Raw genomic sequence first — 72,089 nt, 5'->3', positions numbered from 1 at the left:
TTACTTTAATATTAACCAATGCTTAGTATAATTGGTGGCTGGATCCTGGTCAGTCACGCCCTCGAAGCGGGTGTTATCCGCGGGTGGAATTTGGGGGTGTGACAGATTGGTATCAGAGCCATTGGTTATAGTGAACTTGGTTTTAAAAAGGGGAAAAATCTTTTTGAGAAAAACCAGACTATAACCCGTGACTCGTAACGACACTACACTCCAAGTACAAGGCTCGACTTATCTGACCTCATAGCTCGGACCCATAGTTACTTGCTTAATTGTCTTATGCTTTCTGCTTTACTATACTAGTTTGCCTGATTAGATAGATACATCTTCTCTCTTCTATCTTATTCTCGCTATCACGCACTCATACTATGTTTTCTGGTTATGAAGACAATGAGTGGACGCGGACGAGGAAACGTCAACATGACCCCGGCTCAGTTCACTAGCCTGCTCAACACTGTGGCTGCAGCTTTCGCAGCTCACCCTATAGGTAAACTCGTTGTCTTAGGATGTTTAGATCCTACCGCCACATCGTCTTTTCGCCTCTAAACCTATTTCGCTTCACTCCTCACGACAGGTCAGCCTGCACCTGTGCAACCACGTGTTTGTACCTTCAAGACCTTTATGGATTGCAAGCCTCTTCCTTTCAATGGCACGGAGGGTGCCATAGGACTCCTACACTGGATCGAGAAGGTCGAAGCTGTTTTTGCTGTCTGTGAATGCTCAACTGCTAATTGGGTGAAGTTTGCTACTGGTACTCTGGAGGGAAGCGCACTTTCATGGTGGAAGGCGCAAATTCAAATGCTTGGTTTGGAGACTGCTAACGCTACTGCGTGGGAAGATTTCAAGGATATGATCAAGGAAGAGTACTGTCACAGGGATGACATCCACAAGCTGGAAAATGAGTACTATGAACTCAAGATGGTTGGGTCAGAGATTGAGACCTACACCAAGCTGTCCAACGACTATGCTGCTCTTTGTCCAAACATGTCTCGACCTATGTATCGAAGGATCGAACTGTACATCAAAGGTCTGGCTCCAGAAATTCGAAGCCATGTAACTTCAGCCAACCACACTACCATTCAGCCGATCGTTCGACTTGCTCACAAACTTACTGATCAGGCTGTGGAAGAGGGCAGGTTGCCCAAAAGGATCAGTGCTGCGGAAGGAAGTTCTTGTGATGGAAAACGAAAGTGGGATGGAAATCAGGGCAAGGATGCTAACCCTACTCAAGCCCCAGCTCAGCAAAGGAAAACTGACAACAACAAAGGCACTCAACAACAGGGTGGCTACCGGGGAAACTACCCTAAGTGCAACAAGTGTAACAGGCACCACAATGGGGCATGTAACAAGGGTCAGTGTCAGCGATGCCACAAGATGGGGCACGAAGCAAAGGATTGTAGAAGTCAGTTCCCAACAAGGCAGAATCAGCAACAACCCCAACAGCAACAGCAGCAGGGAAACAACAGAGCTTGTTTTAAATGTGGGGCAACAGGGCACATGCGAAAGGATTGCCCTGAACTGAATCAGAATCGCAACAACAATCAGGGGGCTGGGAACAATGAGCAAAACAACAATGTTGGAAATGCAAGGGGCAGAGCTTTCGTGATTGGAGCTGGAGAGGCTAGGAACGACCCCAACGTCGTGGCGGGTAAGTTCCTACTTGATGATCATTATGTTTCTGTGTTATTTGATTCCGGTGCCGATGCCAGTTATGTATCCCTTCGCATTAGTAAGAAACTTAAGCATTCGCCCGCATTATTAAGTTCTAAGCATACCGTCGAGATAGCTAATGGTAAGAACATCGAGGCCACGCATGTGATCCGCGACTGCACCCTAGAATTGTCTGGCCATACGTTTAGTATCGATCTTTTCCCTGTCAAACTTGGAAGCTTCGACGTCGTCATTGGTATGGATTGGTTATCCAAACACCGCGCTGAAATTCTCTGTCAAGAGAAAGCAGTTCGTATACCTCGCCGTTCTGGTCAACCCCTCATCGTCAAAGGCAACAAAAGTGGAGAAGTCACAGGCATTATCTCGCTTCTAAAAGCCCAGAAATGTTTACAGAAAGGGCACACCGCTATCCTAGCACTTGTCACCAACACCCACGAGAAGGAAAAGAGGATTGAAGATTTTCCGGTAGTACGCGACTATCCCGAGGTATTCCCTGAGGAACTACCTGGACTCCCACCCCATCGTCAGGTCGAATTTCAAATCGAGCTAGCTCCTGGAGCAGCACCCATAGCTCGTGCACCGTACCGTTTAGCCCCTGCAGAACTGAAAGAACTCGCTACGCAGCTACAGGAACTATTGGATAAAGGATTTATCCGTCCTAGTTCATCACCCTGGGGAGCCCCAGTGCTCTTTGTCAAGAAGAAGGACGGCACATTCCGAATGTGCATCGACTATCGCGAGTTGAACAAGGTTACCATCAAGAATCGTTACCCTCTCCCGCGCATCGACGATTTGTTTGATCAATTGCAAGGATCGAGTTACTATTCTAAGATTGACCTGCGATCAGGCTACCATCAGTTGAGAGTACGTGACGAAGACATCTCCAAGACTGCATTCAGGACTCGTTATGGTCACTATGAATTCCTCGTTATGCCTTTTGGAATGACCAATGCGCCGGCTGTGTTCATGGACCTTATGAACCGCGTATGTAAGCCTTACCTCGACAAATTTGTGATTGTGTTCATCGACGACATCCTGATTTATTCGAAAAGTCAAGAGGAGCATGAACGGCACCTACGCCTTATCCTCGAACTCCTTCGCAACGAGCAACTGAACGCCAAATTCTCTAAATGTGACTTCTGGCTTCGAGAAGTTCATTTCCTCGGCCATGTAGTTAATACGAACGGAATTCATGTCGACCCAGCTAAGATCGAATCGATAAAGAACTGGCCTACGCCTAAGACTCCCACTGAAGTTCGCCAATTCTTGGGTTTGGCGGGCTACTACCGCAGATTCATTCAGGGATTCTCAAAGGTTGCACAACCTCTCACAACACTCACTCAGAAAGGCGTCGCCTACAAGTGGAATGCAGCGCAGGAATCTGCTTTTCAGAGGCTTAAGGATAACCTCTGTAGCGCTCCTATTCTCTCGTTGCCTGACGGCACTGACGACTTTGTGGTTTACTGCGATGCGTCTATTCATGGGCTCGGTTGCGTGTTAATGCAACGCGAGAAAGTTATCGCCTACGCCTCTCGACAACTCAAGACGCATGAAAAGAACTACACGACGCACGACTTGGAACTAGGAGCAGTGGTTTTTGCTCTTAAGATATGGAGACATTACCTGTACGGTACCAAGTGCACCATTTACACCGATCACAGAAGTCTCGAGCATATCTTTAGGCAAAAGGAGTTGAACATGCGACAACGTCGATGGGTCGAACTATTGAATGACTACGAATGCGCCATCAAATACCATCCGGGCGAGGCCAATGTCGTGGCAGACGCCCTCAGCCGAAAGGACACTATACCAAAGCGCGTGCGAGCACTGCAACTTACCATCCAGTCTAACCTCCCTACCCAGATTCGAAATGCTCAAGTTGAAGCATTGAAGCCGGAGAACATCAGGGCTGAATCCCTGCGAGGATCGAGACAGCAACTAGAACAGAAAGAAGATGGTGCTTACTATGTAACAGGGCGCATTTGGGTTCCTCTCTTTGGAGGTTTGCGTGAACTCGTGATGGACGAAGCCCACAAGTCCCGCTACTCAGTACATCCTGGTTCGGACAAGATGTACCATGACTTGAAGACTACGTATTGGTGGCCTGGCATGAAGGCCCACATAGCAACATACGTCAGCAAATGTTTGACTTGCGCCAGAGTCAAGACGGAATACCAGAAGCCGGCAGGCCTACTCCAACAACCGGAAATCCCGAAATGGAAATGGGAACAAATTTCCATGGATTTTGTCACAGGGCTACCTAGGTCTCAACGCGGAAATGATACTATTTGGGTAATAGTGGATCGACTGACCAAGTCCGCACACTTTCTGGCTATTAAGGAAACAGACAAGTTTTCTACCCTGGCGGAGATTTACTTAAAGGAAGTAGTTTCGAGGCACGGAGTGCCAACCTCGATTATTTCAGACCGAGACGCTCGATTTACTTCGGAACTGTGGCAAGCTATGCACAAATGCTTTGGCTCACGTTTGGATATGAGCACTGCTTATCACCCGCAAACGGATGGACAGTCCGAACGTACCATCCAAACTCTAGAAGACATGCTTAGAGCGTGTGTGATCGACTTTGGCAAGAATTGGGAGAAGCATCTACCGTTAGTAGAATTCTCATACAACAACAGTTACCACACCAGTATTCAGGCAGCACCTTTTGAGGCATTGTACGGTCGTAAATGCCGGTCACCTCTCTGCTGGGCGGAAATCGGTGATAGTCAAATCACGGGCCCAGAAATGGTGGTAGATACAACGGAAAAGATTGCCCAGATCCGACAACGCATGGCGGCAGCTCGTGACCGTCAGAAGAGTTACGCTGATAAGCGTAGGAAACCATTGGAATTCCAGGTCGGTGACCGGGTTCTACTTAAAGTCTCACCCTGGAAGGGTGTGGTTCGCTTTGGGAAACGGGGCAAGCTTAATCCGCGATATATCGGACCATTCGAAATTACCGAGAAGATCGGTAAGGTTGCTTATAGATTGAACCTGCCTGAAGAACTGAGTGCGGTACACAACGTTTTTCACATATCCAACCTGAAGAAGTGTTTGTCGGATGAAACACTTGTGATTCCTTTTAAGGAACTGACGATTGACGAACAGCTACACTTTACTGAGGAACCGATCGAGATCACGGATCGAGTGATCAAAACCCTCAAACGTAGCCAGATACCTCTTGTACGAGTTCGTTGGAACTCGCGACGTGGCCCAGAGTATACCTGGGAGCGGGAAGACCAGATGAAGCACAAGTATCCCCAGTTGTTCCCTAACGAAAACCCCAGCACTGAAGCTACGAACGAATTTCGGGACGAAATTCCAAACTAACGGGGGGATGATGTGACACCCCGTTGAAACGCTTTCACTTACACTAGCTTGACAGTGGCTGCTTTAACTTTCGGGACGAAAGTTCCTAAAACTTGGGGATAATGTGACACCTCGGATCTTTCCGGATAACCTTTCGATGTAACCAACGTGTACGTAATCGACTAACAGTAAAAATGTATGAAGAGCTATTTGTTATTATGTGTTATGTGCCGATTTACTTATGTGTATGTATATATATATAAGTGTTATATATATGTGAACCAAACCCGAGACCCGACTCGAGACCACGGTCTCGAGTGAACAGTGAAACACTTGGGCCGGTTAAGGCCTTGTAGCCGAGAAACCCAACCCGGAAACCCTTAGCCCAACTCGGTACATTATATAAACCCAACCCCACCTCCCTTAATCATTTTACACACTCTCTTCTCACACTCTCCTCTCATCTTCTTCACTAAACCCTAAAACTCTAAATTTCTAGCAACCAAAATCAACTCCCCATTCCTTCATATCTCTCGGATCAAGTGAGCTATCAACAAGGAGGATCGGCCGAGCCAAGAGACCACCCGAACACCCCTTTTCTCTCAACCCCGAGTAACCGGTTAGTGTGTTTATGTTCATGATTGTTGATGATTGCTATGGTTTTATGCTTGTTGATGTGATTAGAGATTTTAGTATGAATATTAGGCTTGTATGTTCATAAATATGCTAAGGAAGGTGGCTACTTGATGATGTTTGTTGTGAATGTTTATGATGTTTGTTGTTATGATAATCGGTTTGTGGTTTGTGATGGTTTTGGTTAAATGTTTCATATTGTTTAAGTTGATGGGTTTTACTATCCGATGATGTTTAAAGATTTAGGCTTGATTGTTAGTTAATGATTGTGGCTATTAAAATGCATGTTTTGGGTTTAATCTTGTTTATGATTTTGTCCGGAAAATAGGTAGGAGTTTTAAACAGGATTTTGGGTTGTTTGTGAATGAAGTTTGAATTTGATTGATGAATATATGATGAACAGCTTGAATGTTGCTAAAATGTTTTGAACCTGCTGATTTTGATCTAAAATGTGCACAAAACCGACCAAGAAACATGTTTTAGTGGCATAGTACAATATTTACATGAAATAGCAATTCCATTGGGTCGTACACTGCAGGTTCTAGAAGGGATTGCCATGCACGTTATCACGGTTGCGAGTCGCAACCATTGGTTGCTACTCGAAACCGCACATGACCAGCCGAAACCTCCCAGTTGCGAGTCGCAATCAGCACGCATCGAACCTGGTTGCGAGTCGCAACCACACCTGCTAAGTCGCAATCTCCGGTTACGAGTCGTAACCAAAGCGTGACGGACCGAGACCGCAGTTGCGAGTCGCAACCTCGGTTGCGAGTCGCAACCACCTTAGTTTCGACTGGGCTGTTTTATGTTATTGGGCCTTGACTGTTTGTCTTGTTGTTTTGGGCTTCAACTGTTGGGCCTCCTATTGACTGGACTTCATTTTGATCTGCTACTGTATGTATATATGTTACTGTTTGTAGTTCTGCCTGTTAACTGCTTGTATACGTGTATGCTATACGTGTTTACTTGTACCCGACTTGACCCATATTTGGTAACCATGTTAGGACGTGGTGACCAACACACTTAACCAAGTAACGTATCATACCGAGCAACCCAAGGTGAGTTCACAACTTAAAAGCATGCGTCCCGGTGGTTTGGGACACGAGACTGAAACAACCCTATCCCCTTGTAAAGGGGATACCGTCTACATTCCTTCCCTAGTTATTGGGAACAAACTTACTTTATCTTCCCTTGTATTGGGAAACCTTTTTGGTTAATTACTGTTTATACGGATTGCAACTAACGGCACTAAACGCAACTCTATCACTCAAGTCCCTACTACATAATACCGATTAGTCGCCGGTGCCAGGCGAACGGGTTATTAGTTGATAGCGCTATTTAGGTTTTACCAGCCTCACACCGTGCCATGGTATGGGATCGGTCGTGAACTAATGTACTCAGGCATCCGTCAATGATGATAGAACATTGACATCGGGGCATCCTGCGGAAACGCATTCGGTTACCTAGTGTTCGGTATTAGAAAACAGTTTAGTCGCTAACTTTTGGGGTAGCTCCCCATGGCATGTATAAACGGATAAATTAACTGGTGAAACGAGTTTTTGGTAATTAAAACTGGACAACTAGTGAACTCACTCAGCATTATTGTTGACCCCTTACTGCATGCTTTGCAGGTGGCCAGTGACTGGAGCAGCTGCTTGGGATGTGTAGTGGTCGTCTGCCCGTGTGTTGGGCATTTATTATGTTTACCTTGCGAACAATGTTTAAAACTGTTAATTATGCTTCCGCTACATTTACTCTGAACTTAAAACTCTGAACTTGATATTTGCTAATCTTATGGTTAGTAAGTATTACTTTAATATTAACCAATGCTTAGTATAATTGGTGGCTGGATCCTGGTCAGTCACGCCCTCGAAGCGGGTGTTATCCGCGGGTGGAATTTGGGGGTGTGACAAAGATTATGGATTTAAGTGCGATTTTGGTCAAACAGGTTATTAAAAGTCCTTCGTCGTAAAAGAATGGACTAAAGTCGACCAAAATGTCCTTTGAAAGACAAACTGGGCAAATGACCCTTAAGGGTTGTTTAAAAGTAAGTCTTAAGATCGAGAGGTCTTCTAATAGTATAGAAGTTTAAGGTACAAGTCTTTTGGTCAAAAGCCTCGAAACAAGTCTTTTGTAAAAATTTCTAAACCGAAGATTAGAATACCGAACAAGTAGTTTATCACATTAAATCCACCACAAATATTGTTGTGGTGGAAAACAAGAAGAAACCATAGTGTGGAAAAAAGGTGCAAGCAAAGAATGAGCAAAGTTAAGCGTAACGCGCATAAATCCGTTAACGTGTCAATTAAGTTGAAAATGTAGATTGCTTAAAGATAAGAATTTGTTATTCCGGATGTCGGATTTTAGTTCCATGTGATGGAGAATCAATTTACGAGCGCATAGGAAAAAGAATCGCGTAAAACGGATAAGTAGACAAAAAGTTATGACACTTTGAAGTTCGTTTTTCGATTAAAACTATAGCTAGGCATATGCAGCACCAGCATCAACACATTCTGTCGAAATGGAGGCGTGGCGTCGCGCGACGCCTAAAGGGCTTTACCGTCACGCGTGGCGACGGGGTAAAATCTTGACATTTTTGTTTATTTTGATTATTTGACCCAATTACCTTGTTGTACTTGTTATTTAACCATCGAAACTAACTTTTAAGTTGGTTTTGATCATAGGTGAATGTCGAGAGTCCCGGACGAAGATCAAGCGACGAACAAGAACCGAACACATGTTAAATGAAGCTACCGCGTTAAACCTTGTTTTGTTTTGTTATAAATGAATTATGTAAACACTTACAACTATGTCTTGAAAAGTAAAACATATGGGAATGTAGGCGTGACAAGTTTTGTAAAGTCGCCTTTTAGCATTAAAATGCGTATTCTATTATTAAAATCTTGATTAATTGAGACGAGTGTTACATTTTACGTGTATATGCCATTTATGTGTTACGTGTGCATGTTTATTATAAGTTTGTGGTGATTAATTGAAACGCAATCGCAACTTTATCGCAACGCAATCTCATCGCGAACAGGAAACACAAGTTTATTTACGATGTTGTAAGTTAGTTATGTCATTTGTGTGACTATTAATTAAATCTATCGCATTGCTTAATCGACACTCACCCGAACGCATTGCAACACTCAACGCACGAATCGAAACTTCAAAACTCAACTCACCGGAGACGTTCGATCGAATGACCATTCGATTGAATGGTCATCCGCACGGATGACCATCCGATCGGATGGCCATCCGATCAGACTGCCCTCTGATCCGTCACCTGCACCGCCTTCCACCCTCCTACACCTATAAATAGCACCTGTCACATCACTTAAATAGTGATGTGACAACCCTGGTGCGACCCTTCGACTTCCCAAGCTATTTTCTCTCAATTTCTCGTGATTCTTGTAAGTTTCCTCCTCAAATCTTGTACTTCTATCATCTACACACACTTCTTCATCATCTTCACCTTTGAATCTTCACTTTTCACCATGAAATCGGCTGGTTTGAGGTGTTCTAGGGTGATGTCACCATGGGGTTCTTATGAACTTCAAGATTTAACCTCATTCCACCAAGAAGAACTCAGATCCAAGAGATTTCAACGTGTTTAAACACTAATTTCGTATAAATCTAAACATTTTCAAGATTTAAAAGAATTGGAAAGATGTTTACATAACTTTCTTTCAACTCTTTTACACTCTTGCACTCAAAACCGATAGAATCGGAGTTCATTCAGGCCTTCCACTCTTCTCTAGTGATGTGTCGGTCGGTTGAACATGAACAACCGTCACGAACAGTTAACTGATCAGGCTGGGGTGATTCCCACTTCGATCAGATGACTCGGATTTGATGGGGTTTTCGCTGTTTAACACATCGTCATATCGTCTCGGTCAAACTGCAAACTTAGCAAAATATTTCAAATATCAAACGATCAGGTTGTTCAACGGATTACCGTCCGATCGGATTGTCGTCCGATCGGATTGCCTTCCGATCGAACGACAATCCGATCGGATGACATTTGGTCTTCAACACCTAAACTTTTACAACATTTTCAATACATAACCAAATCCAGCGAATGGTCATCCGATCGGACGACTATCTGATCGAATGACCATCCTGCTGTGAACTTGTTCTCCATGAAATGTCTCGCTAGACGGATCGCTATCCGACCGAACGACCGTTCAACCGGGCGACCTGAAAGGTAGAGATACTTCTCTGTTTTTAAAATGCTACAACGAGAACTTCAAAGCCATCATACACAAACACATCTATCCCAAACGAATAACAATCTGACCGAATGGTCATCCGACTGGATGACCATCCGTCCGGATTGTCATCCGATCGAATGACCATCCGTTCGGATTGTCATCCGATTGGATTACCATTCGTCATCTAGCCCACTCGTCACCGTTTAACGCACCGTTCATTGCTTATGCTATCGTTCTGTAATCAGGCTAACTTTCGAGCGCTCCCTTCAATCCAATCCAAGACTGTGTTATTCATTTAACACGATCTATGAGTATACTCGAACCTTTTTTTCTTTATGCACTTTTAAGTGTTACATACGTTACTTATTCAAATCACAATCGACACACAACGTAACACTTTTATACGCTGACCGTTATTGCATGTTATACGTGTTATTCGATGAATGCTTGTATGTTATGTTTACATAGTGATTGCTGCCTGACACCTTAGCAACGATAGTACTATAGTTTGGACTCAACACCTGTCGTGGACAGGGGTTGTTAAGGGCTTTACTTCACGTGTCATACTGGTGATATGTGTTGCGCACTCTATAACTCGCAGTCACGTCTATGCATATTTCATTGTTGATAACCTACTAGCTTCACTTTGCTACATGTTGCATGCTGGTTATGCGTAAAACGATTTCGCTATCTATTATACTATTAAACTTGTATACTCACCTTTACACTATGTGTATTGACCTCTATTTTAACGTATGTGACAGGTGTTTGAGATGCTAGGATGCCTGCTTTGTGGAATCAAGTAGGAGAGTCTGGAAACAAACAAACAATTTATGTCATGAGTTGTCGGAACAGTAATTTATTTGTCTTTGAGATACTTGGTCTGTAATAACTGTTTTACTTTGGTATGTTATGGTATGGGACATAATATTTAATATCTGGTAATTTAGTTGTTATGGATTTCTCCTGGACAATCTGTTTCACTCAGTGCCTCACCCCGATGTTTCCGTCATCGGTTGGGTGTGACACCACACCCCATAGTGAGCTGGTCACGGCCCCGTGGTGGGCGTAGAAGCTTCTGCAGCTTTGTCTTCTTGTGTTAGGGCTGACCACGCCCTATGCCTGGCTGGGCACGGCCCCGTGGTCAGTTTCTGCCTTATTATTTTTGTCTTGGGAGATGCTGCCGAGGGGTCGGGCATGTCACGTTATTCCTTCTTCTTGTATTTATGTTGGTTTTTGCTGCTTATTTGTTCCTTTTGTTCTTTTAAGCTCATTTGGTCCTATAAATTCAAAAGGAAGAAAGAAAGGCGCTTTCTCCAACATTAGTACTAAAAAAAGGGTTGGTTTTATGCCTCTATTGATGCAATTTATATGTTGCCTTTTGTACACATCAAATACCCCCATACTTGAATCTTTGCTTGTCCTCAAGAAAAACTCTTTAAATGTGGCTTACACACCCAAATGGAATATGTAGAGAGGATCTTTATTTAGTTTTGTTTTTATTTTATTTACAATCCTATTCATCATGATTTATTTAGAACATTTGTTAAGAAAAATTATTTATTTTGGCATAACATGCCTCTTTAAAATTCGATTTATATACAAGTTCACATACCTCACGGGAGATCACTCAACACTCGGCCGAAGGTGTATTTTTGTGAAACACTCGATACCGTCATGGAACTTACTCCTACCATATGCTTGTCGAGCGATCAAACCTCCTCCTTTTTAGATATAAACCATTGTAAATATCAAGAGGACTTTGGAAAGGGTTAGGCTTGGGCTAGGGGTAGGTGGTTTTTGGGTTAGTAGTTAGTAAAATGGCGAAAAGCGTAAAAAGCGTCGATTGTCGTAAACTTTTTGTTTTTGTGACATTTATTCAAACTAAGCATATTCAAACAAGTATTTTTGAGAAACTTGTTTGGTTATTGCAAAATTATCTATTTTTTCATGTCACAAGATAACCGAGCTTTTTAATAAAACAAATGGGTTTGAAAGGAAAAAGGTTTTGGTGGGTAATGGGTGTTTGTTTTACGAGTTTTGAAACGAAAAGGTTTAGGCTCAAAGGGGTTAACTAGGGGGATTTTGGTAGGGGGTAAAAAGAAGAAAAACAATGGTTTTGATAGAAAAAATGTTAGTCCTAATGCCTCCATCATTTACTTACTTGGGTGCAAGTTGGTAAGGACCGGGAATGTATCGTCTTGGCAAGTTCTAGAGTCGTAAGAACAAAGCAGCTATTCACACAAGAAACGAAAATGAGCATTTAGTTTAAAGATGTATGTATGCATGCTCAATAAAGGCTCAAAACTCACTTATTGTGGGAATGGGTTTATAGTGTGAACAAGTATATATAATCAAATTTGAAAAGATTTGTCATGCCTTTTTATAATTTTCTTATTTGGTTCTTTTTATCATGACGCAATCAGTTGTAAATTTATAAAAACATAACCTTTCAAAACTTGTTATTCCCAAATTAAACCAAGACAAGTAAAAAAATGAAAAAAATTTGAAAAGATTTGGGGTGATTAGCGGTTCCAATAGAGTTTTGTATAAGGCTTGTTATTAAGACTTGCAAGATTCAAGGTTTTAGCTTCCCCCCCCACGCTTAAATTACACAATATCCGTGTCCCAAAATAAGTTTTTAGGTTGATTCGAATGTGTAAAATCGTGTTTAAAAACAAGGTTTTGTGTTACTGGGCATCTGGCCACGACCACGTCTTGTCCGGGCACGACCCCGTGGTCAGAGTACCAGTAACGATTACTTACAGAAGGTTGGCCACGGGGCGTGCCTGGTGGCCACGACTCGTGGTGGGTAGGTTGCAGAAAAACAGCAGGTTTATAGGGTGGAGACGGGGGCGTGGTCAATGACTAAGGCCCCGTGGTGGCAGTCTGCAATAAGTGAAGTTCAGGTTTTCGGCTTTCGTTTCTAATTTCTGGGCTTAGGTGGCACTAATGCTTAGTGCATTCAAGCCTCCTGTGTACCTGTTTTGCTACACAACACACAAAGCATAATACAATACCAACATCCTAATTTACCAACGTTTCAAATCCATCATCACCACAAACATAAAACTAAAGAAAATGAAGAAAATAAAAGTGTCTAGAAAGTAAATTGTTCAACCATGGCACACGGGCCAGTAAATTGTTCATAGAGTAGAGATGGTTAACCGGAAACTGCATCCTTCGCCTACCACACCACCTCCATTGCCTCTACTCAATCCATGTCCTCATCATCTTCAACCTCCTCACCGCGATACGCCATGTGCTCCCGGATGTATGTGACATCATCTTGCATAGTAGCGACGGAACGTTCCACCGTTCCAATCCGGGTGTAGGCGTTGCTAGCCATGTTGTATGTGTTCCAAGTACAGAGAAGGTTTTACTGCAAAAGATCAGTTAAACTTTGAAAGTTAGGAAACCCGCCTCCTTGAGAGGAGGAACCCGCATGGTAGCTTTGGTGTTGACGGGGAGGACGGTTTGGGTCGTCTTGGAAAGCTAAGGCTTCTTCCGGGCCCCATGTGTTTCCTCGGGCATTTCTGAAGCGGACGGACCCGTCATCCATTTCTTGGACGAGTCCCATGGAACGGCATTGGGCTAGATCTACCTCCCCGGACCTCTCACCCCGATGGAATGATTTTGGCATGCAATGGACATAAGTTTTGAATAGACGGTAGATCCATCCCCTGAAAAAGATCGGTGTTAGAGAATAGACCAATTAGTTGAGGTGCATGTTCTTGAGGAATAGGTGTGTGACATCAAGAGGTATGCAATTGTGGATGCAATAGAGGCAAGTGAGATCACAGAGGTTTACCACACCCGAACTATCACGCCGTTGATATAGGGAGTTGCTTAGGATCCGGTGGATGTAGCGGTAAAGGGGATCCCACAACTGGGAGCTTTTGGTGACGCTTGGATCGTATGGCCCATCTCCAATTTGAGCCCATGTAGTTTGGCGCATGTTAATCGGAATTTCACGAAGACCACCCATGAATTCTTCTTCAAACGACTCTTCCTGAGTGAATAAGCCCACATTCACACCAAATTGGGCTATGGAGATGGAAAGTACCTCCCTAGTGCATCTGAACTCAACCCCATCTTCGTCAAACGGGTCTGCCTTGGCTTTGAATTTGAAGGTGCTATAGAACTCCATGTTATACTCGTAGACGAAATGGAGCTTGGTGCCAAGAGCTACTCGGAGTGGTCCTGTGACTAGCGTATCATATCGGCCTTGTTGTCCCACGGTTTCAAGAGCGTCATAGCATGCTTGTTTTGGTGCCTCTTCTGGCCTTGTTTATAGGATGTCGTATCGAGCTTGGTACTCCCATTCTGCTTGTTTGAACTTCAGAAACTTGTTGGCCATTGCTGCAAAAGAGAACCACAGAACAATCAGTGCATTATGATAAAATTTCGGAAAAACTGAAAACAGGGAGCTGGACACGGCCCCGTGGTCAATGACTACGCACTGTGTTCAGTATCCAACCTTGGCCACGCCCCCGTGGTCAGGTCACTGTTATTGCAAATCTTAAAATGTCGACCCGATTTCGAAAAGTTGAAAATTTTTGGTTGAGTAGGGGCGGTTTCCCCAGAAAATGAACCCCCAAGTGCCGTTTTTAAAAAGAAACAAACCGTTAACCTATCAATTTTAACTTTTTCGGTTCAAAAACAAGGGTTCATGGTTTATACTTGAAATCAGGTGATACTACGAACAATAATGGTTGATTTACTTTCTATAACATGAATCTAAACTACTACTACTAGATCTAGTAAAAAATTTAGGGTTTAGTTCGGTTCTAGTTCAAGAGCCCTAGATTTTCCCCAAATTTTTGGTGTTAATCTTCATGCAAATCGTTAAATTAACTACAAAAGATGTTAGAATCATACCTTGAAGATGTTGAGTGGAAGGAAAACGTGAAAATGGCAGAAAATCGCAGAGGAACCATAGGTTTTTCGGGGAAACAGGTTGTGGTGAAATGAACAAATGAAGAAGAAAATGGGTTTATACCCGTCTGCACAACGACCACGGCCCCGTGACCAGCGGCCACAGCCCCGTGGGCGGCTAAAGTTAATTTTTTTACAGTGCACGTGTGAGTGACCTCATGTACCTGCGGTTGTTGTTGCGGGTTGTGCCTGCCCCAACGACTTTAGGTGAAACGTCTACTATTGCATCTGTGTCCCTAAATAAAAGTTCAAAGGTAAAATCTATAACGTTGATAATATTTAAGATGCCATTTAATTATTTTATAAAAGTTTAGAAGCAACTCCATTAGTTTCTCAAAAAATCAAGTTCAATTTTATGTTTTTAACTTTTTATCAAAAGACTTTGTCTGGAAAAATACCTTACTGACTTTGAGTTTGTAAAATAGTAAATATGCAGATTAAGGTTTTTAAGTTAGAGTGGTAACTTCATATATTCAGATTTTTTTTTTAACCATGAGAATCCCACTAGTTTTGTTGTTCTCAAACTGGTTAGGTTAAAAAACGGTTCAATTTTTTCTAAGAAAGATTAGAATAGGTTTTGGCCAAATCAGTCTGGTCTAGAAACTGGATTGGATTGAAAATAAACTGAACCTCCTAGAACCGAATGAGGTTGGGGGAAGCTAAAATATTTTTTGTTTTGTTTTTTGTTTTTTGTTTTTTGTTTTTTGTTTGTTTGTTTTTTTTTTTTTTGTAATATCTTACTTTTAGGGTTTTTTATTTTTTATTTTCTTTTAAAAGATAGGTTTTTATATTAGTGTTATTTTTTACTATTTCGTCAACATTTATATTTAAATATTGTTCAAAATTGTCGTGTCCCCGCCGCGATATAGAGCCACTTCTAGTTCATTATAATAACTAGCAGGGTGCCCGCGCGATGCGGCGGGAGCGACACTTTGCATTGCGACACTCGTTTCTGGTAGTTTTCTTATTCGTATAAAATTTATGATAACATTATTGTGGTGGATATATGTCATAAGTTTACACATATGTAAAAGTTTTGTTCTTTTATGAAAATTAATAATCAAAAGACAAAAAATAAAAGATAAGTTGTTATAATTGTAAAGTTTGTTTATTTTATTGGTTAAATTATAAAGTATAATTTTATTCTTTAAAGTTCATAACTTTTTCTAAATATCCACATAGTACCCATACAATAAACTTTAAGTTTAAAATTTTCGTTTTTATAAAAACAAAAAATAGTATTTCACTCGTAAGTACGTTTTAGAGCTTTAACTTAAATTGTTAAATTTTGGTTTTTTTTTACAAATATAAAAAATTTATATTTTTATAACATTTCAATAACTGTTTTTATAAAAAATAGGATGATAAGAGTTTATACTTTTATCAACTTTATATCATACTAAGTTCAATTTTTTAGTTCCTAACTAATCTTATCTATATGAGTCTACTTTTAACTATAATCCCTAAAAATATGCAACACAATCTACTACTATGTATCTAGTCAAGTTGGTAAATAATTATTTTAGAACTGACTAATATTATCTATAACAATATAGTTGAACTTATAATTCCTAAAAATTTGCAACCCATATTAGAATTTATCTAGTAAAGATTGTAAATTTCTGGAGTATTTTATTTATATTACTTGTTATAAAAATGTTTATAAAGTAATTATTTTTTTATTAACTTTATATCATAGTAAGTTCAGTTTTTTAGTTTAGTTTTTAAGTTTATTACTTTATTACTTTTTAATAAAAAAATTGCAAATTATTAGATTAACTAGGATTTATTACTCGCCGTTGCGGCGGGGAGCTATTCATATGTGTCATACCAAATAAACCCATGCATTTGTTACACCAATGTTCCATAGTTACATCGCCTAACCTATACATCCAAGATGTACAAAACAAAGCTATACCCTTTTCTGCAACCTTCTTTATCAGCGTAAAAACACTTATGTATCATTTTCTTTCTCATGTGATATCTGATTAATCAAAGTCTTTGATATTCTCTCATCTCAATCTCTATAAACCCGAAGGCTAAAACTGATCACTCTTTGCACAACTGATACCCGTATAAAAGTTTGTTTGTCGTTTTACCCGTTACGCGACTGACCCGTTTGCCTCATATCGGTCTATTATCCATTCAACCATAAATGTAAAACTGCCTGCTACAATTAAAAAAAACGTAAAAAAAACACTTATGTATCGTAAATGTTTTGAATTTAACGGGTCAAACGGGTCTAGTTAAAAAAATTGAAACTATCTATATCAAAATTAAAGGGAATCCTGGACCAACCTATCCATTTAGCAAACTGTTTAAAAAATGTCTCAAGCGTTGACCTTGAGACCATGAACATGAACATGAACATGAACATGAACATGAACATGAACATGAACATGAACATGGGCATTTCCATTTTTTTTATGAGAATGATCAGCAATGACACTCCCATTTGGCAATAATTTAAAACATCCAATAAAGAAAAACACCTACGCAGATGTCTATACATAAATGTAACTCATAGAAGCCCATATTTCACATGTGCATTCTGATCTAATATAGATTAATACTCCCACTAAATATGCATTCTATTTATCAATCTACTCTTCGATAAGTACAGCATCTATTTTGTTGACAACTAAAAAATGGAAATATAAAACCAAACTGTTTAATGATCAAGTACAGATGATCTTGCAATAACATAAACATTTTTGTGGTAAATTTTCCAAATAAACCCTTTATAGAAGATGACAATGATATTCATATGCTAAAATTTCATAGACATATATACTTGCCTTTAAAATGTTATAACGAATGGAAATCACAAGACAAAAACCGAAAAATAAAGTCATCACATGCCTAATTATTAATAAGCGTTAAATTTACTTCACCACTAAAAAAAAGATGTACCTGATGCTTGCCACATTGTTCACATGTAGAGCACGGAACATAAGTAAACCAAGTCATAATTTGCGTCACCAGTTTCATCATAGACCATAGCCCCCAACGGGTCCACACCTCATCCTCTGACTGCAAATATCAGTTTCATCAGCAAAGACACATCTGGCTTACATTGAATTACAACCCAAGTAAGTTTCGCCAAGTCATTATGTGTTTACATCATACGTAATGTAATATTCAAATAACATAATTCAATATCATATTTAGAGGAGTTAAGCAAAAGGGTTTCTTATGGTTCAGGGGTTTCATTGATTTCAAATTAGAGCGCAATGAATGAAACTGGTTGACCATAGCCCATCATATTTACCTATACAAAAGGTAATTGATTAAGTAGCATCCATTCATCAATCACACGTATATATTCAGATTAATAGCAATAAACTAAAGATGAAACAAAACCAATAGATACTTAAACATCGCATTGGACACAATCGGAATCGCAATCAAGCGTAAAACAGAGGGAAACATAGGGCAAAGAAACATGTATAAGCGCTTATATAACTGTGGTCGCCGGAGACGCACATCACAGAACAGACGCCGGAGACGGCTTGATCACGTCGTTCGTCGTAACCGCCATAGGTCTCCGGCAACAGCTTCCTATATCCCTTAATCGCAATTCAAGTGTCAACATCAACATCAACATCAACATCAACATCACAGATCATACAAAAAGGGTAAGGTTTACATAAAGATCAACCACCATCATCAAGCCAACATAATCAAGGCAACAATACCCACAACCGGCGGCGAAACAAAAGCCACCGCCAAGAATGAAGCAAGCAAAACCACCGGAAAACCAAAAACTCTGATAAAAAAACATACCTGAGAAAGACACGAAGAAACAGGGGTATGGCCTTTTCTTAGGGTTTAGCATAAACCTTGACAACTTCTTTGCTCACCGTATTTCGAGAGGTTTGATTTTAGGGATTAAACGTTTAAGGACTGCCTTCGTCGGCGGTGGTTGGTACTGATCTTCAAACCGGATGAGATGAGTGGCAGTGGTTTTGGACTGAAAGGGAGAGAAGGTATGTAACAAATACGTGGATGTACACCATAAGTTTTTTTTGAAACACTCCCAAAGCACAGGTTACAACCAACATATGCACAAAGTACTTGCTTCTTTATATAGGTTTTAATATCCAATAATAACTGCAATATTTTATAGTTTCAGCTTTACTATATCTAACTACAATATCTATTTATTGCAACTTTAGGATATTAACTTATATAAGTTCAGTTGACTTATAAATTTAAGATATTAACTTTATTAATATGGTTAATAACTGCATTATATTAACACCAAAGATAAAGTTCAAATATAAAATAAACTTTATTCATACGTCTAGGTCAAACATAACAACCGAAAACGAAAAAAAATATATAAAAACACTTGATAGACTGTAGGAAATCTGTCCGTTTCTGAATTGACACTCGACGTATTTTTAATCGAGTTTTCTGGTTTGGGCTTGAATCGACAATATCTTCTAATTCTTCTTCTTTGTCATTGTCCTCAGAATCGTCTAAATTAATAACCTCACTCTATTTCTATTAAGAGAGTCTCTTGGATCTCTTACTTTGAGTCTCAAACTTCTGATCCCTATAAATGATAAAAATTGAATACAAAAGTTAAAAAAAGATTAAATAAACCTTAAAATTACATCTTCACTAAATTCACATTGAAAATTAGACTTGTATGGACTAAACATTGCACCATAAAAAATAATATCAATACTTTTATCACCATCATCCTTCAATAAAACACACATATAATAACATAACGAACATGTTAATATGAAAGATATACACAAAAATAATACTTAAAACCAGCAAAATCAATACCTTAGAAGCTTGTTCGACAAATGTGTTGTTTAAATTGGCATGTTCATCATGCAACTGAATCTGAAAAATCAAATAAGTTAACATTCACATAAAAGTAAATAAAAGAAAAAAATATTCACTGCTGCGATATAACAAAACTGACATTTCGCAACAATTGAATTCAAAACTGGTTTATTTGAGTTAGTGTTGATGCTCATTTGTACTGAATTTCACATGAATCCTAAATCAATGTTGAGAACCCGAAGTTCTCCCAAATGTATACAAAGTCCCGTTTGTTTTAATAATGATTTTCCAAGTTCAACCAAACTTTAGTTCATCGCACTTGGCGTTTTTGACTAACATATAGCCTAGTGATGGAAAACCTAATGAATAGTACATGTTTTCCCTCTAAACAAAGGCTAAAAGAGCTCTCATTCGACACTATGGTCGAGTCATATAGCGGTCGTTGATGAGTAATAAGGATGAAGCAAGATAAGGAGAAGATTACACGTAGTAGAAACGTGGCAATGGAGGAAACTGATGTGCAAGAAGTCCAACCCATAGATTTTAGAAAATCATCATACAACTAAAGATGCACATTGTTTTTAAAACCCATCCTAATCCATCTTGACTAAATCCTCAGCCCATTCTGACTTATTTCCTTTTTTAAAGAGTCCCAAAATAACCCAAAATATCATGGTTGGGTTTTTATTGCCATCCCTATCAAGAAGCGTATCCAACGCGTCTGGCTGGTAGGGCTTTCTTTCTTTGTATACTAGCTCTTATTCTTCTGTTATTTTGTTTTTAATGCACTTGAATTTCTTATTTCTATCTCTCAACATATGTTTCATCCTTGTGTTTTTGCCAGCCAGCCAGCGTGGTGGTGGTTGGATTTATCTTAGAAGAATGGAATTTTATAATCAAATAGAATAGGGGGAAGAAGGGCTAATGATTAGAATTCGATTTGATAGGGGTTGGTTGGTTGTTTATATACCGTTTGCCAATACACCAGCGGTTGATTTAATCATCCCCTACCTAGTAAATAATACCTTACCTTTTCTTCAGTCAGGATGCTTGTCACCTAATCGCCTAAGGGTATTTTTGTCATTTCACAGCATCTTAACTGAGAAAATTAACTGATGTTAGGCACAAGGACTATCCGGGAACAAAAATTGAAAAGTTAGAGACTATAGCTGTAACTTTAGAAAGTTAGGGACTAAAGATGAAAAAATGGCAAACCACAGGACTATCCGGCCATTTAACTCTAATTTATTGCTTACGTACGGCTAAAATGTTAAATACAACTTTTAGATTTTACAAAGGGACAAACTTTTAGAACATAAATCGTTTATTTAGACTATGGGGTATGGGGCGGGGGTTGGGGTGTGGGTTGGCTGAAAACGCCCAAGCCACCACCCCGGGTGGGCTTGGGTTTGGGCGTGGCCTCTTGAGCAGGAGTTTAAGATCGGGCGTTGGGCATGCCTAGCGGTCCTACGTGGCCGGCTCCTATTCGCTTGTTGGCTAGGTCATAGCAGGCCATGTTTAAATTTTAAAATATAATCGTTTGTCGAAGCCAAACGGTTGGCCAAACGGTTCACCCACCCACCTAACTATATAACCCCCAACCCCCACCCCCTCCCCCCCCCCCGGTTGTCAACATCGCTATATAACCTCCAACCCCACCGGTTGTCCACATCGCTACCCCAACCCAAGTCACCTACCCGAACCGCTACCCACAAACACTTGATCGATGGCCTCTTGGACGCATGAGGAAGAGCTAGCCCTTGTCACGAGTGTCGTGGACGTGATGAAGGGTCGCCAACCCGGTGAGACCTGTTACTGGTCGGAAGCTTTTGCTAGCTACCGGCATAACGTGGGAAACACTCGGCATAATTTAAACGCGTGCCAACATAAATGGCGCGATCTACGACCGAAGCTCAATCGTTTTAAAGCCTACTACGACAGCGTCCCGGCGGTGAGATAAGTCACGAAGACCGGGTGGCGGTGGCCAACATCGAGTTCCGGTGCAAGGAACGGAAGCCGTTTGACAAGCTCGCCCTTTTCGAAATATACCTAACACTTTAGGTTTTTTTTGTAATTTTTTTTTTCTATAGAATTTTCTAATTTTTAGGAAATTTTAATAAAATTTTAGGCTTCTTTTTTTAAATGTTGTGTGTATTTTTTAATTTTTTAAATAAAGCTAGCCAAGCCACGCGGGCTAGCCACGCCCCGCCGAGATGAGTGAGTTTTACCACACCCAGTCTTGAAGTTTCTCCTAAATTTTTCATTAACGGGATGAGTGAAGAACTATTAACTATAAATATACCTGAATGATGGGAGTTTTGTTAGACGTTAAAATGAATCCTTGTTAACGTTCACCGTAATAATTGTTTTAAACTAGTTGGTGCGGGCGACCGCGTTGCGGGGCGTTGACCGAATAATGAGCGAGTGTTAGTCAGCTTATTGACACGGAAAACAATTAAATCGAGTCAACCAATTAAAACAAAACACTTTTATAGTTTTGATAAAAAAATTAAAACAATGGCAATATTGTAATTTTTAACTGAGGGAAAGTTGTATTTTTTGACTGGAGTAAAATCATAATTTGACAAAAGCTAAAGTAATGGCAGCACTGTAAATTTGAACCTGGGGCAAAATTGTAAATTTTCACAGGGGCAAATTCGTAATTTTTAACTTAACGTAATATAAATTTGAACTAAGGGCACAATCATAATTTTAAGCTTGAGGCAAAAGCACAATTTTATTTTGAACCGACGGAAAAATCGTATTTTTGAGCTGGGGGCAAAAACATAATTTTATTTTGAACTGGGGAAAAAACGTAATTTTGAATTGAGGGCGGAATCACAATTTTTAAACGGGGAAAAATCACATTTTTGAACAGAGGGCAAAATCGTAATTTTAAGTGGGCGCAAAAACAAAATTTTATTTTGAACTGGGGGCGAAAAGGTAATTCAGAGCTGAGGGCAAAACCACAATTTTATTTTGAATGGAGGGAAAAATCGTAATTTTGAGCTGATTACAAAAGCGTAATTTTATTTTGAGCTGAGGGCAAAACCATAATTTTAGAGAGGGACAAAAACATGATATCTAGAATGGATATAAAATAATAAACTGGTTGGTCCAATGGGAGAGTGCCAGACAAAGTCGTAATTTTGAATTGAGGGTAAGATCGTAATTTTGAGATGAGGACAAAAGGCGTAATTTTATTTTGAGATGGGGGAAAAACGTAATTTTATTTTGAGCTGGGGCAAAAACGTAATTTTATTTTGAGCGGTGAAAAAAAAAACGTAATTTTAAAATGGATATAAAACATTAAACGTGCTGGTCCAATGGGGGAGTGCCAGGCACCTGACACTATTCCTCATTTGGGTTTTGTATATTTTAAGTAGGGACAAAAACAAAACTTTATTTTGAACTGGGGGCGAAAAGGTAATTCTGACCTGAGGGCAAAACCACAATTTTATTTTGAATGGAGGGAAAAATCGTAATTTTGAGCTAAGGACAAAAGCGTAATTTTATTTTGAGTTGGGGGCAAAACTGTAATTTTAGAGAGGGACAAAAACGTGACTTTAGAATGGATATAAAATAATAAACTGGTTGGTCCAATAGGAGAGTGCCAGAAACTAAAACAATGGCAATATTGTAATTTTTAACTGAGGGAAAGTTGTATTTTTTGACTGGGGTAAAATCGTAATTTGACAAAAGCTAAAGTAATGGCAGTACTGTAAATGTGAACCTGGGGAAAACTTGTAAATTTTCACAGGGGCAAATTCGTAATTTTTAACTTGGGGGTAACAACGTAATATAAATTTGAACTAAGGGCACAATCATAATTTTAAGCTTAAGGCAAAAGCACAATTTTATTTTGAACTGAGGGAAAATCGTAATTTTTTTTAAACAATATAGTTTATAAGATATGTCAAGATACGTAAAAAAAAAATTATAAGTTTGTTATGGAGGGGTGAATTGTAACTAATTATCTATAATTTTGTTAAAACTTTAGGGATTTAAGTGTAATAATTTTAGGGGCTAAAAAATAAATAATGTTTAAAAGACCAAACTACCCTCATTTTAAGGGTCTTTATATAAATAAAGAGAGGAAAAAGTTCTTATTTTTTGGGTATCTTAAAATGCCCCTCACTCATGCATTATAATATAGTATAGATTATTGAACATACAGATATATGTATATTAACTAGTAGATGCACGCCCGCGTTGCGGGGCGATGGCCGAATAATTCGCAACCAATTAAAAAAAGAATACTATAATTTTGGTAGGGAAAAAAAATAAAAACGATGATAAGACCGTATTTTTTGGCTCAAGACAAAACTGTAATTTTCCAGGACTAATGAGCCAATGTTAGGCAACTCTTTGACACGGGAAGAAATTAAATTGAGTAAAGCAATTAAAACAAAAAACCTTTATAGTTTTGGTAAAAAAAACTAAAACGATGGGGAAAACATAATTTTTAACCGAGGAACAAATCACAATTTTAATTCAGGGATAAATCGTAAATTAAATGGACCAACGGGCGAGTGCCATGAAGTTGCCGGCACGATTGTAATTTTGCACTGGGGGCAAACTTGTAATGTCACCAGGAAATCAAACGAAAACGATGGGCAAAATGTAAATTTAAGTTGAGGGTAAAACCGTAACCTGGTTGTGAGAAAAAAAAAACTAATGGCGAAAGTAATCGTAATTTTGAGCCGATGGCAAAATTAAAATTTTTAGCCGGGAGCAAAAACGTAAATTTATTTTTAAGCGTGGGCAAAAACATAACTTTGAACTGATGGAAAAATCGTAATTTTAAGGGAAAAAAACTAATGGCAAAACTGTAAAATAAAACGGGTCAAAATCGTAATTTTTAACCGATGGAAAAATTGAAATATTTACTTGGGAGCAAAAGCATAAATTTATTTTTAAACCGGGGCGAAAACATCAATTTGTTAAGCCAATAGGAGAGTGCCAGGCAGCTGCCTGGCACTATTACACATGCCGCCCAATTTGCCCAATAAAGAGGCGGAACTATTGAATTCTGACGTATGCACACTTGAGTTTGTATATGTACTAGTTAATGCCACCGCCCGCGTTGGGGGCGATGACCGAATAATTATCAATCAATTAAAAAAACACTATTATAGTTTTCTTAGGAAAAAAAACTAAAACGATGACAAGACCGTAGTTCAGAGCTCAGGGCAAAACTGTAGCTTGTAAGGATTAATGAGCGAGTTTTAGTAAGCTCCTTGACATGGAAAAAAATTAAATCCAGTCAACTAATATAAAAAAACACTTTTATAATTTTGCAAAAAAAAAACTAAAACGATAGCAATACTGTAATTTGAACTGAGGGCAAAGTTGTATTTGTTGACTTGGGTAAAATCGTAATTTGCCAAAAGTTAAAGTGATGGCAATACTATAAATTTGAACCGGAGAGAAAATCGTAATATAACTTTGCACTAAGGACAAAATCGTAATTTTAAGCTGGGGACAAAACTATATTTTTAATTTGAACTCGGGCAAATTCAAAATTTTGAACTGATAGCAAAATCGTAATTTTGAATAGGGGGCAAAAGCATAGTTTTATTTTGAACCGGGCAAAAACATAATTTTAAACTTAAGGCGAAATAATAGTTTTTGAAAGGGGCGAAAATGCGAAATCGTCATTTTTAGTTTGGGCGAAAGAAAAAATTTATTTTAAACTGGGGCCAAAATTGTAGTTGTAATCTGGGGAAAAAATCATAATTTTGAACCGAGGGCAAAATCGTAATTTTGAGTGAGGGACAAAAACGTAATTTTATTTTGAAGTGGGGGCGAAAACATAATTTTATTTTAAATTAAGGACGAAATCGTAATTTTAAACGAATATAAAACAGTAAAACTGGTGGTCCAAGCGAAAGCAAAAATTTATTTTGAACTGGGGCCAAAATTGTAGTTGTAATCTGGGAAGAAAATCATAATTTTGAACCGAGGGCAAAATCGTAATTTTGAGTGAGGGACAAAAACGGAATTTTATTTTGAAGTGGGGGCGAAAACATAATTTTATTTTAAATTAAGGACGAAATCGTAATTTTAAACGAATATAAAACAATAAAACTGGTGGTCCAATAGGGAAGTGCCACACAGCTGTGTGGCACTATTCCCCTACTTGGTTTTTATAATTTTAAGCTGGGACAAAACTATATTTTTAATTTGAACTCGGGCAAATTTAAAATTTTGAACTGATGGTAAAATCGTAATTTTGAATAGGGGGCAAAAGCATAGTTTTATTTTGAACCGGGCAAAAACATAATTTTAAACTTAAGGCGAAATAATAGTTTTTGAAAGGGGCGAAAATGCGAAATCGTCATTTTTAGTTTGGGCGAAAGAAAAAATTTATTTTAAACTGGGGCCAAAATTGTAGTTGTAATCTGGGGAAAAAATCATAATTTTGAACCGAGGGCAAAATCGTAATTTTGAGTGAGGGACAAAAACGTAATTTTATTTTGAAGTGGGGGCGAAAACATAATTTTATTTTAAATTAAGGACGAAATCGTAATTTTAAACGAATATAAAACACTAAAACTGGTGGTCCAAGCGAAAGCAAAAATTTATTTTGAACTGGGGCCAAAATTGTAGTTGTAATCTGGGAAGAAAATCATAATTTTGAACCGAGGGCAAAATCGTAATTTTGAGTGAGGGACAAAAACGGAATTTTATTTTGAAGTGGGGGTGAAAACATAATTTTATTTTAAATTAAGGACGAAATCGTAATTTTAAACGAATATAAAACAATAAAACTGGTGGTCCAATAGGGAAGTGCCACACAGCTGTGTGGCACTATTCCCCTACTTGGTTTTTGTATATGTGGAGAATATGTATATTAATAATATTAATATTAATTATAATATAATATAATATAATGAGAATATAGTTATTACCATATACCGTTAGGGTGTCCGGGGCGTACTCGGTAACCCCTTCGGTGAGCGCCTTCCCCGATCGGGAACACCGCCGCCAACGTTGCGGGGACCCGAATCGGTGAGGGAGAACGGTGGTGGTTCAACGAGAGCGGTGAGGGAGAAAGGTGGTGGGCCCCATATTTCCAGCCAATCAAACCATTTTATTTCTTTTATTTTTTTTTTTGAATAAAAAAAATAAGGGGAGTTAAGAGGGGAGTGGCGCCATCAAATGGGGGTGTTAGGTGAGTTTAAGAGGGGAGTTGACGTGGCACACGGGGATTGGTTTGGTGTAAGAGAGTGCACTCACCTATTAGGTGTGCACCCCCTTCACCCTTATATTCTTTTCATTTATTTTGATAATATTTGTGTTAATATTATGCAAGGCGGCTCAACCCTTTTATTAATTCTTCACCACTTCTACTTCATACCTATCCATCTGGTTTCTAGAGACATCTTGTTTAAAGATCTTCACAACATTCTAGTCCTTCATTGGTTATTATCTCACAATCTTTAGGTTAGGGAGAATATGTTCAGTGGGAGACACTGATTGAAGTGATAGATCTTATGGATCTTCTTTTGAGGATTCTTCAATGCCTACAAAATAATTGCTAGCAGCTAGACCACTAGGTGTTCTGAACCACATGTGTTATATTAGGCATGGCATCAACAACAATCATCTTCTCTTCTTCTAGATCAACAATCCAATTAGCAAAACTATTTTTCTCTTTGAGGTAGTTCATGCAATTTCCCTTTCACCTAGTTTCACTTAAATGTGGCATAAATCATCTAGTTCGACAAAAAATTCTCCAAAGGAGCCTGACTACCTTTATCTTCTCTAAAAATGTTACAATGATGATCATGAACTCTATTTCCACTATTTAAGGGAGGCAATAATGTATGTATCCATGTCATAAGTCATATATAAATGAGCCAATATAAGTCGCCACAAAGCTACTTTAAATTAAAGGAAGCATAATGAAACAAATACGATATCGACCATACACATGGTTCGTTTTTATTAGAGCATTCACATCCAACTCTCTAAAAATATACATATATTCTATTAAAAAACTTCTATATCAATATATTTTCACTAAAAACAAATATTTTTTCTCTTTCATTTTTAATTAAATAATATTTTTATACCTTTATCATCACATTTTTCTCTCTACTTCACTCACAACCACTTTCAATATATATTAAAAAATTATAGTGGGTGAACAGTGTCCCCACAAATATACAAATGAACAGTAACATTTTCTCTCTCCTCCACTCACAACCATTTTTTATACTCTTTATATTTTAAAAACCCCACACACAGATTTTGATTCCCAGGATCTGAATGCTCTTACAACTCGATCGATCGCTACACGTCGATCACAAGCTAAAAAGCTTATAACGGCAATCAATATTATTCTTAGGACATGAAACAACATCCATCATATTTAAAACTCAACCCTTGGGACTGCAAGTGAGCATTGCTGGACTTCGAGTCCACAGTCGTTGGTGAGCCTCTGAGCCTTACTCACAATTTGTGGAACGTGTTGGTGCACTTGTGTCTGTACTTTGTCTGTATTCAGTCACGATGTAAACGATGTCCTGTTCTTGTGTTGTAAGTTGACCAAGTCAACCATCCTCCGGTTTGACTTGGACAACAGTTGGTAAAAGTTGAAAGATGTACTGTCTCGAAGGATAAGAGATCGAAGGATGATGTGGATCCTTCGATCTCGTCGAAAGATATGCTTCGAATGATTAGACCTCGAAAGGTGATCTTTCGAGGTCCCTGCTGATCTTTTGAGTGACTTGTCTTCGATAGATGATCCTTCGGACCATCTATCGGATCCTTCGGACTGCACATCATGAGCTGGGTATAAATACCCATGCAGTGTGTTGTGTTAGACAGTTCTGAGAGTTCACATAGGTGCACACACCGAAAGAGAGAGAGACTTCTTGAGAGCTTTCTGTCCGGAACTCACACACACACCTTGAGAGTTTACAAGTTAGGTTTGTAAACATTGTGCTTGTAACCGAAACCTTCATCTGCATTAATACAAGTTGTGTTAATCGGTGAACCCTTGTGTGTTGTGTTTATACTTGCTTAATCCCGGTTTGCTCGCTAGCTTGGATTCCGCACTCGCTAGTGGGTTAGTATAACAAGGTTTGAGGTTCGTCATCCTCCGACAAAAGGGACCTACAAGTGGTATCAGAGCTTGGCTCTTTACCTTGTTTAAAACCGGGTTATTCAAGTTCTTGGTGTGTGTTTGAACACTTGGTTTAACACCCGTTTTTGTTGGTTTTTCTACACTTTTAAACTGGAAAACGTGTTTTAAACTTACCGGGAGTGTTCATAAGTGGGTTGGGTAACTTAAAACTTGTTTTTGAGTGTGTTGGTAATTTCCGGCCATATTCCGGTCAATATTCCGGTGACTGGTTTGAAGATAAGGTTTTCCTTTTTGGGTAAATTATCTTTGAAAATCTTGGTTGGTGAGAAAGTTGTCAGCCTGCCATACCCTTTTGCCGAAAGTTGACTTACCAACCCATCACCTTTTCACCAACCCGTCACATCTGTGTCAGTGTGTCAGTGCACATTCGAAAGATATCCTTCGACTTCGAAAGATATCCTTCGACATCGAAAGATCATCTTTCGATCAAGGAAGGCTCGATAGATCATCATCTTTCGACACATCCTTCGAAGTCCGAAACATATCTTTCGACCAAGGAATCTTTTCGAAAGACAGTGTCCGAAAGATAAGGATTTAACTCGAAAGATAAGGATCTTTCAAAAGGGAATCCTTCGAGTTCTTGAATCTTTCGATATTATTGTTCGAGATTCAACAGTAATCTTTCGAGTACTGTTGATCCTTCGAACAATAGTTGATCTTTCGATTGTGGTCAGTTTATTGTTAACTAGTTTCTGTGATTTCAGATCTTTCGACCAGGATTCTTCGGCTGTGCGATCTTTCGGGTGGCCATCATCCTTCGTGACTTTGACTTAGAATTCATTTTTCTTGTCAAAGATGAATCCGAGTTGGTGGAATCCTGCTCCAGACAGTGGAAAATATACCAGTTCTGGTGTTACTCCTTCATGGTGGGGTACACCGGCTCCTGATAGTGGAAAGTATACGTGTACAAGTCTATCACCATCATGGGCCGAATCTCCAGTATCTACATCTTCACAAGTAAATGCTTTACCATCAAATCAATGGGCATTAGTAACGGGTCAAACTCCGAGTGTACAAAGTATCTTATTAAGCGAAAGCGAAACAGGAAGTTTGAATCGACCCCCAAAACTGATGAGTTTGAATGAATATCCAGGATGGGCTGAGAGGTTTAAAACATATGTTCTTGGTCAAAATACGGAACTGTGGATACGTTTCACCACAGATTTCGATCAAGCCATAGAGGTTGCTGCTTCAGAGACTGCGTCATTTGCTGATCTTCCCGAAGATAAAAAGAAAACGTATGATCTGGAAAAGAAAGCATACGCCATTCTCACCCAGGCTTTGAGCAAGGATATTTATCACCAGTTTGTCAGCTTCAAGACAACTAAGAAGTTGTGGGACGGGTTGAAAACAAGAGGAGTAGGAAATGAAGCAACACGTCAGTTGCGTCATGATCTACTCAAGAAAGAATTTGACTGCTTCGCTTGCATGGATAAGGAGTCTCTGGGAGACATGACAAGTCGTTTCTATCACCTGCTTACTGAGTTGAACAATTTTGGAGTTACAACAACTCAAGCAGAGGTGGTAAAGAAGTTTGCTGATGCCTTACCTCCTCAATGGAATAGTTTCTTGGAAATCCTTAAGTATAACGGAGCGTTAACAACTACAAATATTAACGACTTCGTGCAGCTTTTGGAAAACAAGGATCAAGAGGAAACATTGAAGGCGAAGAGAGTTCCATTGCCGCAGAATCCAGAAATGTATTATGGAACTTCCAGCTCTTCGTCTGCAAGAACTGGTTCACATGCTCCAATTCAAACGGCATTTGTCACAAGCACAGATTGTTTTGGCAATCCAATACAAGTTCCTGTTAAGCCACCTCCCACCACAGACATGTATGGAAATCCAATCCAACCACCTCCACCTCCTCCTGCTCAACAACAACGTGCATGTTATGGAGGAACATCATCTGCTGGTCAACAATCAAAGCCAAATACAGTACAGCTCGACACTTCAAGCTTCTCCAAAGTCAGTGTAGAAGTAGCCAAGGAACACATGGAGCTACTTAACACTATAGTGAGCGCGTACTGTGGGTTGATAGAAGGTCAGATTGGTAACATTAATCTGACACAGGAAGACTATCGGCAGATAGATAAAGAAGAGATGGACTTGATGGATATCAAGTGGGCCTTTGCTAGTGCTGTGAGAAGAGCAAAGGATTGGTTGGAAAGTACTGGCAGAACCAGCTTGGAAAGTAAGAGAGACACCAAGTATGGGTTTGATAAACAAGCAGTAAAGTGCTTCAACTGTGGTGAACGGGGTCACTTCAAGAGGGAATGTGCAAAGCCAGCACAGCATGGAAACCAGAACCCCTTCAGAAACCAGGGCAACCAGCAGAACCAGAACAGAAATAATGAACGTACATTAGTGCCTGTCAACAATCAAGCCAACCGGGCACTTGTAGTTCAGATGGATGAAGGTTGCGACTGGTCAATCCAGTTTGGTGGTGATGCTCCTAATGGTATAGCTTGCTTTGCTCAAGTTGTGAAGGATGTAGTTAACACCAGTGGTGGAGAATCTTCCGCCAGTGGTGGTGAATCTTCTGAGGATGAAGACTCTTCTGGGTACAGCAGGAGTGTTGATGAAGATTCATCTGGGTCAGGCGATGAGAATGTGAGTGAGACATCTGGTGTCTCGGTTGATGCTGATATTGATGAACGTATGGATGAAGATGCAGCACTAAGTGTTGGAAGATCTGTTCTGATGGATCAAGCTGCTTGTACTTCGTCTTCTCTCCATTCAGCCTTTATGGCTAATGTCGACAGTTCTTCAAGTCAGGTATGTGTCGATGAACCCATTGCTGTAAACTGTGATAACTGTGATAGCTTGCAGGCTAAATGTGCTGAGTTAGAGGCAAACATGTCTGAGTTGCAAGCCAAACATGATGCTATACAAGCTAGTTTGTTTGACTTGCAAGACAAACATGGTTCCTTGAATGCTGAGTGGTGTGCATTGCAAAGCAAACACGAGGCTTTGCAAGAAAAATATGATGTGACATTCATCCACAATCAGAAGTTGACTGTGGATCTTTCAAAATGCACAGAAGCCAATATGTTTTATGAAAACCATGAAAAAGAATTTAAGTCAATGATTGAGACATTAAAGAAAGATAAAACTGAATTGACTAAAATGGTTTCCAGAAAACAAACGGACATTAATTTGTATATATCTCGCCTTGAGATGATGCAAAAGGAGATGGCTTGTGTCAAAACTGAAAGTGATGCGATCCAGCTTAAGCTAGACAGTTATTTGAGCTCTAGCTATGTGTTGGATCACATCATTGACGTTCAGAAAGAAAAACGGGATGTCACATGCATAGGTTACAAAAAATGTCCACCACCAGTCAGACACAATTATGATGCAATGCCTGATGAGGAGGATAGAGTGTTCTTCGAACCATCTGTTCCTCTTGATGTGAAGGAGTTTGCAGCAGGACTCGGATACCAGAAAGAAGTATCCTCAGATTCAAATGTGTCAGCAGATACGTCTGTAACTGCTGAACAGAAACAGGATCCTCCAGTTGAGGTTGAGGATGCTGATTCTTCAGATGATGAATCTGATGATGCTGCTCCAGCAAAGTCTGATGCGGTAGTCAAAAATGAGGACATACCTCTTGAGAATCACATTCTATGTGATCCCCCTGCCACACCCGCTAAGACTGTTGCAACTGAGTCCTCGTCTGAGAAGGAGTCGGAGAGTGTGACCTTGCTGTACACTTTGGTTGGTGATGATAAAATTTACTCAGACAAAGATTTTCCGATTAAGAACGTTAATCAATCCTTAATCGATAAAGTCTTTGAAAATTCGACAAGTAAGTTTTTGGGGAAGAAAGGACCACATGTTACAGTTACACAGTGTCCTCCAATCCCAAAGGCTGAAGTTCGAAAACAATTTGGCAACAAGAAATTACCAGCAATGCCAAAACAGCAAAATCACACCAAGCCCAAAGGAAAGGCACCGGCTCAAGTCCAGAAGAAGCCGAATCAAAAGAAGAAGAAAAATGTTAACTTTGTGAAATCGACGGGAACGGACAAAATTGAAACGTTTGAAAATAAATCTAACTTAGATTTTGTCAAGAAAGCTACTGTTTTGAAAAGAAATGAACAAAACAGTTCACAGCCTAGTACCTCGGGTTCACAAAGTTCAACATCATCGGCTAAGAGAACACATGATTCTTCGAGGTATGTTGAACGAAGATCATGTTTTGAGTGTGGAACCATTGGGCATATAATTCGAAATTGCCCTTATCTTCATAAGCAAAAAGGAAAGGTTGATGATCCCCGTGGCAAGACTGACCGTAAGCCATCTGTTTCCACAAAACAAGATCCCCGACTTGTAAAAGAAAGGGAGAAGAAGCAGAAACGCCAACAGGTCAAAAGGATTGAAAAAGCAATTAAAACCGATGTGGTTCAAAAACAATCTGTTTCTGTAAAATCAACAAATTCAAAAACTTCAAACTGTAATGAAGTTAAAATTTTAAAGAATGACACTAATAAAACAAAACATACATGGAAACCTAAATCAGTTACTGAATCAGGGGGACCATCACAATTTACAAACCATCAAAGACAAGAAGTTATTGTCATTGATGAAAATGGAAGACCCAAGACCACAATGGCTTGGGTCCCTCTCTCCTACTAATCTCTGAATGAGTGTGCAGGAAGTTCCAGGAGGAACTATTGATAGTCTTAGGATTGTTGATAGTGGAATGTCCTTGCACAAGATAGGCGACAGAAGAAATTGTTGCCTTTGATGGAGAGAGAGGAAAGAAAAGGAAAATGTGGCTGAATGAAGTTGCAAAATTCGACCAAATGAAGAACGTGCCGAAAACTTGGTCATTCTGGTTTTTGATCGGGTCCTCAGGAACGAATGAAGTGAAATGTGTGCCGATGCCTTTGCATGGATTGAACATCCGCACACCATTTCTGAAAGAGAAAGTCAAAGACCTTCGCTGGTACAATGTGGAAGACCAGCCGGACCCGGAGGTTTATGATTTTGTTGCTGTCAAGAGACTTTTCAGTAGTTGCAAATTCGACTTTGAAGTCTACACCGGGTGGATATCCAGTTGGGAGAGTGCTTAGATTCCTTGCAATGCACGGAACAGTTGCAGGATACGCCTTTAAATTCTTAATCTCTCCTATACTTGTCGATATTTAAGCTACTTTGTGAATTATTATTATCTCGAACAGCACTCTTTGACCTGACACGTTGATCTCGGATATCACCTCACACGTGATTGTTTCAATATGAAACTCATCAATGTTGTCATGGTCCGCACCGCTTACCGACATGCCAACTCATTTTTCCAAAATTTGTTAAATCTTTTCTGGTAAAACTTAATTTTGGTAACCGGCATTAAGGTCAAGCACTAGAGTAAACCAACATCGGAAAATCATTTTTGAAAATATCTTTGTGTGTTTTAAATTTATCTTAGTTTATTGATTTTAGGGGGAGTAAATCCAAAAATCAGAAAATCCAAAAACATCGAAAAATTTCAAAAACACAAAAACAATAGAAAATCAAAAATGAGTTTCCTGGAGAGCAAAAGAGAAAATGATAGTACATCAGTGGTCTATCCAAACCTCTTTAAACCTTAAATGAAGAACGATAAGCAGCTCTATATAAGATGTATCGGTAGGCTCACAATCATTTTAAAGTGTGCAGGGTGATATAAACTTAAATCGACTGAAGACCAGGTGGGAACCACTCATTGGCATATGGTCTTGGTACCGAAATTTCGTTTGATAGATTGCCGAGGTTCTGAGATATTCGGTCTTTATGCTGCTTATCATCTGGGTATCATGGTTGTATCTTTACCGAAAAATAACGGGGACGCAAGTCTAGATCTTCCATGATACTATACATACGTGTACATATTACATACTGCATTCGACCTCAATAAGTGATAAACAATCACATGTCCAAATCAAATAAGTGATAAAATATCACAGTTAACCGGGTGTCAAGTTCGTCTCTCTGCTGTACGAAAGTACTGACCTGTTCACGGACTTGCACCTGTGCCCTCATGCATACGAAAATCAAGTTCCTCATCAATAAGTGATTATATCACATAGGGCTTGTTTTCAAATCAAAATAAGTGAGTATCTCACAATTTATACGGTCAAACAGATGATAATCGGTATACTCACCGGTAAGATGAACTCTCGTGCATACCTTGATACGGGAATGTGTCGTGATGTGGATGAACACCGGTCGGTAAGTATAAATCATACCTTAATGTATCCCCTCGCCATGATTACATCTGATAAGTTGAGCTTAAGTGGACAACAATACCGATAATTGTTATAGGATGCTTATCTTAATGTTAACTAACTGAACAACAAGAGTGTTTTGGCATGACCGTACACTGATATGATTCTCTTACCCTCGAAACTCGCAAAAAGAATGTCTGTATATATTTATTTACTGCTTAACTTTTATTATTTCTTTTAAACAGTTTCGTCGTTTGGTGCATATCAGCACGACATTAGCGGTGATGTCGTTTGATAACACTCAAAGGATTTTAAATTGTTGTCTTTTAATTTCAAAAATACCAAAAAGATTTTAGGTGTGTTTTAATATAAAGTTTATAAAAGTCAAAAAGATTTTACTTCTATTTTATTTTCGATCGTACGATGTTGGAGCTCAAGTCTTCGTTACCTGAAACCTGAACGAAAACCAAACTGACTAAATCTTCATAAACGGTCGAAATTTGCATGTTTTGAAAGTTAAAGACTAAAATTGACAAATTTATTAAACTTTCAAACTGTCGGACGGTGTTTGATTGTGACATGGTCACTCGTGTGTCATTTGTTTATACTATTCCAAGCAGTTGTTCTCATTACGCGTTTAGATTTCTTGCATGTGCAGATTCTAAAGGCTAGGAGAACATGGTCGATGACAAGCTCTGGAATGAAGACACGACGAGAAGGCGCTCAAAAGATGAAGATGATCGAGTTGCCGCTGGCCATCATCAACACCACAAGGATCTCACTTCATAAAGATAAAGTCTTTTCACGAGCATAACTCAAGGGGGAGCTTATGTTAAGGGGGAGTTTGTCAACACACTTCCTACATGATACGGGTAGTTTGTTGATACACTCTCTGCTTTCAAGACGTGAAGACTTTGAAGATCCTCCGACTTTGAAGACTTGAAAGGACATCGAGACGTGTCTACAACTATAGAAGATAAAGACAAAGCTACAGCCAAGGGGGAGTTTGTTGGTGCACTTGTGTCTGTACTTTGTCTGTATTCAGTCACGATGTAAACGATGTCCTGTTCTTGTGTTGTAAGTTGACCAAGTCAACCATCCTCCGGTTTGACTTGGACAACAGTTGGTAAAAGTTGAAAGATGTACTGTCTCGAAGGATAAGAGATCGAAGGATGATGTGGATCCTTCGATCTCGTCGAAAGATATGCTTCGAATGATTAGACCTCGAAAGGTGATCTTTCGAGGTCCCTGCTGATCTTTCGAGTGACTTGTCTTCGATAGATGATCCTTCGGACCATCTATCGGATCCTTCGGACTGCACATCATGAGCTGGGTATAAATACCCATGCAGTGTGTTGTGTTAGACAGTTCTGAGAGTTCACATAGGTGCACACACCGAAAGAGAGAGAGACTTCTTGAGAGCTTTCTGTCCGGAACTCACACACACACCTTGAGAGTTTACAAGTTAGGTTTGTAAACATTGTGCTTGTAACCGAAACCTTCATCTGCATTAATACAAGTTGTGTTAATCGGTGAACCCTTGTGTGTTGTGTTTATACTTGCTTAATCCCGGTTTGCTCGCTAGCTTGGATTCCGCACTCGCTAGTGGGTTAGTATAACAAGGTTTGAGGTTCGTCATCCTCCGACAAAAGGGACCTACAGAACGGCCTGTTGTCCACCTTGTTGTCGGGCTTAGGTAAGCACTTGTTGGATTGCATCACACTGGCACTGCAGATTGACTTCCTTTAGCTGGCTACAACACTGTTGAAGGTATTGCTGCTCGTTCTGAAATGGTCTCCGGGCAGTCTTGTCGAATGTGATGTCTTGAGTGAGGTGCATCTAGCAATGGTTCAGCTGCAGGGTCGTGATATGGCTGTGGCATTGCTCTTCGGGGTTGTCTAGGCCGTCCCAGAGAGCAATCATATGATTGTCCTCTATGGTGGTGGTGATGGTGGTTCTATAGGCTGAAACGACCGAAAATGCTATGAGAGCGGTGAAGGTGAGGACAAAAAGTGCGAGTTTTGCCATTGTTCTTTAACACTTGATGGTGGTTGATGGTTGCAAGCGGCGGAGGAGGTTGCTTTATAGTGGATTTGCATTGGAGGTGAAGAATGCAACAAGTGGTGTGGGCCTTTTGTTTGTTTCCGCATACACCTACTCTTTTTTATCGTTTAATATTATCAGTTGATAATTTGAGATAACTAGTATTAAGACATCACTGCGTTGCTACGGGGACGTAAAACCGTGTCAAGTAGCACCAATGTTAAACCCCTGATGGTGACCACCAACACCGTAAAAGCTCGTAAAAATAAAATAAATTAAAAAGAAAAAATAACACTGAACTAAAAGAAAAGTAAAATCTTTGAACCACGTACGCCCGTTGCGACGTGTTAATTCAAAAAAATTAGACCGAAACGTAAAACATAGAAAAAAATAGCTAAGTTGTTCTAGGACCTGCGCGTTGTGACGAACCTGTCAAACAGAGAAAAATAAACGTGTTGCGACGGGTCTGTCAAATGGGAAAAAATAAACGAAAAAACGTTGAATCGCACATGTACGTTATAGCGTGTTAACTTGTAAAATATAGAACGAAACAAAAAACTTACAAAAAGATGAAAAGTAGGAGTCACCAAAGTTGAAAATAGAAAAAGTATTAGAGTTGTAAAATATGAAAAACATTAAAAATCAAATGAGTTAAAATGAAAAAGATTTTAGCCTTTGGATTGGATAAAAAGTGAAAAATAAAAAAAAAAACTGAAAAAGGGGTACAAGTCCATAAAATACAAAAGTGTTGCTTATTTATAATTTATAGTATGGAAATATACATGTGTGTTTCTTAGTTTAAAAAACACTTAGCATCAAATTTAAATGATAAGTAAAATAGACCTTCACTTACCTTCATTAATATAGTTACTAAACATACAGAAATATTTATTGTACTGGAAATTTATAAATTTACCATTAAGATTTTTTTATCATTTACTTATTTTACAATAACTGTGTGTTAATAGTATGCAAGGTGGCTTAACCTTTTTAGTTACTATCCTAAAACAAACTTTGAAACCAAAATATTTGTTAAAGTTCGCATAATAAACAATATAAAGAATAACTCTATAATCTACCGAGTTACCCATCACATGTCCAATACATTTATTTCTACATTATCTAAGCTAATATACAATTTACATACTCTCGTCTTATACATACAATATTACTAGTACGGTGCCCGCGCGATGCGGCGGGACGGCACTTTGCATTGCGGCACTTGTTTCTGGTAGTTTTCTTATTCATATAATATTTATGATAACACAATTGTGGTGTATATATGTCATAAGTGTTACTCATATGTAAAGTTTTGTTTTTTATAAAAATTAATAATCAAAAGACAAAAAATAAAAGATAAGTCGTTATAATTGTAAATTATGTTTATTTTATTGGTTAAATTATAAAGTATAATTTTAATTTTTAAAGTTCATAACCTTTTTTAAATATCCACATAGTACTTATCCAATAAACTTTAAGTTTAAAATTTTCGTTTTTATAAAAATAGAAAATAGTATTTGACTCGTAAGTATGTTTTAGACCTTTAACTTAAATTGTTAAATTTCGTTTTTTTACAGATATAAAAAATTTATAATTTTATAAAATTTCAAGAACCATTTTAATAGAAAAAAAATACGATGTTCAGAGTTTATATCTTTATTAACTTTATATCATACTAAGTTCAGAGTTTTAGTTCCTAACTAATCTTATCTATATGAGTCCACTTTTAACTTATAATCACTAAAAATATGCAACACAATCTACTATGTATCTAGTCAAGTTGGTAAAAAATTATTTTGAAACTGACTAATATTATCTATAACAATATAGTTGAACTTATTATTCCTAAAAATTTGCAACACAATTTTGTATTTATCTAGTAATGATTGTAAATTTCTAGAGTATTTTATTTATATTACTTGTTACAAAAATTGTTTATAAAATAATTATTTTTTTTATAAAAACAAAATGTTTTATTTATAAATAAAGTAAAAAAAACTGTTTTACACATGTAAAGTTTTGTTTTTAATAAAAAAAATAATAATCAAATGATAAAAAATAAAAGATAAGTTGTTCTAGTTATAATGTAAGTTTATTTTGTTGGTTAAATGATAAAGTTTATAATTTTATTATTTAAAGTTCATAATTTTTTTTAAATATCCACATGGTACTCATCCAATAAACTTAAAGTTTAAAATTTTTGTTTTTATAAAAATAAAAAATACTAGTTGACTCGTAACTACGTTTTACACCTCTAACTTTAATTGTTAAATTTCGTTTATATATATATATATATATATATATATATATATATATATAATTTATATTTTTATAAAATTTTAAAAATAGTTTTTATAAAAAAGTAGGATGTTAAGAGTTTATATCTTGATTAACTTTATATCATAGTAAGTTCAGTTTTTTAGTTTAGCTTTAAAGTTTACTACTATTATTTTTAGTTAAGAAATACAAATTATTAGATTAATATACAAGAATAACTGCAATATTTTATAATTTCAGCTTGATTATATCTAACTGAAATATCTATTTATTGCAACTTTAGGATATTAACTTATATAAGTTCTGTTGACTTATAAACTTAGAATACTAACTTTATTTTGAACTTTATTAATATGGTTCTGCATTATATTGACACTAAAAATAAAGTTTAAAAATAAAATAAATTTTATTCACACGTCTAGATCAAACATAACAACTGAAAATGAAAAAAAAAACTTAAAAACACTTGATGGATTTCATATAGACTGCATGAAATTAGTTCCGCTTCTGAATTGACACTCGAGTTATTTTTAATCAGGTTTTCTGGTTTGTGCTTGAATCAACAGTATCTTCTAATTCCCTTTCTTTGTCATTGTACTCAGAAATCGTCTAAATTAATAACCTCACTCCATTTCCATTCAGATAGTCTCTTGGATCTCTTCCTTTGAGTCTCAAAACTTCTGATCCTTAAAAAGGACAAAAATTGAAAACAAAAGTAAAAAAAAAGGTTAAATAAACATTAAGATTACCTCTTCACTAAATTCATGTTGAAGATTAAACTTGTATGGACTAAACATTGCACCATAACAAATAATATCAACATTTTTATCACCATCATCCTGCAATAAAACACACATATAATAACATAACGAACATGTTAATATGAAAGATATACGCAAAATTAATACTTAAAAACCAGCAAAATCAATACCTTAGAAGCTTGTTCGACAACTGGGTTGTTTAAATTGGCATGTTCATCATGCAATTGAATCTGAAAAATCAAATAAGTTAACATTCACATAAAAGTAAATAAAAGAAAACAATTATTCACTGCTACGATATAATAGAACTGACCTTAGAATTTTCAATCTCGCATACTTGGTTTTTCGTAACAATTAAATTCAGAACTGGATTCATTTTTTAACTTTGTTTAGCAATAGATACAACGATGTCCTGCTATGTATTTATAGTAGTAACTATATAAGTCCATTAAGGTTTAATTTTAGATTTTGCCATCCCTTTATTTAGGAAGTTTGTTGTGGTTAGTTGTAAGTTTTATAAGATATATCTAAGTATAGATATTAGGCAGTTTTAATAAAATAAAATGTGACACATAATATCTTCATTTTATGTTACGGTACTTTTAATTCTTTTTGTTTTTGTTTGCATTTGTAGATTAGGCGCATTAGATCACAAGTATTAAGTACTTGTACATTAAAGCATTATCGACTTGTACCTTTTAACCTGTGCATCGATATTGAACAAGACAACTATCGAAACGTCGACAAAAATGTGTAGGTCGTCATGCTATCTTTGGATTTTTTTTAAACAATATAGTTTATAAGATATGTCAAGAATTCGTAAAAAAAAATATAAGTTTGTTGTGGAGGGTGAATTGTAACTAGTTATCTATAATTTTGTTAAAACCTCAGGGATTTATGTGTAATAAGTTTAGGGGCTAAAAAATAAATAGTGTTTAAAAGACGAAACTACCCTCATTTTAGGGGTCTTTCTATAAATAAAGGGGGGAAGAAGTTCTTATTTTTTGTGTATCTAATACCCCTCCCTCATGCATTATAATACAGTATAGATATTGTAATTAACATATAATTATAAAGAGAAATTATCAGGATTAAAGTCTTATGTTTTTAATAAAAATGATATACAAGATAAAAGGAGTTACTATTCTGATGTATACTTTCGTAGCCATTACATGTCCAATACACTTATTGCTAAATTACAATTAGATACTCCCATCTTATACATACAATATTATATTGTAATTAATTAACATATGACTGACTATAAAGAGATAAATTATCTGGATAACAGTCTTATGTTTTTAATAAAAATGATCTAAGGGTCTTTAAATTAAAAATACATATGACGCATATTTTTAATTAAATCGTTAAATATATAATATAGTTTAAATGAGTAGGTTAAAGTCAAGTTGCATGCATGTAGATATTGATATATCATGCATGCAACATGATTGGTGGAATAACAGTTGCATGCAAGCTTTGATGATTTGTCTGAAAGAAAAGTTGCATTGATATCTTTCTCCTTTTGTTTTATGTGTTGTATTTTTTTCCATTGCGTGATGGATAAAGTCATCTGCCTATTGATATTTAGGTTTCGTTGTATGTAATGGTGAAATAATGATCATGAATTGAGTTGCTCATAATCTTAATAATATAATAATATATAATCCCCCTACCAACTCTTTATCATGCAAGAAACTGTTTTAATTCGAAGAAAGCATGAATACATTGAAAATAAATTAACGAATACCCACATGATACGGATACACATATATAGGCACCCGTAATAAAAGTACGTACAATTTTAGTGTTTTGGTAATGGTGATCGATCGAATTCATTCATGATAACTTAACTAAACTCTTTGGACCGCGAGTAGTCAGTCCTCGACTTCCAATGTACTTTCATTGGGGAGCCTCGGAGCCTTACTCGCAATTTGTTGAATGTTAACCAGTCCACCTTCATCTCGGGCTTTGTCAAACACCTATTGGATCGCATAGCACTCGCAATCGAACTCACATTCTTTAGCTGCCACAACATTGTTGAAGGTGTTGCTCGTGATGGTTCACCATCATCTTCATTTTCTTATTGAAAATGATCCCCTAATTGAGGTGTATCCGGCAATGGCTCAGCGGCTCGGTTGTGAACTGGCTGCGGCACTGCTCCTTGGGGTTGTCCAAGCCGTCCCATATGATAGCCATTCCGTTGTCCTGATCAGAGCGGATTTTTTTTTTTTGGGGGGGGGGGGGGGGGGTTACTCATCAGTGATGTGCATATTAATCTGATGTGTAGTTTTAATAGTTTTGGACCCAACACATTTATTTCTTTATTTTCTAAGCTGATTTACAATTTACATACTCTCATCTTATACATACAATATTATATAGTAATTAACATAATTGTAATTCGATAACAGTTATATGTTATTAATAAAAATGATCTAAGTGTCTTTAAATTAAAAATACATGTAATGCACATTTTTAATTGAATCGTTAAATATTTAATATAGTGAAAAATGAGTAGGTTAAAGTCATGTTGCATGCATGCAGATATAGAAATAATAAGCGTGCAACATGATTGGTGGAATTACAGTTGCATGCATGCAGATAGATATTTGATGTTTTGTCTTAAAGAAAACTTGAATTGATATCTTTCTTGAAGAGGTATGGTTCCAATTCCCTGCCTACATGGCAAATACCACATCACTTTTGTGCACACAAGGCATCCATGTCACCGAAACACTCCAGAAGCTTCCAGAAACTTCTGGATGATTCACAGCTGGCACCAAAGATGCTCTATCCGACATAAAGGACAACACGTGTCACCACTAGCAGAATGCCACATAGGCCTGCGACAATTTAGGGAGCAGAGCTGACAGTACCAGTACGAGATATCCAGCATGGGCGAATACAAGAACGCCACGTGTACCACTACACCTGCCACGACAGAGCAGACCAAGAGGATATTCCCCTTGGTCGGACAGCTGGCATGCGCCCACAGCTGGCACAGCTGCTCCTTCCTTCTTCACCCTCCGGCTATAAATAGGACCCTTCATCAAATAGGTTCAGGATCCTTTTACTCTACACTCACTCTATACACACACTGTTTATTTCCTTTCAGAACAGTACTTATTCTCACGCTGGAGCCTGGTTAAGAGGGAAAATCCCCTTCTCCCCTCTTAACGAGACTAACGGTGTTTACTGTTTTGCAGATCTCCAGCCATTGTTACGAGCAAGAAAAGAGGTTGAACCCCTCAGACGAAACAACCCCACTGATTGTCCTTGTGTTAACCAGTGTTTCAACATTGGCGCCATCCGCTTTTTGCAAAACCAATCTCATCTCTTTTCTCTATTGACAAACACTCGTCAAGATGGCTGAACAAACTCCCTCACACCCAGTCGACGGAGAAGTTTATTCCTTTGAACTCGTTTTGGACACAGCACACGTCCAAAGGAGTCAAAGGAACGAAACCATCCAAGAGGGGCAACTGAACAATGATTTTCCTCCTATCTTTGGGAGTGTGTCTAGGGTCGTTAACCAGACCACAGCTGGACCCACTTTCCAAACACCACCAGCAAGAATTACCACCCAAACCACAAATGGAGCTGTTTTCCAAACGCCAATGGGGGTATTGCACCAAACACCCCCGCCGATGCAGACTCTAAGCCATGGAGCAGGCCCCTCTGCTCCATCGGAACAAGCACAACTCAACTACTCTACACTTTTAGGGCTACCAGAAGGAAAAACTCTGGCCTCCTAGTACGCCGAACAGATGGGGTCCATAAACCTCGTTTACACGCAGCTCAGCGCACAACAAGCTCTGCTCCAAGCGCAAGCTAACCAAACAACATTCGTAACTCCACAACCAAGGTCTCTGAGCACACACACGGCTCAGCAGACTAGCGCGTGGAACTTACGTCCAGAGAAAGGACCGGTGCAAAATGTAAGAAGACCCAGCGCGCATGACACGCGCGATACCTATGCTGAAACAGAAAGCAACTTCGTACAAAACTCCAATCTACAACGAAGACCGATCCAAACCCGCTTAGGCGCGCGTAACATGAACACAGAATGGGAAGAAGAAGAAGAGGACCCAAAATACAAGGAAGAAAACTCGGTGTTTAGCAGGCTTCATCCGGAACACGAAGCATACAAACCAACCAAGCGCGCAGGGTACAACCCAAAAGCAGAGCATGATTACACCTTGAGCTATCGTCCTGAGGACATGGCTGAAAATTCAAAATTCATCAGAGAAATCGCCTGCGCCGCGATCGACAAAACGAAGTTAGCACACAACGTGGGAAAATACAACGGGTTGACAGACCCAGATGATCACCTCCAGGTGTTTAAGGGTGCAGGAGCAACAGGTGGATGGAACTTACCAACCTGGTGCCACCTGTTTGCTCAAACATTCGTCGGCACGGCGCGCATTTGGTTAGACAATTTACCGGCAGGTAAAATCAAGTCATGGGTCGATTTCCGAGAAAAGTTCCTAGCACACTTCTCTCAGCAGCGAAGACAAGCCAGAGACCCCGGCGACTGTTTAAACATATGGAGAAAAGACTACGAAAGCGTAGAAGACTTCATTACAAGGTACGACAAAGAATGTTTAGAAATCGGAGATATACCAGAAAAGATGATGCGTGCTCACTTCATGCGGGCAGTCAAGTGTGACAATTTGGTTAAAAGAATCAAAGGGCGAGACGGAGGACCCAAAGATTGGGAAACCTTCATAGAAGCAGCCAAAACCATTGCGCAGACAGACAGACAGTTGACCGGTGACGACCACCGTCAGCGTGCACACAACCACAATGATCGACACAACAGAAGGGGCAGAAATCAACCCTGGAAGGCTTCTGGGCACAGAGAAAGAAGTCCTCCAAGGGAAGACGCACGCCATACAATCAACCAAATAGCCCATCGAAAAGAAGTGAAGCGAGAAAACAGAGAAAAGCAGTGGACTCCACTGACCAAAACACCCTCTGAAGTCCTAGCTACAGAAAATCATCAGTTCAAACCACCCTTACAGATGCGCAACAAAAGGGGACAAGACCCAAATCTCTTCTGTGAATTCCATAATGACACGGGCCACTTAACCGACGACTGTTTCAGTCTAAAGCAAGAAATCGAGAGAGCCCTGAGAGATGGAAAGCTCACTCATTTGGTCAAAGGCGGAAAGCGCGATTACCACCAAATACAAAGAAGAGATGAGGGGCCAGATAACAAAAAGCTCAGAAAGCTAGAAACCCACATGGTGCAGGGAGGTCCACGAAGACCAAGGAAAAACTACAACAAGCGCGCGCAGGATGATTCATGGCGCGAAAAGCAAGTTATTTTTCCAGTTGTTAGAGGAGGTCCGAGAGAAAAGCGACCGATAGTCATCCCAGGGGTGATTGGCCACTACCAAGCAGATTACATCTTCATTGATCCGGGGAGCACCGCGGATATCATATATGAACAATGCTTAAACCAATTTGATCAAGAGGACAAGGCGCGCTTAGAGCCAGTCGATTATCCACTAACTGGTTTTTGCAACGAAGCCTTCTTTCCCCTAGGGCAAATATCATTCCCGGTGTTGCTTTCAGACGAGAGGAATTCAAGGACTGAAGAAGTCACATTCATGGTACTTCCGGCACACTCAAGACATGACATCCTCCTAGGAAGAGAATCACAGGGAGATTTCAGTATGATCTGTTCTGCACCACACTCCGCCGTAGGATTTCCAACCGAAACAGGCATCGCGTTGATATACGCAAGCAAAGAAGTGCTAGCAACAGACGAAATCAGGCCAGCAAAAGCAAGCAAACCAGCACCGCGCATAGAGGCAGAAAAATGGGTATTGAACAACACATACCCAGAACAAACAGTCACCCTGGGGCCCGCCATGTCTGACTTGACGCGCGCGGCGCTCAAGAAATTACTGCACGAAAACATGGACGTGTTCGCCTGGACACCGGCTGATATGGTCGGTGTTCCACGCACATAGCAGAACACCGTCTAAATGTCTCAGAAGACGCAAAGCCAGTGGTGCACGCCAAACGCCACCTAGGCGACATCAAACACGATGCCATGAAAGAACAAGTGCTAGAGTTGCTAAACGCAGGAATCATCAGAGAAGTCAGGTACCAAACATGGGTAGCAAGCCCAGTAATGGTAAAGAAACCAAATGGCAGCTGGAGAATGTGTGTCGACTATAAGGATCTGAACAAGGCATGTCCCCGTGACTGCTACGCTTTACCAGACATAGACGAGAAAATCGATTCTTTGGCAACATTCCGGTGGAAATGTTTTCTGGATTGCTACAAAGGGTACCATCAAGTTCAAATGGCCGTTCAAGACGAAGATAAAACCGCATTTCGCACGCCAACAGGCCTGTATTGCTACACCAAGATGCCTTTTGGCTTGAAAAATGCAGGCGCGACATACCAAAGGTTGATGAACGAAACATTCAGTGACCCCATTGGTAAGTACATAGAAGTGTACATGGATGATCTGGTAATCATGAGCAAAGAGGAAAGCACGATGCTGGCGAACATACAGAATACCTTTAATACGCTGCGTAGCGTAAGTATCAAGCTGAACCCAGCAAAGTGCTCATTCGGAATGGAAGAAGGGAAGTTCTTGGGCTTCATCGTCACAAAGGATGGTTTTAAGGTAAATCCAGAAAAGGTCCAAGCAATAGAAAGGATGCCCTCACCAGCAAACATCAAAGACACGCAAAAACTAGCAGGACGATTAGCCGCACTCAATCGTTTCTTAGCTAATCACGTTGCAAAATCCTTCCCATTCATCAAGACCTTGCGCAATTGCATGAAGAAAAGCCAGTTCCAATGGACTCCGGAAGCAGAGAGTGCGTTCCGCGAGATGAAAGATTGCCTCATAAGACTGCCAACACTAACCGCACCAAACAAGGGAGAACCTTTGGTACTCTACCTGTCAGCTTCCGACAGGGCAGTCGGGGCCGTATTACTCGTCGATCGTCAAGGTATTCAAACACCAGTTTACTATGTGTCGCGAACCTTGACCGATCCAGAAACTCGGTATGCAATCATGGAGAAGCTAGTCCTTGCGCTGATTCACGCTTCAAGACGGCTGCGCAGGTATTTTGCCAATCACGTCTGTAACAACCCGCACCTTCGTGCGTTGTTACTACTCGACACACTCGTTACGCCTAGCACCGGAGATTCGGATCATAATGAAATCATACCAGTTATATCGCTAAATCGAAGTATAATCGAATAACTACGCATATTCTATCGCTATTACAAACCTATTTTGCATAACACTCACGATGATGTCGAATAAGGGCCTAATCTACCCTTCTCGATGAGCGTGAGGTGTCAAAATGTAAGTAATCGACGCTAACGAGGGCTATCGGGTGAGTACTATGACTCTAACCGTCATGACGATGATGGCAATACGAGTAAGTAGTGCCCCGGTAGTCATCGTGGCACATCACATCGAAGAACGCACTCGAAGGCACGCGTAATTCGATCATCGCACTGAGAATTGGATACATAAATACGTATATACGGCCCTTTTGTGATTAATAATAATAAATAATTTAATAATTATATAAATATATGAAAATATGGTTCAAACCGTCGAAATCGCACCAAAAACGGGATCAAAAGGCTTCCGAACGGATCAATTCGATCAGGCTAGTCCAATTGGTCAGACCGGCCCAATCAGATAGGCCAGTCCGATCGGATGGACCAGCCGATCGGATGGGCCAGCCGATCGACTGGGCCAGCCGATCGACTGGGCCAACCGATCGACTGGGCCAGCCGATCGACTGGGCCAACCGATCGACTGGGCCAGCCGATCGACTGGGCCAGCCGATCCAGTCACTGTTTTGCCTTCCTTTCTCCTTCCTTGCCTATAAATACCCCTCCATTCCCTCCCAAACACTTGTGTTGCTGCTCCTAACCGACCAAGACGCTCCAGCCCTCAAATCTCTCGATTTCTTCCGATTCTTGTAAGTTTTCAACCCGAATCTTGTACTTTCTTGATCCAAATGCAATCCTTCATCTTTCTATCTTTCGAATCTCAATTTTTAACCGTGAAATCAACGGATTTGGGGTGTTCTAAGGTGATGTCACCACAAAGTTCTTCAAAGGTGATGTCATCCCATGAAGAACAACTTAGATTCGGATGATTTACATACGATTTTTCATGAATCTCAACCAAATCAGTGTTTTCCTATTAAGATGGTCATGGATCTGAGATGTTCCGACTGATTTCATCACAAGTTCTTATGAACTTCAAAGTGTTGACCTCATATCATCAAGAACAACTTAGATCTAGGGCATTTCCTAAGTAAAATCAAGGTTTTTACATCAGATCTATACATAAAAATGGTAAAACCAGAACTTAGACCGACCTCCTGCACATTTCTTAGTGTCGTGTTGGTCTAGGATCTGATTTCTAGCAATAAAATGATCGATTTCGGGTTAAACACGGAAAAACCGACAAAAACGACCAAATCTGACGAACGGGGTGATTCCCGGCCGATGAAACAGGTCGGAATTGACGGGATTTCAGTTGCTTAACACCTCATCGTAACGTCTCGACCCAAAACGCCGAAAAACGCTCAAAAAGTCATCGAAAACAGCCGAACAGGATGGCCAATCGAGTGGCCCAATCGATCGAACAGCTAGTCGATCGAGCAGCTAGTCGATCGAACAGCTAGACGATCGAACAGCTAGTCGATCGAACAGCTAGTCGATCGAGCAGCTAGTCGATCGAACAGCTAGACGATCGAACAGCTAGACGATCGAACAGCTCATCGATCGAACAGCCATTCGATCGGTCAGGCCGTCCGACCGATCAGGCCCATCCGACCGGCCAAGTCTGTCCGATCGACCAGGCCCACTCGATCGAGTGGCCTGTTCGACTGGGCCAGCCCAATTTCACCATTTTGTCCGATTTTAACCCAATTTTGCCCGATTTCACGCAAATCGATACCGTTTAACGCATAGTAACATGTCACTCACATAAATTGTCTGAAATCAGGACATTCTCCGGCACCGATTCCGCAAACCTAACCGAATACGCGCTGTGAGTATACTTGACCCCTTTTATCGAGTTTTGGGTGTAACATACGTTCCATAAAAACCAAACTTATCAAACGAATGATTTAATTGGACTATTTATCACTTGCGAATAACTGTTTGCATAGATATACGTGATGCTAGTACATGTATGCTAGGACTTATACTCGTGACGTCCCACCAAGACTAGTATAGTACTATTTCGCCCGACGGGGTCTAGTTATGCCATCAAGAGTCGAGCATCGAGGACTTAGCTGGTAGTATCAGTTTTGTGAGTATATATGTCGTGTATTACGTTTATGCATGTGGAAATTCGCAGCACTTTTAATCTATCACACTATCACATATCAAACCTGTATACTCGCCAATACTTTTGTATTGACAAAGTTTTAACGTATGTTGCAGGTTTAGCCGAAGTTTACATCAAATCAAGCTAGGAAGTCTAGAAACTCATCTAAATTATAGGTTGTCGGATTTGAATTGTTCGAGAGGACAAGAAATCTGTGATAACTTATGTGATTGTATTGTTTGTTAGTATGGGATGACAAATGTAATAAATATTATCGCAATATAGTTGTTATGGATTCTCTTGAGCAATCTGATTCGCCTAGTGCCGCGCCCCGATGATTCCGCCATCGGTTGGGGTGTGACAACGTCATCCACGTGCTAACAAACTACAACATTGGAAATATCCTTGCAAGGCCAGAAGTATCAGGAAGGCTAGCTAAATGGGCAATAGAACTGGGGGGTCACAATGTGGTTTTCAGACCAAGACCATCAATCAAAGGCCAGGTCTTGGTAGATTTTATGACGGAAGTCCCAGGCGACAAAGACAGAGAATGCAAAGCGATGGAGAAAGCTGAGAAAAAGCAAACAGAGGAGCCATGGCTGTTGTATACAGATGGTGCATCTAATGAAGACGGAGCAGGCGCGGGACTAAGGCTGGTAAGCCCAGACAAACATGAATTCACATACGCCATACGCCTGGACTTCAAAAGCACAAACAACGAAGCCGAGTACGAAGCCTTCCTGGCTGGCCTGAGATTGGCAATCAAAATGGGGGTCCGACACATCGAAGCGCATGTGGACTCCATGTTAGTAGCAGGCCAAATCAATGGTCAATATGAAGCCAAGGGCGATGTAATGGCACTTTATCTCAACCAAGCGAAAACGTTGCTACAAACCTTCTATTCCTACAAGGTGCACCATATAAATCGAAGCGAAAACAAGCCGGCGGACGCTTTAAGCAAGCTTGCATCAACAAGTTTCCAGCACCTAGCAAAGGATGTGCGCATAGAGATCTTGAGCAACCCATCCGTTCCACTCAGAGAAGTAAGCGTAATCCAGACAGGAACAACGTCCTGGATGACGCCGATAATCATGTACTTGCAGTCTGGGATACTTCCAGAAAACAAAGCCGAGGCGCGAAAGATCCAATACAAATCAGAACACTATCAGATGGCAGATGGGATACTGTACCGAAAGTCGTATCTTGGCCCACTACTACGATGTGTTGACGCCGACGACGCAAATTACCTGATCCGGGAAATGCATGAAGGAATTTGTGGTATCCATGCCGGGCCTCGAATGGTAGTGGCAAAAGTGATGAATGCCGGATACTACTGGCCCGGGATGCACCTTGATGCTGTGAAAGAACTGAGAAAGTGTAGTGGCTGTCAGAGGCATGCGCCAAAGACCATGCGCCCCAAGAATGAACTAGTGCCTGTAACAACCGCATGGCCTTTTCAACAATGGGGCATAGACATGGTAGGTCCCTTCCCAGAAGCACCGGGGGCAGTCAAGTTCATAATAGTCGCGGTTGACTACTTCACCAAGTGGGTAGAAGCAAAGGCGCTTGCATCAACCACATCGGCAGTCGTCAAACGATTCATATGGGAACAAATCATATGTCGGTTTGGCTTACCTCTCCGAATCATCACCGATAATGGAACTAACTTTGCAGCAGACGACCTCGAACGATGGTTCAAAGAACTACACATCGAGCATACCTTCTCTTCGGTTGCGCACCCGCAAGGGAATGGTCAAGTAGAGGCAGTCAACAAAAGTATCGTTGATGGTATCAAGGCAAGGCTCGGCGAGAAACGAAGAGGCTGGGTCGACGAACTACCAAGCATACTGTGGGCCCATAGAACAATGCCAAAAACAAGCAACGGTGAAACGCCGTTCAGTTTGGTCTATGGGTCTGAAGCTGTTATCCCAGCAGAAATCGGGTTGCCATCTCCAAGGATGCTCTCCATGAATGTAATCAACAATGAAGAAGAAAGGAGGATTGACCTAGACCTCCTAGAAGAACGGAGAGAGATGGCAGCAATCAACGAGGCCAAATACAAAACGAAGCTGGAGAAATATTACAACCCCAGAGTCCGAGTCTGCACTTTTAACCCGGGAGACTATGTCTTAAGGGACAATGAAGCCTCCAACGCAGAAAAGCCTGGAAAACTGGCTCCCAAATGGGAAGGCCCGTACATAATTGATGCAGTGCTCGGCAAGGGAACCTACAAACTACGCACCATCAACGACAAAGAGGTTCCACGAACCTGGAATGCCCAACAACTCCGAAAGTGCTACATGTAACACAACCATGTAATCGTAAAGGGCGTATTTAGCCAACACATTTACTTTAATACAAGAAGTGTTTGGCTACTTTTATTTCATGCAAATTTCTTGTCACAACTGCATTTATTACTTTGGGCGTACACAAAAACATCAATGGCTCGACCATAGGAAACGTTGTAGACCTCCAAGGCTCGTCACAACCAAGTGAACAGCCGGGTCAGAAACACAACCAAAGCCTACAAAACGCCAAAACATAACTTTGTGCCCACATAAACACGAAAATATCAATAGTAAGGTAACTAAACATTGTAATGCTCCCAAGGCTGAACACAACTGAGCTCACACAATAACCTGCAACTCGATCACTTCGTATGTCACATGCAAGCGCACATGTTCAAACGAAAGAATAAAAACGTTGTAGTAACACAACATCACCTGTCAGCGCCAACATTCATTCGTGACACCTGATCAAAGCAATTAAACATGCACATATTATGACGATAACAAAACTCGCATAACCATAAAAAAAAAGCGATAAAATATTCACAAGAATCCCAGGTACACACACCCACAGGTAAACAAAATTGAAATTGTCTTAAACAACCAACATTACAGGCCTATTCACGGCCATACACGACGCACAGGCCGGAATCCATCGTTCAAGTCTGACTGGGGCCAGCACCCCCTGCCGCATCAACATCTTCTCCCAAAGCCTTCTTCAACAAAGCAACCCCATCTGGTTTCCGAGACAACTTCTGCGCTGCTCGGACGACGGCAAACTCAAGAGTTGAAAACTCCTTGCGCTTAGCAGCATAGGCACCGTCACAATCCTCTTTATACAATTCGAAGTGGTAGTCTTTCTCCTTGTTGATAACCGCAGACTTGCCTTCAGCAAATCCAAACTTACGACCGCTATTATACCCCGCTCGACTCAATTCAAGCATGTACGTGGCAAGCTCAGTCGAATTCAGAATACGGTCAGCAAGCTGCATAAAACAAGGCAATCAGATAAAAATCGCAAAAACAAAAGAATAAGAAAGAGCAAAAGAAATTACCAAGGGCACTCCACGGGAAAGCAACCATCTGGTGTCACCAGACGTTTCCTCCGCAAGGAGTTCTGCTGCTTGGACTTCAGCAGCCTTTTCAGCAAGAAGGCGCTGTGCAGTTTCACATTCAGCCGCCTTTTGCTAAACAAGAACCTCCAGCTTATCAATCCGATTAATATACTCCTCCTCTTTCTTCTCAGATGCAACACGCGCCTGCTGCGCCTCTTCAGCAAGTGCCGTTTTTTCACCAGATAACCGCACGATAGCGTCGCACTGAGATTGCATCTCAACATTCGTACGCGCGCACGCGGCTTCCCAATCTTTCTGTTTCTGCTCATTCAGCTGCTTCTGTTCTTCAAGTTTTTGTTCAGCATCAGCAACCCTCCATTGCAAACCTTTCCTCTCCGCGTTAAATTTAGCCCTCTCTTCAGCAAACACCTTCTTCGACTCCTCAAACTCAAGGGTCTCTTCCCCCATAGATCGCCACTCGCGAAGAATTTCCTGTGATGTGGCAAAGAAATTAACCCCAGCACGAACATGATCGTCCAAAAGGGAAAAGCGATTGCGATTCTTCTGAAACATCCTCTCAGCAGGAGGAAGAGACATAACAAAGAACTCGTGGCAATTGTTAACATCATCCATCCGAGAGCCCTGAGTAAGGTTCCAGCGCGGGGCGTGGGGCAAATCGTCACAAGCCGGGTTACCCCAGGAATCAGCAGGGTAACGCTCAAAATGCGGGCTGCGCACAACGCCGGAAGTAGCTCCACCTCCACCAGGAGGACGCTTGGTATAAATAGTTTGTTGTGGAGTGGTCTCACTAGACTCCACCCCCACTTCAACACCCTTACCTTTATCAGCACCAGCATCACCCCCACCATCACCTCCAGCATCTACACCTCCTTCAGCCACACCCTCAGTAAACCCTTCTCCACCCCGCGTGTCCACATCAACACCATCACGAGGAGGGGTTAAACCAATTGTCCTCAACGGGGGTGAAGTAGGTGGAGTAATTTGAGAAATGTCCACCACACGAGGTTTCCTGCTAGTCTTGACCACTGTCATAAGACAACAATTAAAACAACTTGATGAAAGATATGACAAACGTACAAAGGAAAGCTGATTACTAGTAGGAGGGGCTGATGCAGCATAAAGCTCCTCCAACAGATTCCCGCGACCCCCACTAAAAACACCAAGGTCGATCTCAGACTCAGAAGGCGCCGGGGGGGTTTCTTTGTGAAGTTTTGCCTTTTTGGCAGCAAGAAGGGCAGCAGCCTGCTCATCAAGTTGACGTTTTTGGTCTTCAAGGGCTTTCTTCTTCATGTGCTCAGATAAAGTAGCACCATCGTCAGGGTCTGACCCTCGATTCCCCTCACCAACCCCTAGACCAGAGAACGTGTCAGAAACCACAACATAATCTAGACTAGGAAGAGATGAAGGTTGCTTACGAGAAGAACCAGCAGCTTTCCCCTCAGTTCTTCCCTCCTTCCCAGACTTACTCGTCCTAGCCCTCTTCCTTGTCTCCAGTTGGGCGGAAGGATCAACAGAGATTTCTTCATCATCATCATCACCACCACCAAGTACAGGTTCTACAACATCATCCCGCGCAATACCTGCACGCGCGCAACGAGAAGTTAGACCCTCAAGAACCTGGCCAGAACTTCCACTGGAAAGAACAATGACTTCCCCTCGACCCGAGTCGACAGAGTCATCCCAAACGTGTTCACCTAAAACTTCAGTAACATATTTCCCCAAGCTTTCATCGGTAGGATGCAAAAAACGTCCACGAATCTGGTCTAACCAAGTGGGGCTCCCATCCGCTTGAATAGCCTCAACCATGGTACCCGCTGTCTTCGGATCCAAGACGTTTATCAAGCTGTAACCAACTGCAAAGGAGCAAGAAGATAAGGGAACACAACAAAATATACTAAACCTAAAGGAAAATAAATCAAAAATAAACTCAAGGAAGAAACATACATTTACCCTGATGGCTATTCACAGGTTGACCCAGTGGGTGTTTGGGCACCCACAACAAACTCATCCCTGCCCTAACTAAAGCCATCTCATCCAGCTGGGAAATGGCAGTCGCCTTAGAGGTTATCTTCCTATACAAGTCCTGAGCAGCAAAGTCTTGCATAACATCCACCTTCGGGATCCCTTGGCTCACATGCCTATACGACATATCTATCGGAATTACACCACGGCGGATGTAAAAGAATTTCTGCTTCCAGTCATGAAGGCTCTTTAAAGGCACAGAGCACACCGGAGTAACACCCGTTCTCGCTTGAAAAGAATAAAAACCACTGGTGTATGTAACGCTGTAGAAAACGTTAAACATCTCGAAAGTAGGCTCAACACGGTAAGACCTATAGACGTATTCAAAATGGGTAATACGTGGAAGCCCAATCGCATTAACCTGGGGAATATGAAGCCCATAACCCCTTAGCACAGCAGCAGTAAACTTTGTTATCGGCAACCTGAAACTACCCTCCCGGAAAAACGCAGCATACAAAGTGATATAACCCGGGGGGGCGTCTAAAGCAGTAGATCCAACAGGAGGATACTGAGCCCCCCACTCAGGGCGGAAGTTCATACCCCTCACCAGATTCTGAAACTCCTCCTCCTTCCAACCAATAACAGCCTGGTCCGGACCAAGAGGGGCTTTCCCCCTATGTTTTCTTTTCTTTTGGGTAGGATTCTTCTCAGACATGGTATAAGCACCAAGAAGTAGAAGATCTGAACTCAAGAAAAATATGAAGAAACGGAGAATAAGGGAAGAAGATAGAAAGAAAATCACAATTGAAATTTGAAAAAGTAAGGAGAAAGGGTAACCGCCTCCTATTTATACCCATCGCATTTAATGCGATGGGTAGTGGAACGGCAGAGCACAGAAAAAGCACCCAATAGATGACTGACACGTCAGAAGAGAGAGAAGACGTCGGCTCTTTTTTCGGGAAGCATGGGCGACAAGGCCGGCTGACATGACAGAAAGTCACTGAAAAAACAACTGTTCACCTCCGATAAGACAGGGATGTCAGGCAGTCACACCAAACACTTCCCCATAACCACCAAACTTCCACCAGATGGAAACACCAAGAGCCAAAACACATGCGCCATGCGTCCATTTGGCTCACTTTTTTCAAAGGACCAAAACCCATGCGCCATGCGTCCATTTGGCTCACCTTTTTCAAAAGGCCAAAACCCATGCGCCATGCGTCCATTTGGCTCTCTTTTTCAAAAGACCAAAACCCATGCGCCATGCGTCCATTTGGCTCACTTTTTTCAAAGGGCCAAAACCCATGCGCCATGCGTCCATTTGGCTCACTTTTTTCAAAGGGCCAAAACCCATACGCCATGCGTCCATTTGGCTCACTTTTTTTCAAAGGGCCAAAACCCATGCGCCATGCGTCCATTTGGCTCACTTTTTTCAAAGGGCCAAAACCCATGCGCCATGCGTCCATTTGGCACACCTTTTTCAAAAGGGCCAAAACCCATGCGCCATGCGACCATTTGGCTCACCTTTTTCAAAAGGGCCAAAACCCATGCGCCATGCGTCCATTTGGCCCACCCAATGCAAAAGACAAAATCCACACGCAACGCGCCCATTTTGGTCCACTTTATATGTACCAAATTATACGCGATGCATAGAAATCACAACTCTCATAAGTCTAGAATCCCTCCTAGACGATCAACTCAACTAGTAGGCACACTGGACTGGGGGGACTTGAAGAGGTATGGTCCCAATTCCCTGCCTACATGGCAGGGACCACACCACTTTTGTGCACACAAGGCATCCATGTCACCGAAACACTCCAGAAGCTTCCAGAAACTTCTGGATGATTCACAGCTGGCACCAAAGATGCTCTATCCGACATAAAGGACAACACGTGTCACCACTAGCAGAATGCCACAAAGGCCTGCGACAATTTAGGGAGCAGAGCTGACAGTACCAGTACGAGATATCCAGCATGGGCGAATACAAGAACGCCACGTGTACCACTACACCTGCCACGACAGAGCAGACCAAGAGGATATTCCCCTTGGTCGGACAGCTGGTATGCGCCCACAGCTGGCACAGCTGCTCCTTCCTTCTTCACCCTCCGGCTATAAATAGGACCCTTCATCATACAGGTTTAGGATCCTTTTACTCTACACTCACTCTATACACACATTGTTTATTTCCTCTCAGAACAGTACTTATTCTCACGCCGGAGCCTGGTTAAGAGGGAAAATCCCCTTCTCCCCTCTTAACGAGACTAACGGTGTTTACTGTTTTGCAGATCTCCAGCCATTGTTACGAGCAAGAAAAGAGATTGAACCCCTCAGACGAAACAACCCCATTGATTGTCCTTGTGTTAACCAGTGTTTCAACATTTCTCCTTTAGTTTTGTGTGTTTCTTGACCTTCTTTGGGTGATGGTTAAAGTAATCAGCTTGTTGAATATTTAAGTTTTCATTTTATGTGGAAATGGTGAAGTAATGATCATGAATTGAGTTGCTTATAATTTTATTAGGCTAAAGGGTATGGGGATCATGGTTGGGACATGATTTATCATGTAGGAACATTAATAGAATACTACACCACCCCCTTGCTTGATCCACCATGGTTCCCATGGATTAAACCATGGCAACCATGGTCCTAGTTTCCATTTTTCACGATTTCCTTTCCTTTTTCTTTAGACAAAAATTAACTAAAATAAATAAGGGGATAGTGTTTGGGTCATGACCACACCCCTAGGGTAGTGGTTTTAAATGATGGATTAGAGATGGGTGACATGGTAATGATGTAGAGGGTCATGGTGGTCATATAGGTCATGACCACACCCACCCTATAGCCTTAGTCATACCAAATCTTTACCATGCAAGAAACTGCTATTAATTGTCAAAGAAAGCATGAATACATTGAAAATAAATGAACGACCACACACATGGTACGTATACACATACATAGGCACACGTATGATTTTAGTGTTTTATTAATGGTGATCGATCGAATTCATTAATGATAACTTCACTAAACCCTTGGGACCGCGAGTAGGCAGTCCTGGACTTCTAATGTACATTCAATGGGGAGTCTCAGAGCTTTACTCGCAATTTGTTGGATGTTGTCTAATCCACCTTCTTCTCGGGCTTCATCAAACACCTGCTGGATTGCATCGCACTGGCACGTCGAACTCACATTCTTTAGCTGGCTACAGCACTCTTGAAGGTGTTGCTCGTGATGGTTCACCACCATGTTAATTTTCTTGTTGAAAATGATCCCCTGATTGAGGTGCATCCGGCAATGGTTTAGCTGCTCGGTTGGGATGATCTGGCTGCGGCACTGCTCCTGGCGGTTGTCTAGGTGGTCAAAGACTACAACCATTCCGTTGTCATGATGGCTGATGGGGTTGTCAAGTCCATCGACCGGTCGTGTAACTCGGTTGTCTTCTATGGTAGTGGTGATGATGGTGGTTCTATAGGCAGAAACCTCCAAAAATGCTATAATGGCCGTGAAGGTGAGTGCAAAAAGTGCAAGTTTTGCCATGGTGATTGATGGTTGCTAGTGAAGGAGGAGTATGATTTATAGTGCATGCAGTAGATTTGCATGGGAAACATGTGGCGATTGATTTACAACACGTTTGATGAAGAATGAAACAAGTGGAACATACCTATTGTTTTTTGCGTACAACTTGCTGGATGGTTAACCTACTCAATTTAATTATATTATAGGTAGGGCAGGGAACTCGAGGGTAAAGGATTTCCGGGTTCGAACCCAAGCCAAAACACCCTTGCTACCCATGCGGGTTAGGCGGGTGGGTTTGGCTAGCTATAAGGGCAACCCGCGATACTTTGTTGTCGTTCGATGAAGGTTTGACCATTCAACAATCATATGACCGTTAACTTTAATAAAAAGATAATTATTTTATTTATTTTCATTCCTAATTTCAATAAAAAATCTTATATTATACTCACTCAAATCTTAAACCATTATCACTTAAATCTTAAACCATTTTCATTGCAATCAATCTCTTTCTCAATGACTAGTTTTCTCATACGAAGACTTAGGTATTAATTTACGGCCCGACGATTTCAAAGATGATTTTTCAACAGACGATTTCAAAGATGAATCACATTCGAATCCTTATCTTTATCTATATAATTACATTAAAATCACTACCTTTTATTTACCTTTCAATTAAATAATACTACGTCCGTCCCATTAAAAGTATCATATTTTGAATTTTCAAAGTCTTTATTTATAAACTTTGACTTTAATTATATATTTTTTTGTGTTATATAAAACTTGATGAAACTTAACCCGATAAAAACACTTGTAAAACACACTCAAATCATATAACTTTCATCAAGTATTATCTAACACAAACAAAATTATTTAAGGTCAAAGTTTATAAATAAAGACTTTGAAAATTCAAAATATGACACTTTTAATGGGACGGAGGGAGTATTATTTTATATCTTTCTCATTACATTTTTTCTCTCCTCCATTCACAATTAAATAATAATATTTTATACCTTTATAGGGGATGAACAGTATTTCTCGTATATTTACGGATAAACGGTAACATTTGTGAAGCATTCCATATAGGGCTGTAAACGAAGTGAACGTTCAACGAACAGTTCATGAACCGTTCGACGGAAAGTTCGTTTATGTTCGTTCGACTAGCTTAACGAACGAACATGAACAAAAGTTTTCTTTCGGTTAGCTAAGCGAACGAACACACAAGTCTCGTTCGTTCGGCTGTGTTCCTGAACGTTCGGTAATATGTTCGGATACGTTCGTTCATGTTTGTTCGTGTTCCTTTGATTATATTAAAAAATAATAAATAATAAACATTTTATCCAAACACATTGAAAACTTGAAACCCTATTTTTTTCTAAATTAGCTAAGATTTGGACATTGTAAGACATTTTTGGAGATAATTATTTCTAAGTTAGTTAAACTTGATACCTCGTTTAGTGGTGTAGTAGACCTCTTGTGTTTTAATTTATCATCTAATGGTTGTATTTAACTATTTATATCCAATGTTTAAAGATAACAATGTTTTATTTTTTATTTTCAAGTTAAATGTTCGTTGGCGTTCGTTTTTATTTAGTTGTGTTTGTTTGTGTTCAAGACCAGTGTTCACAAATTGTTCGTGAACAACTTAATTTCCTTAACGAACGAACACGGACATAAACTTATGTTCGGTATGCGTTCGTGAACAGTTCGCGAACATGTTAATTTCCTTAACGAACGAACACGAACATGGCCTTGTTCGTGTTCATTACAACCCTAATTTCATATAATATAAGTAACACTGACAAACATATAAGGTTCCATTATGAATGCTTTTATTTTTTACAAATTATTAAAATGACTGAATAAATTATATTTGATGTGAATATATTGTGACAACTGGCCCTAAAACCGGTAATTTTCGTACTATCTTAATTACTAATATTTATTACCTGCATTTATGTGATTACACGTCAACGTTATGTGCTTATTTGCTATATAATTGAATTCATGTGTGCCTCATATATTAATTGTCACATCATACAATACTTTGAGCGTTGCGTCTAATTGATTAGTAAGCTCACCGGTAAGACAAGTTGCGTCAGCATGTCTGCAGAAAACAAACAGACAATAGAATTAGGACTTAGAAGTAGGTCCAACATCAAAAATACACTGGAAACTAAGTAGGTGAACAAAAGTTAACATAAACACTTTCTGGAAGCTAAAACAGACACGAAAAAGCACCCAAAACGCACTCTAAATGCAGATTTCTGCAGAAATTCAGCAAAAACACCAATTTAACATCAAAATATTATGTAGAAATAAGGGTTAAATGTCCAGAATAACTTGTAAAGTGTCGGGAATGAAAACTATCATAAAAGATACCTTATAACTTAGAAAACTGCGCAATTTAGCACCTTAACGACCTAATAACCGAACGAATAACCGGACACTACTCAAAACACCAAAACTAGACTAGAAGCATTGTTTTGGTGATATAAAACTAGTTACGATGCTAGAACATCTTAAAAATCATAAAAACACATAAACACACTTAACCTTCCATTTAACACCTAAACTTACATAAATAACCTTCATCTTCTAAAAACTTACACTTTACCCCCCCCCTCACCTTAGCCGGCCCCGTAGGGACCCACAACACCTTCCCACTAAAATATTTAACATGATAGTTAGATATGGGACATGACAACTAATGGATATTAGGATGTTGGAGTTATAAGAACATGATCCTTTAAAAGTAAACCTCACTTTATCATTTAAAAACTTTCATCTTCAACCTCCCTCCCTTCTCCCTTGGTCTTGGCCACAAACACCAACATTATCACCTCCATTTTCACCCATCTCACTACGTCAAAAAGGGGCTACGGCCACACTTTTGGCAAAACCGCCCTGCCACACATTTGTAAAAATGTGTGGCTAAAGGTTATTTATAACATTTTAAAACATCTTTAGTCACACATTTTTATTATTAATGTGACCATTTATACCAGTTTAGAACCTTTAGCCACACTTTTAGAAAATAATGTGACATTTATTAGCCACAAATCGAAATGTGTGGCCAAATGTGATCAATGGCCACATATTTTTGTTTCATGTGACGAAAAAATATGTATTTGACACCTTTAGCCACACTTTAAGAAAAAAACTGTGACATATATTTGCTACACTAGCAAAGTGTGGCTAAATGTTATCCACGATCACATTATATATTTTCCTGTGACCAATAACATGTGTATTCAAAACCTTTAGCCATACTTTAAGAAAAAACTATGACATTTATTAGTCACACTAAAAAAGTGTGGCCAAATTTTATCTACGGTTACTGTATTTGTTTCGAGTGACTAAACACAAAACTATTCCAAACCTTTAGCCACACATTAAGATAACACAACTACATTAAAAAAGTGTGGCCAAATGTGTTATGACCACATTATATATTTAATAATGTGGGTAAAATCTAATACATATGGTCACATATATTATTTTATGTAACCAAAGGTTAGATAATAGTCACACTTAACTCCCCCCCCCCCCCCAAAAAAAAAAATATTTCATCTTAAAACTTTAACTCCCACCCAACCCCCCCCCCTGAAATATTTCATCCTAACTTAAACTTCCCCCCCCCCCCCCAAAAAAAAATAATATTTGATTCAAATATTTCCTCTCAAATAATATTCTTTTTTAAAAAAATTACATTATTTAATATTAAAAAAATAAAAATCTTTCTAGATATTTAATAATTAACTATTATTAAAAATTATATATTTTAAATTATATTTTTTCTTCTAGATAATGTATTAATGTATGCATATTAATAATGGTACTGAATTTCTTATAGTTAATTGTTTTCGGTACCGGTACTTCCAGTTTGATACGGTACCGGTAGTTTACCGAATTTTACTTTCAGATAGCGTTGCGATACGAGTGCTTCATTTTTGGTACCGGTACCCGTACCCATATTTGATGTTTTCCGGTATCGACATTTTTGGTACTTGTATGTTCGGTACCAGTACCCGGTAGCGAACTCATCCCTAATCATACATGTGTTAATAGACCATATTGGGGTTTACTGGGTCACAATGTCCAATAGTGGTCATAGATAAGTTAATGAACCATATTGGGCCTTAATGAATCACAATGGACAATAGTAGATCACACATGTCTTCATGGACCATATTTGGCCTAAATGATAGTGGATCATACATGTCTTACCGGTACCGGTACCACATTAGTGAATTCGGTACCGGTACGTTCGATACCGAGCTCATCCGTAATCATATATGTGTTAATCGACCATATTAGGTCTTAATAGATCACAATGGCCAATGGTAGATAATGTATGTGTTAATGAACCATATTGGGACATATGGATCACAATGACCAATAGTGAATCACACATGTCTTAATGGACTATATTGTGTCTTAATGGATCATAATTGCCAATAGTAGATCATAGTTGACTTAATCGACAATAGTAGGCCTAAGTGGATCACAATGGTCAGTAGTGGATCATACATATCATAATGGACCATATTAGACCTCAATGGATCACAATGGTCAGTAGTAGCTCAATTATATCTGAAACGACCGTATTGGACCTAAATGAATTACAATGGACGATAGTAGATAATACATGTCTTACTGATCATATTGGCCAAAATGGATCACAATGGACAATAGTAGATCTTAAATGTCTTAATGGATCGTATTAGGCCTAAAAGGATCACAATAGCTGATAGTGGATCATACGTGTCTTAACTGACCATATTGGGCCTTAACGGATTACGATGGATAATAACAATAGATCATACACGTTTTAATAGAACATATGGGGCCTTAATGGATCACGATGGTAATATAGATCATACATGTCTTAATGGACCATATTGGGCCTTAATGGATCACAATGGACAACAGTAGATCATACATGACTTATTGTACCATATTGAGTCGTAATGGATCATGATGGCCAATAGTAGATCATACATGTCTTAATGGATTATGTTGGGCCTTAATGGATCACGATGACCAATAGTAGATTATATATGTCTTAATCGACCATATTGGGTCTAAATGGATCACAATAGTCAATACTGGATCACACATGTCATAATCGCCCATATTGGGCCTTAATGGATCGCAATGACTAATAGTAGCTCATATACGTCTTAATGGACCATACTGGGTCTAAATGGATTACAATGGACGATAGTAGATCGTATGAGCCTTAATAGACTAAAATGAGCCTTAATGGATTAAATTGGCCAACAATAGACAATACACATCTTAATATACAATATTGTGTCTTAATGAATCACAATTGCCAAAAGTAGATCATACATGTTTTAATAGATCATATTGGGCCTTATTTCAAAGTTTTTAGTACCATATTATCAAGTTTTTTAATACTGTATTGCTTTTTTATTGTCCTATTTTATTGTCTTTTTGTTTATTGCCCTATTTTAATGGGGTATGATTGATTTTGATTTCAGGTATTGAGATCAAAATGCATACCCTATTTATTCCCTACAGGTAGGGCCAGTTTCAGTTTTGGGTATTAAAAAGCCGGTTCTAGGTACGGATTTTTTATGCAACTCTGAGTTTGATTTAAAAAAATTTAGTTTTCACACTCCCTCTCAATTCAGCCCGCCCAATTTTCCTCTTCCTCAAAACCCTAAAATTCCACACATTCCTGAAACAAATTCAACCCCACCAACTCACCAATTCTGAGCCCTGGTTCCGATCTACACAGTATCTCCACCACAACCACTACCAATTCCAACTTCCACAAAACCCTAACCAATTTTGGTTACCATCAACCCTAACCCTAACGATTGTTTCGTTTCGAAGATGCGAAGCAAGGAGAAGCGCATGATTTTGAGTTCGTACCTGCAACGTGCTTGTAAAATCTCTGATGGAATCGAAAAGAAGAGGAATAAAATCTCAACCGAGTTCGTTGGCTTCTGATTCGTGGAGATTTGGTGTCGGATTCGTTGGCTTCTGATTCATTGGGTGTAAGGAGAAGCGCATGATTTTGAGTATAAATTGGGTCAGAACGGGTGAAGATAAAAAACAAAATGGGTGTAATTGGGTTTAACATAAAACAGAACGGGTGAATGGGTGATGAACTGTGAAGATTTGAAGACTAAAAATCTGAAATCCTAGATGAATCTCGCATGAGAAATCTCGTCTGAGACTATATCGATCGTCGATTTGTTCTAAAACCATCCATAATTGTCTTCTACATTTTTCTCGTACCTAACCCTAACCCTAGAGGTAAACTTTTTGGTCTAGTTTTTAGAATTTAAAGATTCGTTCTGAAACATTGATGTTATGAAGTTGTTGAAACTTTTGGATTTGTAATTAAGTGTAATGTCACGGCAGGTCTGCAATTGCAACAACTAGGTATAGAATTTAGGAAAAATATAAAAATTTGAAAATGGATTATTGAATTAATTAAGGTTTTACATTGAAGGATGATTAAGAGATTATCTTCCATTCTTCCTCAAAAAGATTCAAGGTCTGGCCCATTAAAAATACTAGTTTTTTTTTTTTTTATTTAACTTTTTAGGGTTCATTTTTTTTTCTACTGACCAAAACCAAAGATAGAGAGCTTTCAAAAGTTTCATATTACTTTAATAATAGAAAATAAAAAAAAGCTGATTAAAGTGGCATTTAAATTCATATTATCATAGTCATGGTCCATGTTATGTTTTTCTCAGAAAAAAAATCCAAACATGATTGTATTAGAGGTCAAGTAAATTATAAGTATGATATTTGGATGCATCTGAAGACTGAAGTTGATTTATAAGCAACTGTATTCAAGTATTGCATCAGATAACTTTGATGGTCAAATGTGATCAAAACAAGTGTAATAATTTTGTTGAAAATTTGCTGATTTGTAAAACTTGGTGGATTGTTATTGATGCAATTTGGAAATTTCACTACAATTTTGGAAGATAGGGTCAAAAGTCCAATAGTTTATGGGAAGTACTGTTCAGTTTAGGATTGATTTTATTTTGGCAGACCTGAGAATATGTTTGTTATAGTTTTGAGTTAGCAAAAGTTTATGGGAATTTGTAAAGTTTGTAGGCCTTTTAATAGAGTTGGCGTACTTCTATGAGGCCGTTTCTTCTTTGATTTTTCATCTTCATGGCCCCGTACACCTACATGGATTTCTTTATTTTGCACCGATACTTTTTATTCAAGTTTTGTGTGTATAGCAGATACAAACACACTCCCGGGGTCAGATAGTAACTCACCAGACGATGTTCAATGGATGGAAACCATACTTAATAATGGATTTGTGTTTGTATTATTTTATTGTTTTGGACTATTATTTTTATAAATGGATTAATAACTGGTCTCGGTTATGTGTAGTTATTCCATTTTGCTATCTCGTTAATGAAGTCTGGGAGATCTGCATTCCTATTGGATGTTCTTGTGGGATTTCTTTACCCTGTGATCTCGTTACAGGTGTGTATGTTTATATCTATCTAGTAATGAAGACTGTCTCTTGAGGAACGAAATATATATTTGTGATGATTTATTTGTTATTGTGAAGGAAACATCGAATAAAGATTTATCAATATTAGCAAAGGCAGCTTTTGAGCTGTTGAAGTGGAGAATATTCACAAATGATTATCTTAGAAAGGCAGTATCGATTCTTCTATCGTTAGCGGAAGATCCAAACTAGCGGACCAAATCTGCAACTTCGACTTTTCTAAGGAGCTTTATGTACCGGTATGTGGTTTTTACCATTATCCTTAATGTTAAAAAGGTTTTGCATCTCTTGAAGCAAAGAGGAAGTTCAAGGCCCCTCGTGTGTCACCAAAACACACAAGTCCGACAAGTGAAATTCTTCAATTTGACTCAAGTGAAGAAACTGTGAGTAAAAAAATATTTCTTTTACAATATATTTTCTTTGAATTATATTTAGCATTATGTGATGGGCTACTTTATTTTTCATTAGGTGGATTCCATTGTCCCAAGAAAGACCGCAAAGCTAATGGAATCAGTTTCTTACGGTTAGAAAAAAAAATGAATACTCTCACATGCTCATTAACAGACTTGTTGCTTTTAACACTTAACTATATAATCATGTGATTAAATTTCTTGTAGACGACATGAGAGGGGTCCAACACTCAAAGCATACTATACACCCTTGTATTGCATCACAAAAGGAGTCAGAACCTAATTCTTTCTTGGGTGAAAGTGAGGGCAAAACAAGAGTGCAAAAGAAACCTGTGGTGGTCAGAAGTCGTTATTTTCAGCACAAAAGTTCAGAAGAAATTAATGAAGTCAACATTGCAAGCAAGAATACAACTTCTAGTTGCAATCTCACGTCAGTTTCGGGTCCAATTGAGGTCAAAGCTAGAGTAGAGAACATCAAACCAAATAAAAGTCGCTATTTTACGCAGAAAAATCAAGAAAACACAAATGAAAGTCATTTAGAGACGAACATCAACGAAGGATTAACCATGAAACGGAAGTTTTTCATTGTCGATGACAGTATTCAAAATGTATGATATAACATATTGCTTCAAGTATTGGGTTGACTTTAAAAGTCAAAATGTACCTCTTGAGTTATAGCATTGCTAATTACTTGCATGGTTATCTACACAGGACGATCTGAGACAAAAATGCATGCGGGCAGATCAGTCTCATGCTAATCAAGGTACATTTTTTTTTCTAATTTCTAGTATAATTTTTTGCAAATACCGTATATTCTATGAGATGAAAATGACAATAAGCGTACAATTACACATCTTTTTTCATTAAGCTTGCATTTTTTTTGTATTAATGTATATGCAGTTCGTAAATTATTAGCAATTGGTAACAGTTGAAACTTATAGAATTATTATTTCTTGCAACTATTACTAACTTTATGAATGCCAGTGATAAATTGTTTTTTTAATCTCAGGTGTATGCAATTATGATCTTGATGATCAAATGCAAGCCACAAGAGATGTAGAAGAGAAATTTGGATGTAAGATATCCCATTTGGGAAAATATTCAGAAATAGCAGAGAAATCAATGGAGAAATTCGTGTCTGTTATATCATCTTTCAAATGCACTTCAACTGGTTCTTGTGCAAGCGGCGAAATACATTTACGAAAAGATCATCTCCCGTTGATGACATAAGTAAATTTGCTTATACCCCGGCCAAACCATTACCATCACGAAGACCTTAAATCATCTGTACTTGAAACATGTGTTGTCGAATTATTTGCAGGCAAACCATTACCATCGCGAAGACCTTATATCATTTGATTGGCTGAGACAAAAGGACCAGCTAATGGCCGAAATGAAAGTGGGGAGACTTTTTTAGAGAATTTTTGCTAGTGCTGCTAGGAGGTTATGTTGTTGCAAGTCCTGCTAGGAGTGATCTAGGCTTTTAGATTAGGAGTTTATGTATTTAGTATGAAAACTGAAAACTTATGTATGGATTTTGGTTTATTATTGTTATATCATTAATTTGGTTTTTAGGTTTGTTCATGTTTACTATTTTAATTTTACAAAAAATTAAAAATAAAAGTGCTATTTACATGAAAATGGCCACATAAAACTATAACAAATATGTGTGACAAAAGGTTAGATAATAGTCACACTTAAATTTACATTTTTTTTATGTGTCTATATATAGTTTTTAGCCACGCTTACAATAAATACTTGTGACTATATAATAGTTACGGCCACACTTAAACTGAATTTATGTAACTATTGATACCATTTAGCCACACTCACAGTGAATTCATGTAGCCGTTGATACCATTTAGCCACACGTAATGGACCATTTGTGATTTTAACAATTTTTTGCCACTTTTTTTTTAAATTGATGTGACTAAAAAAATCTTTTTAGTGACTATATAATAGAAATGACCACATTTATAGTAAATTATGTGGCCCCTAATACCATTTAGCCACACTTAATGGGCCATTTGCTTCATTACAACAACCATTTTGCCACATTTTTTTAAATTGATGTGGCTAAATTAACTTTTTAGTGACTGTATAATAGGAACGGCTACACTTACAGTAAAATCATGTGACTATATAATAGAAACAAGGACATTTACACTAAACTCATGTAGCTATTGATACTGTTTAGCCACATTTAATTGACAATTTGCTTGATTACAAAACCTTTTTGCCACATTTTTAAAAATTGATGTGGCTAAAACAAATTTATTAGTGACTATATAATAGAATTGGCCACACTCATAGTAAATTCATGTGGTTGTTGCTACCCTTTAACCACACTTTTGGACAAAATGATTGATTTTCAGCAACACCTTTTAGCCACGGTTTAAGTTGCTATGGCCGCACATAAGTGAATGTGGCCATATGTTACCTACGATGACTTGGCCTTTGGTCACACTTGAGCTGGAAAGAAAAAGTGTGACAAAAGGCGTATGGTCACACTTTTTTTATGTGGCCGTAAGCTTTTTTTGACGTAGTGTCTTCCAAGTAATCCAAGGTGATCACAAGGTGTAAGGAGGCTATCTAAGAAGGCTTGAAGTGCTAGAAGTTCAAGAACCACTTGGAGGAGCTTTTATCCACTTGATTTCTTCATTCTTCATCTTCATCTTGTTCTTGCCACTTCCCGAGCCACTTGTAGGATCGGTTTTGACACTGTACGATTGCGTAACGAACGTTCTACGTGCGGAATCCGTGAACGTGCGTGACCGAACACACAAGAACGTACTAATGACGTGATTCTATTGAATAATATGTCGTGTACAAAGCCGTGAATCACGTGGAGAGACTTTGTCTCTCTTGACTTTCTCTCTCTACAATTAGATCTCTAAATCTCCAAAATGAGAAAAAAGTCTTAAACTTTACAACTAAAGCTCCTATTTATAGGCACACGGTTATAATGAGAAATCTCATTATTTACAAAATTGCCACCTTGCCTTTACTAACTAGTAACATCATCAAGTCTTGCATTCTTTGGTTTCTACTACGATTTTGATTGACGGAGGCGATAGACACTTAATGCACTAACAGACTCCCCCTTGGATATTGCCGTAGTCAATCTCGTAGCGTCTTGTCTTTCTCTTTTTCGAACAGAATCCCCGTGGATTTGTCTTCGAGCTTCCGTTGCTCCCCCTCTCGGTAGTCTCTTTCTTCAGGCTCCCCCTTTCGTCAAGCTTCCATGCTTTTGGGATCGACACCTGGATTTCCGAATACAAGCTCCTCCAAGATAGTTATCTGGCTTTTAGAATCCACGCTTCCTCTTGCGTAAGCTCGTCTTTGGACTCCCCCTTAGACTCAGCTGTCGGGATCGTAGTCTGGCTTTCACCGGTACACAAGTTCAGGATCAATTCCTGGCTCTATTCTGCATCTGCTCAGGATTTGAAACCTGGTTAACCTACACATCCTCTACCTCAACATAAGTTTCAAAAATTTATAACATTTAGATTTAAGAAACTTACTGGTAGAAATCATTCATCAATCTGTATAGTTACATCAAGTTCAAATGAATGAGCTTGATTAACTAATCACACAATCTTTCAAAACATTTGTATATAACATTCAAAGTTTTTAACATATTCTCCCAAACCTGTTCATCATGTTTAGCACTCGAATTTTGAATATCAGCTCTTCAACATCAGTTGTCGAAAATCTTTTTGAATTTTCAAAATTTTATGCTAAAACACTCCAAAAATCTTTTTGGATTTTTGTTTTTGAATGAAATGCAGTAAACAAATATATACAATCTAGGTTTATATTTTTGTGAGTTTGTGTAAGAGGATCATATCAGTTAATGAGACAAATCACTAGCACCGTTAAGCTTTAATCATTTTAAGTTCTAAACGATTCACATAGATTGACGATATAGTTGTCCTCTTAAACTCAATCTAAAAACTTTCGAAATGCCTACCGATACGTTTAGGTATATTAATTTTGCACTAAATTCTTATGGACCCCACGATCTCAGCATATCCCCTCATCATGCAATACACCAACTCAAGTAATGCCTTTAAACTTTCATCAACTGTGATATGTGCGAAAACAAAGCAGAATGTTTAAACATTAACAATCAGGTCGATACTTCCGTATACGCAGAGAAAGTCCAATGTTTAAACAAAATAAGAAAATAAAACAAGTTGAAGTTGTTTAGGCTTTAACCACCAGGTCGATACTCCCGTATACGCAGAGGTGATCCAAAACTTAAACAAAACACCAAAGAAAATAAAGCATAACGTTTAGGCACTAACATCCAGTTCGATACTCACGTATACGCAGAGAATGTCCAATGCTTAAACAAAATAAAGAAATAAAACAAGTTTAAATCTTTGCAAAATGAAATGCACAATCACAGTGACTTTTTTCAGCAAGTTGTGAAAGTTCACAAACTTAACCGGTTTTATGCTCTTTAGCATTCAGCGATTACTGAGTAGGTACACAATCAAGAAGGACAAAACTAAGTACTATGCTTTCAACCGTGTTTCCCACTAGAACTAGGCTTTTTCATTTATGTTTGTATCATTATCGCAAATCTACTAGTCTAGCTGAGCCTATCATCACATCCTTAGTGAGATCCTTTATCACATTTGACATTTCATATCTTTAGCATGCTGTGTGTTATGGGTGAAATTCTGAGCTCATATCCTGACTTTGTGTCTTGACTTTTTATTAGTTGTATATGATCAGGATATCAGATCAGGATACCGGATCAGGATACCGTATCAGGATACCGGGCCAGGATATTGGTAATATCCTGAGGCAGTATCCTGACTATTACTAACGATTGCCTTGTAAAACGTTGGTTGCAAGGTACCAACGTTAAAAGACTTGATCTACCTGAAGATTCGCTCAAGGTGGTTGAAAAATGGACGTTGATGGTGGAAGAATGGGTCTTGTAACGGTCAGAAAGGCATATTCCGCGAGAATATCGGATGTTGGTCAATGTTATTGACATTGTAACGGTTATATGAGCTGAAGACCCGGTTTTATAGTCAATAAGCACGTGGAAAACAAGTAGAAAGAGTCCCCCAATGTTCAGAATGGAATATTCCCAGCATCCCGGAATAATAGGAGAGTTAGTTTGTTTTTTGTAACTATATAAAGGGGCGATCGGATCATAGGTAGACACAACTTTTCACACAATCTCCACTAACACTCTCGCATACTTTCACTTTCTAGCTCATTGCAAACAACACACTTGTATTCAAATTTCGTTGTAACACTTTGTCGATCCGCACCACATCCTGCACTGTATCCTGATATTTGAAGCAATAGAAGAACAAGGCAGCTGCGATTGTCAGCTCCCGAGGTTTTATGCCGGTGATCTAGATTGATCAAGGGCTTTCCTCGTACATCTCGTGTCATTTACTTTACTTTTTTGCTCATTTTTTTTATCACAGATACGACTCTATATCCTGAGCCGTATCCTGAAACTGTTTTTGCAAATAACTCAATTAACATATTTTTGAACACATTCTCTTAGCACACTACCTCACTTAACTAATTTGATCACTTAATTGCTTCGGTAATTTTTGACCAAAACAATTTGGCGCCCACCGTGGGGCAAGTGGTGCTATTCTTGCTAAAAACCTTGCTAAAATCGTTACTTGGTTTTCTTTTTTTGAAACTTTTTGCACAACTATTTTCAATGGTCTCAAAATCAAACATGAGCTCTTCAACCATGCCTACTACAACCTCTGTAATAACTGGTTTGGTGCCTCCTCCTCCTCCACAAGTTCAAGCTCCTTAAAGAGAAATGAAAGCCAAATATCCTGAGACACTCCTCCCGCTCAGAATGTCAACAGATCTGGTGTTCCAGGGACAACTCCTGTTATGGTTTCTAATGATGAAATTTTAACTTTGTTTGCTGATATACAGGATCAAAGGAAGAAACAACAAGAGAC

The 72,089-nt window shown here is 39.2% G+C and overlaps 3 protein-coding genes, 1 long non-coding RNA gene and 1 pseudogene across 7 annotated transcripts; 2 read left to right on the top strand and 3 right to left on the bottom strand.

Annotated features, from left to right (window-relative positions):
• Positions 1-12,836: 12,836 nt before the first annotated feature.
• Positions 12,837-18,799, bottom strand: LOC110899018. Of its 3 annotated transcripts, XR_002569871.2 has the most exons (5): positions 18,552-18,795; positions 17,679-17,798; positions 14,709-15,001; positions 13,639-14,189; positions 12,837-13,510 (listed from the first exon to the last, which is right to left on the bottom strand). It is a non-coding gene; the product is annotated as an uncharacterized LOC110899018 (long non-coding RNA). The 3 variants fall into 3 exon arrangements; XR_002569869.2 differs by having other exon boundaries at positions 13,639-15,001; positions 18,552-18,799; XR_002569870.2 differs by having other exon boundaries at positions 13,644-15,001; positions 18,552-18,799.
• Positions 18,800-27,951: 9,152 nt separating this feature from the next.
• On the bottom strand, positions 27,952-36,968 carry LOC110903126 (annotated as a pseudogene).
• A 9,201-nt stretch (positions 36,969-46,169) lies between these two features.
• LOC110901520 (protein NYNRIN-like) lies at positions 46,170-51,680 on the top strand. The gene is made up of 3 exons (XM_022148344.1): positions 46,170-47,119; positions 49,774-51,334; positions 51,573-51,680. Exons 1-3 carry the CDS (start codon positions 46,170-46,172, stop codon positions 51,678-51,680), a joined length of 2,619 nt encoding a protein of 872 aa, XP_022004036.1.
• A 5,978-nt stretch (positions 51,681-57,658) lies between these two features.
• LOC110903125 (2S sulfur-rich seed storage protein 2) lies at positions 57,659-58,218 on the bottom strand. The gene has a single exon (XM_022149287.2). It carries the CDS (start codon positions 58,216-58,218, stop codon positions 57,706-57,708), a length of 513 nt encoding a protein of 170 aa, XP_022004979.1. The 3' UTR covers positions 57,659-57,705.
• A 5,604-nt stretch (positions 58,219-63,822) lies between these two features.
• Positions 63,823-67,704, top strand: LOC110899017 (exonuclease 1). 2 transcript variants are annotated; one of them, XM_022145878.2, is made up of 8 exons: positions 63,823-64,488; positions 65,593-65,688; positions 65,777-66,099; positions 66,185-66,239; positions 66,334-66,407; positions 66,444-66,734; positions 66,838-66,889; positions 67,136-67,704. In XM_022145878.2, exons 4-8 carry the CDS (start codon positions 66,221-66,223, stop codon positions 67,354-67,356), a joined length of 657 nt encoding a protein of 218 aa, XP_022001570.1. In that variant the 5' UTR covers positions 63,823-64,488; positions 65,593-65,688; positions 65,777-66,099; positions 66,185-66,220; the 3' UTR covers positions 67,357-67,704. The 2 variants fall into 2 exon arrangements, with proteins under 2 accessions (XP_022001570.1, XP_022001569.1); XM_022145877.2 differs by having other exon boundaries at positions 63,825-64,488; positions 66,334-66,734.
• The last annotated feature ends 4,385 nt before the right edge of the window (positions 67,705-72,089 follow it).

The sequence above is a fragment of the Helianthus annuus genome, chromosome 13 (assembly GCF_002127325.2).
Source record: "Helianthus annuus cultivar XRQ/B chromosome 13, HanXRQr2.0-SUNRISE, whole genome shotgun sequence".
Taxonomy (NCBI): Eukaryota; Viridiplantae; Streptophyta; class Magnoliopsida; order Asterales; family Asteraceae; genus Helianthus; species Helianthus annuus.
This window is presented reverse-complemented; position numbering and strand designations above follow the sequence as displayed.

Excerpts from the sequence above, each read along its gene's own strand:
- LOC110903125 (XM_022149287.2), bottom strand. The coding sequence starts at position 58,218 with ATGGCAAAACTTGCACTTTTTGCACTCACCTTCACGGCCATTATAGCA.
- LOC110899017 (XM_022145877.2), top strand. Across the intron at positions 66,735-66,837 it reads TCGATGACAGTATTCAAAAT|GACGATCTGAGACAAAAATG; the intron begins GTATGATATAAC and ends TTATCTACACAG. Across the intron at positions 66,890-67,135 it reads TCAGTCTCATGCTAATCAAG|GTGTATGCAATTATGATCTT; the intron begins GTACATTTTTTT and ends TTTTAATCTCAG.
- LOC110901520 (XM_022148344.1), top strand. The coding sequence starts at position 46,170 with ATGGTAAAGAAACCAAATGGCAGCTGGAGAATGTGTGTCGACTATAAG. Across the intron at positions 47,120-49,773 it reads GCTTCAAGACGGCTGCGCAG|GCCAGAAGTATCAGGAAGGC; the intron begins GTATTTTGCCAA and ends TATCCTTGCAAG. Across the intron at positions 51,335-51,572 it reads CAAGGATGCTCTCCATGAAT|TGCTCGGCAAGGGAACCTAC; the intron begins GTAATCAACAAT and ends TAATTGATGCAG.